This window comes from Silurus meridionalis, chromosome 5, assembly GCF_014805685.1.
Source record: "Silurus meridionalis isolate SWU-2019-XX chromosome 5, ASM1480568v1, whole genome shotgun sequence".
Taxonomy (NCBI): domain Eukaryota; kingdom Metazoa; phylum Chordata; class Actinopteri; order Siluriformes; family Siluridae; genus Silurus; species Silurus meridionalis.
In genome coordinates, this window is record NC_060888.1 from 27,647,928 (window position 1) to 27,709,268 (window position 61,341).

A 61,341-nucleotide genomic window follows, 5' to 3' on the forward strand; every position below is an offset into this window, starting at 1 on the left:
TCATCTAGGGGTGTGTGTGTGTGTGTGTGTGTGTGTGTGTGTGTGTGTGTGTGTGTGTGTGATTAGGAGGTAGCAGTTGGACTGACTGATAAGGTCACCTGAAAAGATGTGTTATTTAATTATTGTGTGATTTTCTTCACTTTGAAATATTTGACCATAATAAGATCTGCATCTTCGCATATGCACAACTTTACAGGAAGTATAAAAGTCTTACAGGAAGAAAAGCTGCAGTATTTTTGTAAAGCTGCTTTGGGACAAATTGTAAAAAGTGCTATACAAATAACACATTTAATACAATTTCCCTTGCAGAAGGTACAGTGTCCTTACAGGAAGTAAAACGATGATAAAATCACTTGCTTTTTGGAAGTAAAATGATGTTACAGGAACGAAAGATCTTCTTACAGAAAGAAAATATGTAGGGGGAAGAATTCCTTTTTTTAAAGAAAAGATACTAGAAGTAAAGTGATAAAAAAAAAAAACAGTTTTTTTTCGTAAGTAAACGCGGTAATTTTTTAAATTGTATTTATTTTATTTTTTTAATAAGCAATTAGCCATATAGAAACAATGTGGCAGTAGCGGTAAGTAAAGCTGAAAATATAGAATATAGAAAATATAGAAAAATTATTATTCTTAAAAAATATATATATATATATTTTTTTTTTTTTAAATATATATATATATATATATATATATATATATATATATATATATATATATATATATTTTTTTTTTTTTTTTAAATATATATATATATTTCAAATGGAGTAAACAGTACAGTAAAATGGTCTTTTAGTAAAGAAAGACAATTTTATAGAAAGAAAAATATCTTTAAAAGAGGTCAAATGGTCACACAGGAAGAAAAGGTGTTCTTACAGGAAGTAATATAGTCTAACAGGAAGTCCCAATACTTTTTTCCGTATAGTTTATAATATTTCTATTCTTTTATAATAAGGATTTTTGTGATGATAAAATCACTTGCTTTTTGTATTCCAGATAAAAACTCCAGATAAAAAAGTTGCGTCGTCACGTATAAAAGTAGGCGACGTGGATGAAATTGCACTTTTGAAGGAACAATGAGGACGTCGAGGCGGTTAAAAGAGTCGACCGCCGACACGCCGAGCCCCGTAAGTGGAGTTAATGCGTGTTTATGAACGCGCCGGGGCCTAAACTTTGCCTTTCTTCGGGGCCCTGACCCCGGTCGCTATGGTGACACTGATCAAGAATCGCTGTCTGCCTGAAAATCCGGTTCTTCCCCAAACCCTCACCCCCACCACCACCTAACGATAACTACGGTTGCTATGACAACCTAGAAGGAGCACTATATAATATCGGGACAAGCAGGAAATCGACCTGTGGTTTGATCACGTGACCCTTTTTTTTTTTTTTTTTTTAGTCTTTGTTCATGGAGCTAAAAGAAGGAAAGTCAACACGTCTGACCTCCATGCACTCGCTCTAATTTTAGCAGCGAGACGAGGCGCAGCCCGAGCGACACCTGCCAGGTGATTACTATGGAACGGCGACGGTAACGTGAAGCGCTAATGTGAAGGTCCGAAGTGACGCTGATTGCTTGAGTATGAATAATGAGTCCAGGTTGCTCCAGACGAAATCGTTCAGGCTTTCGGTCTGAATTTATTATCAAAATAAAGGCATGATATTTATTTCCAGGACGAAGAAAAAGCTTCGGATTTAGTCCCTGAACCTCATCTGTATTAAACACCGAGTCTCACGATACTGTTACATGGAAGGAATAACACACAGTGGACTTACTGTTCCTTCCCAGTAATTCTTTCATTCATCTCACATTTACAGTTAGCAATGAATCAATTAATTAAAAGATTTTATAAAAGTCTGACATCTCATTAATGAATCAACTAATTAATTATTCATGTTGAGTTTTCTACACCCATTTCATGTTTTATTGAACGTCCACTAAGACAAGTTCTCACTCGTTTTCTCTGCCATTTTCTCTTTTTTCCGGAAATTAATAAGCTAAAAAAATTATATCAGAAAATGTTCTTGATACTGGAGACTCCTTTCTTAAACAATTAATAACCATCATCTTAAAACTAATGTTCAATAGCAATCCACTATTCACACCTGAACTTCCAGCCAATCACAATCCACTATTCACACCTGAACTTCCAGCCAATCACAATCCACTATTCACACCTGAACTTCCAGCCAATCACAATCCACTATTCACACCTGAACTTCCAGCCAATCACAATCCACTATTCACACCTGAACTTCCAGCCAATCACAATCCACTATTCACACCTGAACTCCAGCCAATCACAATCCACTATTCACACCTGAACTCCTTCCAGCCAATCACAATCCACTATTTACACCTGAACTTCAGCCAATCACAATCCACTATTCACACCTGAACTTCAGCCAATCACAATCCACTATTCACACCTGAACTTCCAGCCAATCACAATCCACTATTCACACCTGAACTTCCAGCCAATCACAATCCACTATTCACACCTGAACTTCCAGCCAATCACAATCCACTATTTAGGAGTCTGGTACACATGAATAATGAAATATTCTTCAGAAGAAATGGGTCAAAGCCAAAAAATATCAGGATGATTATTTTATAATAAATTATTTTTTTGTATCATTTTCAATGAACTGAAAAAAAGGCTAGAAGTTTCCGGTCAGAAGGTCCGTCACTGAGAAACCTGCTGTATCACGTCAACATCTTCATCTTTCTCTGAAGCTTCTTCTTTCCCTGATTAGCTCCATCCCGAGCTTCTCACATCGCGGCGAGAGTTAATGGCGAGCGTTTCTCCTCCGGTCCGCTCCTCGTGGTGTAAAATCATTATTTCCTTATTACTGAGACTCGCTGCGATTTAGTGGAGGATGAGCGCTCCACACTCGCTCGTGCCAGTCCTTCTGAGGCATGCTCCCAGGGTAAGTGCACTAATAAAGCAGCAGAACATGATGGGTGTTGAGAAAACCAGACACACAACATATACGTTACAGTCATATATGAGCTGAATGCTGGACCATCAGCAGCTTCATCATCCTCTTTAACTTCATCATCACCATCATCATAACCATCATCATCATTATTATCACCAACATCTTCTCTACATCTCCTCCATCGCTCCTCTCCTGTTCCGCGCATGAAGCATTTTGTTCTCTGTATCAGGTGATCTAGAAGAACCCGTGTTGCCATGACGCCTCCTGAGTTCGTAAATTGCTTTAAAAGCTTTGGAATTTGTTCATCCCCGCGTCCCCTTTATACACAAGTGTGTGCTTTTGTTGTGTTTAATCACACACCGCGCACAACCACAATATTGCACCAAATTTAGCCACCAGCTAATTAGCGGTCCTGCACTCATCTGCACGAGCGCTCTATAATTTGGAGATTGTTGTTCTAATGTGGCCTGAGAGAAGAAAAAAAGCAGGTGCTCATGAGCGACACACTGACAGAAAGACGAGAGGAAAAGGCAGAAAAGGAAAAAAGGGAAGGAACCATCATCGTCGTCATCGTGTTAGCATTGACATTTATCCATCGCTAGTCACTCCAAAGCTAACTTCTAACTTTTCAGCACCATCGTCACTGCAGGAGCTAAATACTAAAGCATGTGCAGAAATCATCGCTCCTCCAGAGTTCTTCAGATTTCTGTTTCTATTATTTACATATTATTTGTTTGTTTCATTGAACATCTGAATGTGACTGGTTTGTCTGCTGCTGAAGATGTGACCACGTCACACACGTTAACGTTCCTCAGACAGGTAAAAAAATGCATCCGATTTAAAATGACGTAGTGTAAAACACGGCTCGAGACAAGAACCTGAGATAGATCTGCATCTCGGAACAGTGAGAGTGTGGAGCTGGAATAGATCAGGAGATGTAAAGGAGATGTGGATGAAGTGGAAAGTTGGAGGAGATGGAGAGGAGATGTAGGATGGAGAAGAAAAATGGAGATGTTAGATGATGGTGGAGATCTCAGGTCTTTGGATAGATGTAATGCTGTATTGTGTTTTCTGCAGTTTTTTTGAGCATGAAATTCCAGTTATTCAACATTGAGAGGACAAGCCTGAACGAATCACATGTGTGTGTGTGTGTGTGTGTGTGTGTGTGTGTGTGTCTCAGATGGTAACCAAGGGCAACAATCCTGACACGTTTCCTGCAGTAAGAAAGAACAGAATTCCTGATTTTCTCCTTTCTGTCAGAAGAACATTCTGTCAATCACCGTATATGGGACCATATACCCCTGTGTGCACCATGTGACCTAGGCCAAGCCTCCTGGGGGCATAAAAGAACATTTGTTTTAACCACATACAATCAAATCAGAAACCAGCAGAAGATCCTGAGGAATAACGTTGGTTCCAGAAGCTCTTACTGTACGGTGGCCATTTCTCCACCGCTAAGTAGCCAACTATTAAATGGCTTGTGCGTTAAAAGGGCTAGTTATCTAATTGGCCTTACTTCTATGTAGCTTGCTTAAGCTACTTCTACACATCAGAGAACTAGCTATGTAATGCGACATACACCATTTGAACAAAAGTATTTGGACACCTGACTTTTCCACCCAGAAGTGGTTCTTCTCCAGAATTGGAGGCACACAATATTGTAGGACGTCTCTGGATGCTGTAGCATAACATTTTTCCTTCACTTGTACTAGGAGATTCAAACCCTTCCCAGCATGACGATGTGCCCACCACCTACACTGGACCCACACCAGTTTGCCCGAACAGGTCAACAGAGGTTGCAGATTCCACGGCTCTTCATTCAGCCCTCACCCACCTGGATAAAAGCAACATCTACATCAGAATGCTGTTCAATGACTTTAGCTCTGCGTTCAATACAGTCCTCCCCATTGTACTGATCACTAAGTTCAGTGACCTGGGTATCTGCATCTCCACTTGCAGTGTGTGCCACCAACAACCTGACCCTCAACGCCTCAAAGACTAAAGAGCCCATCTAGGACTTTTGGAAATCCAACAGCAGGAGACATTTCCCAGTCAACATCAGTGGAACTGAGGTAGAGCGAGTCTCCAGCTTTAAATTCCGTGGAGTTCACATCTCTGAGGATCTGTCCTGGCACCAGAACACTTCAGATAAGAAAGCACAACAACGCCTGTACTTCTTGAGAAGTCTCAAGAAAGCTCATTCGTCCCCAGGGATTTTAACGAGTTTCTACCGCTGCATCATCGAGAGCATCCTGACCAACTTCATCACTGTATGGTACAGAGGCTCCACTGTGTGTGAACACAAAGTCCTGCAAAGGGTGGTCAAAACTGCCCGGCGCATCACTGGCACTGACTCTTCACATCCAAGTGACAAACTGTTTAACTTCCTTCCATGACGAAGAAGATACAGGAACATATATATATATATATATATATATATATATATATATATATCTGTAGTAGTCTTAATTATTCAGCTTGCACATTTCTTAAATGCCATAATCTTATAACCTTTTGCACTTTTGCACATTTGCTGTTCAATGCCATAGCCTTAGAACCATTTATCTGTACTTCTCAACGATGTCCACACGTCTCTGCACTGCTGTAGCCTTTATATTTATTCACTGTACATATGTTTACATATATATCACATGCTGTAAATATACTTTATATTTATCTGCACTATTTGCGCGATTACAACTTTTTGCACTTCTGGTAGATGCCAAGCTGCATTCCGTTGCTGTGTAAAAAATAAAGTTGTATCTATCTATCTTATTTCCATGGAAGATGTGGAAGATCTCCTGCTATAGAGTTTTGAGTATATTGAACATGAATGAATGTGAAGGCTGACTGCACCCCAGGCCTCCTCAATTCTTCACTTCTTCTTGTTTTAGCGTATGATAACTTCAGAGTCCAGTGCTGAGAAGCAGAAGACTCTGAGCGAGATATATATATATATATATATATATATCAGGGTTATATAAAGGTTCCTGTTGCAGGCTGTAGGGAATAAACAGAATTTATTCGAGACCTGACCCTGGTGGGCTTCAACACGACACCTGCGTGGGGACACTGAGAGCTGGGAAGTTATGGGAAAATTGAAATTACTGTGCAGGAGAAAGAAAACTGCTCACTGCTGAGAAGGAGACGAGAGGCAAGAAGACGTCTGAAGGTCTGAGCTTCGAGCTGCATTTTTCTCTTCAGATTATTTCACATATTTGGACATTTGCAAAAACCCACTTTTCTTTCCTACGTTGATTTCACTTCATCACTTAAACTGCTCATTTGTGTAGAAGTTCTGCTCTAATGTCCTGTCCTTTATCCAACGTCCACTTCTGCCACTGAAGGCTCTTCCATGAACAGTTACAGAAAATGTCCCTGCGAACCATCTGTTACTATGAAAACAGTAATTTATCACAACGAGGGCGTTAATATAAACCGACACTTGCTATTACAGAAAGTGAATACTTTAACACCTTCTGACCAATCACGTTCCAGAATTCAGCAGGTGCTTCTTCCTGAGATTAGGATTGAAAAATAAAACTATTTGAATTTCTATGTGACAGATATAATCTGATGTTCTATTAATCAGCGTGACTTTCTTGATATTACTGAACCTAGTGGTCACATAGTGAAACTACATCAAACAACTACTAATAAAGGTCTACTGGGGCAGATATTATGCTCCTGCTCAGCAGACAGCACAGGTTTGCCAGAGTAGGGATTTACAAATGAGCAGTTGAGGATTAATGGTCTTGATTAAGGTCACTGCAGCTTGATGGTGCTGGGATTTGACCTCACACCCTGGTGTTCAGGGCTAGGTTTTCTGCTGACCTTCTGACTTTCTGTTCAATAGGTATTAAATACCTTAGAATTTCGGCATGTTTCTGTTTTTTTCTGGGCTCCTTGAGATGCAGTCAGGTTGTTGAAACCTGGCAACCCCAATCTGATTATTTTTTAACACGATTGAAGAAAGCTGCTGAAATCAAGTTAAATGGAACATTGGAGAATTTTATCTGCTTACAAAGTTATGCTATAAATTTAGCGGACATACTCTCAAGCCAGATGTGACCAAGACATTTTATTTGTGGTCATGTCGTTATTAATGTCAAAGTTCACAGCTGAAATACAGACACAAACATTAGGAGCATTAAACACATACAGATGTGTAAGGTCCATTCTGTAACACCAGATCACTGGTCAGTGTGTGGGCCATCAGGGCCAGCAGGAACTTCTCTGATGGTCTAAACTCTATCAGAATCACTGACTTAAGTTTTCATATATATTTGTCCATTAATATGTTATACGTTATTCCCAGTAATCTATTCTCTTTATTTCATCGCATTTCTGCCAAGTGTGTAAGAAGCTGCGCCACCTAGTGTAAGTTTTGGTAAGAGCTTCTATCCAATCAGATTTCAGCCATCATTGCGATTTGTCCACTCTGAGGCCCTCTAGAAGGTGTCCAATAATGTCAGTAAATTCACGTCCTTTGATTGGATGGTCAGAGAGCGTCACTAATCAGAGCTCGCAACCCGCATCTGCAGCAAACTGCACAAGCTCAAATCAATTCATGTGGATTTAATAGCTATTTTTTATTACACAATCAAGAAACAGATTTGGACGCAGATGCACTTACAAGGACATTTACAAAACAGATTTTTCAAGAAAAGCTGGACATCATGAGGAAAGATCACAAAACCATATAAAAATAGCTGTAAAACTGAATCGTTTATACTTTTGCGTTTTCTTTCCTGTAGAATTTGCACCAAAACACACAATTTGCCTTCATTTCAAATCCCCAGAAAACCATAATGCACAGAAAAAACACAGGGAAAACCCGGGGGTGATGTGATGAGGTGAATATCGATGCTTCTGCTGGAGATGATGTATGTGGAGGTGCAGTTGTGGCTCCAGTGAAAGGAGACGTTTTGACTTGTGTTTATTGGGTTTCTTGTGACGACGTTCTACCTGTATGAGATCCTGCGTGTGATGTGGTAGTGCAGTGTAATGATGGTATGGGTTCAGGTCGTTGAAGGTAAAATGCACGTCCCAAACATATGAATGAGTAATTAATCACACATCTTTTAGTTGTCCTTGTGTAACTGTGTAAATAATGTGTGTGTATCACCAGAGAGCAATAAGGACAGTAAAAAATGCTTTAGTTGTGTGCTTGTGTTATTTACAGAAGGGAAACAGAACCTTCTTCATTCATTAGTCCAGCGGTAAAGCCTATGTAAAACAGCGCGTGTGTTAGTGGCCTGCGACTTCATTAGGCCTCGGCTGGCGCTGATGGCGGTGATGGATGCGTGGTCCCGACTCCAGCCTGAACGATTGCCTCGCGCACATTCAATGGAGCCCATTAGCCGTGGATTAGCAGGACAATTGGGAGGACTGGGGAGCCGAGATGACCACCCGAGGAGTGCGTGACTCAGTTCGGTTTACCAGGTGGTCTGACCGTGTGCGTGGACGTTTCTCCGGCTCGCGAGCCCGCGTTTTTTTCCCCTCTAGCTCGCTCTCGCTCTACATTACTGGGAAAAAGTCATTACGGGGGCAATTATGTTCAAGAAGATGTACCCGCTCTTCTCGACTCGGCAAACTCACAAACATCCACAAATTGCTTTTTGCTGTGGTGGAGCAATTTCTGCACCTGTGTGTGTATGTGTGTGTGTGTGTGTGTGTGTGTGTACCGGGTCGAGTAGGCCTAATTTCTCTGTACAGAACTGATGCAGTATGGTGGGTACACGCCATTATTTTCTTTAGGGACCGTCCACTCGGCCGGTCAGCATGCTTCTGCTAATTGGTTGTAATTAAAGGCTTATGAGCAGCACAGAGTGTACAGGCAGAAACATGGATGGATGGAAGGATGGATAGGAAAGGAAGAAAGCAAATAGATGCAAAAAAGACAAGGGGAAACTAAATAAAAGTATATAAAGAGGGAAAATAAACGAGAATGGAGGTTTAAACACCTGGCGCTTCGTCCTCGATTGAAAAACACAAGAAATTCCGTCGACAGCAAATTTTCCACGCAGTGAGAGAACATGCAGAAAGAAAAGGAAAATGGTGCCAGAGAGAGAAAGAAAGAAGAGTTGCAAGAACAAAAGAAATGAATGATCCATGAAAAAGCAGGAAAATTTAGAGAGAAAGGAAGACAGCACTTGGTTTGGGTTATGAACCCTGTCACTTCTAACCCCAGTACAGACCCCGGTCCCCCCGTGGTTCCCTTCTCAAACTTGGTTCTCATTTTTATACCCCTGCTTGGACCTTAATACCAAAAATCTCCTCAGATCTCTTATTCCTCTTTCTCAGACCCCTATTCCTCTTTCTCAGACCCTATTCCTCTTTCTCAGACCATATTACTCTTTCTTAGACCCTATTCCTCTTTCTCAGACCCCTATTCCTCTTTCTCAGACCCTATTCCTCTTTCTCAGACCCTATTCCTCTTTCTCAGACCCCTATTCCTCTTTCTCAGACCCTATTCTCTTTCTCAGACCCTATTCCTCTTTCTCAGACCCTATTCCTCTTTCTCAGACCCTATTCCTCTTTCTCAGACCCTATTCCTCTTTCTCAGACCCTATTCCTCTTTCTCAGACCCTATTCCTCTTTCTCAGACCCTATTCCTCTTTCTCAGACCCTATTCCTCTTTCTCAGACCCTATTCCTCTTTCTCAGACCCTATTCCTCTTTCTCAGACCCTATTCCTCTTTCAGACCCTATTCCTCTTTCAGACCCTATTCCTCTTTCTCAGACCCTATTCCTCTTTCTCAGACCCCTATTCCTCTTTCTCAGACCCTATTCCTCTTTCTCAGACCCCTATTCCTCTTTCTCAGACCCTATTCCTCTTTCTCAGACCTTATTCCTCTTTCTCAGACCCTATTCCTCTTCTCAGACCCTATTCCTCTTTCTTAGACCCTATTCCTCTTTCTCAGACCCCTATTCCTCTTTCTCAGACCCTATTCCTCTTTCTCAGACCCTATTCCTCTTTCTCAGACCCTATTCCTCTTTCTCAGACCCTATTCCTCTTTCTCAGACCTATTCCTCTTTCTCAGACCCTATTCCTCTTTCTCAGACCCTATTCCTCTTTCTCAGACCCTATTCCTCTTTCTCAGACCCTATTCCTCTTTCTCAGACCTTATTCCTCTTTCTCAGACCCCTATTCCTCTTTCTCAGACCCTATTCCTCTTTCTCAGACCCTATTCCTCTTTCTCAGACTCTATTCCTCTTCTCAGACCCTATTCCTCTTTCTCAGACCCTATTCCTCTTTCTCAGACCCTATTCCTCTTTCTCAGACCCTATTCCTCTTTCTCAGACTCTATTCCTCTTTCTCAGACCTTATTCCTTTTCTCAGACCCTATTCCTCTTTCTCAGACCCTATTCCTCTTCTCAGACCCTATTCCTCTTTCTCAGACCCTATTCCTCTTTCTCAGACCCCTATTCCTCTTTCTCAGACCCTATTCCTCTTTCTTAGACCCTATTCCTCTTTCTCAGACCTTATTCCTCTTTCTCAGACCCCTATTCCTCTTTCTCAGACCCTATTCCTCTTTCTTAGACCCTATTCCTCTTTCTCAGACCCTATTCCTCTTTCTCGACCCTATTCCTCTTTCTCAGACCCTATTCCTCTTTCTTAGACCCTATTCCTCTTTCTCAGACCCCTATTCCTCTTTCTCGGACCCCTATTCCTCTTTCTCAGACCCTATTCCTCTTTCTCGGACCCCTATTCCTCTTTCTTAGACCCTATTCCTCTTTCTCAGACCCCTATTCCTCTTTCTCGGACCCCTATTCCTCTTTCTTAGACCCTATTCCTCTTTCTCAGACCCCTATTCCCCTTTCCAAACACCCCTCCATTAGGGATCTCCATAACAGAGGCTGATGCGATTCCCATCTTAATGCATAATCAAGCTTCCGATGCGATGTGGTCCGATCCCCCTATTACGATGCAATTCGATCCGATTATAATTTGATTCAACACAATAAGATTCACTGCAATATGATGCAGTGGAAAAAATATGATTCTACGCAATTCAATATAAAACATAGTTCTTTTACATTTCTTTGGTTTAGACAGACAGCAAAAAATCGATTTACTCAAGACTTCTAACACATGGATCTTTCACCAAACAACAAAAAAGGAAAAAACTGTTGTGATAGTACCCCTCTGGTACCCTCTCAGTTTACTCCTCAGACCCCATAATGCCCCTGTCTTCCCTCAGAGCACAGAAACATCCTGTTCACAACCCCACATTATCCAACACTCACAGCTACATCTCACATCAGGAGTTACAGTGAGGGTAAATGTGTGCTTGGTGCAGTGCTGCCCCCATGTGGATGTTTCACAAAATACACAAAAATGTAAATGGCCACTGAAAGGTTACAGTTCTTTCTTTCTTTCTTTCTTTCTTTCTTTCTTTCTTTCTTTCTTTCTTTCTTTCTTTCTTTCTTTCTGAATAAATGCATGAATCAATAGATATATGGCTTTATCACATAAAATTTTAGCTAAAGACCTTTACTAAGAAAAGAAAAAAAGCAAGACGTAACAGAGAAGTAACAGCACACACACACACACACACACACACACACACACACACACACACACACACAAGAATTGTGAATGTGAATGCAAGAATTAATACAAGAAATATGCAATGTATCAGTTAATTAAATATACTGAACTACTGATAAAATTGTTGTTGTGTGTGTGTGTGTGTGTGTGTGTGTGTGTGTGTGTGTGTGTTTGTGTGTGTGTTTGTGTGCTGTTACTTCTCTGATTGCAGTGACCTCCACATGGCCACATGATGGCACTGTGAAGCTGCGAGACAACACACTTTACACTCAGAATCAGAATCCTTCTCTGCTTGGGATTACACACACACACACACACACACACACACACACACACACACACACACACACACACACACACTTCAGTATAAAATACTCACATATCTAACATACTGTTACTACGCTAACTCTCTCTCTCTCTCTCCATACACACGCCATCCATCCATCCATATTAACCATCAATCCATCCATCCATCCATCCATATTAACGATCCATCCATCCATCCATCCATCCATCCATATATCTGCTATTAACCATCCATCCATCCATCCATCCATCCATCCATCCATCCATCCATCCATCCATATATCTGCTATTAACCATCCATCCATCCATCCATCCATCCATCCATCCATCCATATATCTGCTATTAACCATCCATCCATCCATTCATCCATCCATCCATCCATCCATCCATCCATCTATCCATCCATCCATCCATCCATCCATCCATCCATCCATATATCTGCTATTAACCATCCATCCATCCATCCATCCATCCATCCATCCATCCATCCATCCATATATCTGCTATTAACCATCCATCCATCCATCCATCCATCCATATATCTGCTATTAACCATCCATCCATCCATCCATCCATCCATCCATCCATCTAGTCACCTGTTGCATGTATCATTTATCTGGTTTAGAGGCCATAGTTTTTACTAAAAAAATGGAAGAAAATTGGGTTGGTATTTTTCCGTGTTTAATTGTAGTGTTCAAGACAAAAGCGATCAGAAGGTCTGTGATCTTCTCCACATCACCATGAGCGAATCTGTTTACATTACACAGAGAATAAATGTACATGTTTTGTAAAGAAGAACAGAGAAAAGGTTAGTCAGATAGGAAGAGACATGCTGAGGGAGAAAGGAGAGTGTTCCAGCACAACAACAGGAAATGCAGTGTTTGGGGAGGATGCCTGGGGGTTGCTGGAGATCAGGTCATAGCAGATGAAATATGCTGATTGGGCTTTTTGACAGTGTCTGGCTGCAAGACGACGTCTCCGTGACTTTCATCTCCGCGCTGTTGCTCGGCACGTCGACATTTAATATATGGAACGTCACGTACTCCTGGACGTGTTGATTTTCTCCCAGACACGTTGTTTGCCGAATGTTAAGACTCGAAAGCATCAGGTCACATCCTGATCAAACGCCTGATTAGGAGCGCAGCAGACATCTGTCCTTGTTTGTCCTTTATGTTTTATATTAAAGCGTTTCTATAGTAACAGCTCAGTCATGGAGAGACTTCTTAATCGTCATGTGACGGACGCATCATCTTTAAGACGGAGGAGATTACACTTCGATGTGACGAGAGAAATGAAGAAAGGCTGGTGAGGAAAGAACTTTTGCAGCTGCTACAATGTTCAACAGAGGGGAAAAAACGCCAGATGTGGTTCTTTCTCAAACCACAAAAGGTTTTTAGGACGTCTGTGGAGCGGGAGCATGAACTTTTCCCTTCACTTAAACCCAAAACCTGTTCCAGCATGACACTTTTGAAGATCTGCCCTCCATGGGTTGGAAGATGTGGAAGATCTCCAACCCTATTAAACATGATGAATGTGAACCCTGACTGCACACCAGGAACCTCCTCGCCTTCTCACCTCCATCACCACCTGACTTTACTAACACACATCCTTATGGATGAATTAATCTTCACAAAATCTAGTGGAACATCTTCCCAGAAGAGTGGAGCTCATTTTAACAGCACATGGAGACTAGATGTGGAATGGGATGTTCAGGTTTTATGGCCTGGTGACCCTGAACATCAGTTGCAAAAGCCTGAATTTGGTCCTGATGGACAGATACGTCACGTGGGCGTCTACAAAAAAACGGAGAAGATTGTGGATTGTGTTTTTTTTTTGTTTTCTTTTTCTTTTTGTCTGTACGGATTATCACACCTTTCGAAGAGCTTCCACTTCTCCGCCTGTACGTCGAAGGTGTCTGGTGAACGCGCTCATCTCCGTCTGAAAGAGGAAACATTATGGCGGGAAACGTCGTCCCCAGACTCCTCCGCGGAGCCGCGTTCGTTCGGATTCCGAGCGCGTGTCATCTCGTTTTCAAAGCGATGTCGTGTCAATTCCAGCGGGAACGCGAGCTTTAGAAAAGTCAAACACGATGCAGTGACGTTTGTCTTTCTTTTACTCGTTCCCTAAAGATAATAATAATATATAAAAAAAAACACAACACCTCCTGAAAGAAGACACGGCTCAGGAACAAACGCACAAAGAAACACACGTGCGCTGGGATTTAGGAAACAACATACATTCATATAAGACAAGAACATTCCCATGTTCAATATATCCACTATAAAATGGGCAGAAAATTGTGGACCATAATATTGTTATAAAAATCTTAATTCTTCTGGGAAGATGTTCCACTTGATTTTGTGGAGATTAGTGGAGATTCATTTAGGCACAAGGGTTTAGTAAAGTCAGGTACTGATGTAGGTGAAGTGAGGAGGCCAACCAATATCCAATTTTCATCTTCTGTCCCATGGAACGCTGATCTTCATGAAGCTGGTTTTGTGCACAGGGGTATGTAGTGATGCAGGTTTGGATCTTCTAGTTCACAACAAGGCAACATTTCACTTGGTACTACAGCATCCGAAGACGTCCTACACAATTGTGTGCCACTTTGTGGTAGAAGTTTAAAGAAAAATCTTGTCTGGCTGGAAAAAAATTAGGTGTCCCAATACTTTTGGTGAAACAGTGTGTAATAGACATAAGCGAAGCCTTGTTTCTGTTCATTGAGGAAAACATCTGCTTGTGTTTAGACTCTGGGTATAAAAGTGTATCGCGATTCGTTTGCTTTTGACTTTGTAACAAAACGTGTCAATTGAATCCACGTCCCACGTGAACGTGTTCACACTCGTGAAAGTGTTAACATTCTTATTTTCCCCTGGAGTGATGTGAGACGATGAGAATGCAGACATGAGAGGATTCCAGTCATTCCTGAACACTGTGTGTGTGTGTGTGTGTGTGTGTGTGTGTGTGTGTGTGTGTGTGTGTGGAGTTCTTCTCTGCATCACGACACCTTTTTTTCTTCACAGGATGTTAATATGAGCAAACGTGTGACATCAATCATTTATTCTTCAGCTCCGTTCTGCGTTTTCCTGAGACTCGGATCTCCTGCTCCTGCTGAAAACACCTCAACAGGGTTTTGTGCTCCACAGAAGAAGGATCATGAGTATGATTGTTATCCCTGAAAAAAAACAGCTCAGGATTTATTTGACCAAATGACCCAGAAGAGCAGAGAAAGAAATATGTATGACCTTGTGGTGACTTCTTCTCAAAAGGCTTACACAGGTTCTTCGGAGAACTCTTGACCAGAGCATTTCCAAAAAACTGCCAGAAAAACTTTCAAGCACATTCGAGGGTCCAATTAATAAAAAAATGGGTTTTAAGACCATTCGGGAATTTTTCATGGTGCAACACAAATTCTTTTTCAAATGTTTTTTATATATTTTTTATATTTAGAACCTTTTATGTTCTTGTAAACATAATTTCATAAAATTAATTAACTGTCCATTTATTTAAAAAACTTCTGTTCATTGTGATCTGATTGGCTAAGTTGTATCAGGGTGTGGCCTGGTGGAGAAAAGGGGGAGGAGTTCAATTTCGGAGGGAAAATGAACAATAGATTTTTTGTGACAACAAAGAAAACAAGAAAACAAAAAACTAGACATAAAGTTAAGGTGGTTATTTTTGTTAGTTAGTGCATTCACTACTCTAGATCACCGGATCCACTGTGATCTACTGGATCTTTATGGAAGAAGGTGGTTTTCTGATCTGTTCAGTAAGTTCAGTATTTTTATGGGTTTTTTTACTTTCTGAGAATATTATTGATGAAATGTTGCTGGATTTTTCTTTTCTTTTCTGAAATAATTCCCATTAAGACACCTGGGATTTAAAACTGATGACATTTTTATTTGTTGAATTAATTTTATTTTAATAATTTTTTTGTTTGACCTTTTAGTTTGTATGGATGCTAATAATAAAAATTGCATTTTCATAAAAAAAAAAAAACACACACAAACATGAAAGACCCCTAAACAAACAAACAAACAAACAAATTAATAAATAAATAATATTTAGTTTGACTATGTATAACAAATTGCTTACAACTATTTCTTTTTCTTTTAAAAAAATAAATACATTTTTGTTGAGTAAAAGGTGAGAAGACAAGACTTCTGGAGGGTAGAAAGACGAGGAAATGATGACGTGTTTAAACAAATTCAGATATTGTGTGTGTTCTGACACCCCTGTATGTTAATCTCAACGCGACTGTACTACTGGCCAATCACGTGGCAGCAGCGACTCTGATTATAGAGATGACCCATAATGCACTGCTGTGCCGTTTGGAGAAAACGAGTATCGGGTTGCGGGTTGATGAAGTCAGTCGCCTTCGAAAGTCAATGATTGTTAACGATTTCGGATCGAAGTGTGTCTGATAGGCAGCGTTTTAGATCAGTGTCATCTATAATAAATAATAAATTAAATGATGAATGAGTGACTTTTTATAATGAAAAGTTGCCCTTTAAGGTGAGACGTCTGCTTCTACATCTGTGTCTGCCTCTTCATCTAAGTCTGCCTCTTCATCTGAGTCTGTGTCTGCCTCTTCATCTGAGTCTGTGTTTGTGTCTGCCTCTGAGTCTGAGTCTGTGTTTGTGTCTGCCTCTGAGGCTGTGTCTGCCTCTGAGGCTGTGCCTGCCTCTGAGTCTGTGTTTGTGTCTGCCTCTGAGTCTGTGTTTGTGTCTGCCTCTGAGTCTGTGTTTGTGTCTGCCTCTGAGGCTGTGTCTGCCTCTGAGTCTGTGTTTGTGTCTGCCTCTGAGTCTGTGTTTGTGTCTGCCTCTGAGTCTGTGTTTGTGTCTGCCTCTGAGGCTGTGCCTGCCTCTGAGTCTGTGTTTGTGTCTGCCTCTGAGTCTGTGTTTGTGTCTGCCTCTGAGTCTGTGTTTGTGTCTGCCTCTAAGTCTGTGCCTGCCTCTGAGTCTGTGTTTGCCTCTTCATCTGTGTTTGTGTCTGCGTCTCCATCTGTCTGTGTCTGCATCTGTGTATGTGTCTGCCTCTGCGTCTGCGTAGATGTCTGTGTCTCCATCTGTCTGTGTCTGCATATGTGTCTGCATCTGCATGTGCGTCTGCAAATCTGTGTCTGTGTCTCCCTTGCCGCTTTTGATTGATCTCCGCTGCAGTCCTTATAATTTTTTGACCTGTCCATCTGGTAACAGATGTTCCTGTCTGGTTGCCGTGCGCTCTGGAACATGCATGTCAACCCACACACACACACACACACACACACACACACACAGCCTGTTTGTGGATCTTAGCTTGCTCTTTTGTGAAGGTCAGAAAGATAAAATCTGAAGTTCCTACAGAGGTGTTTTGAAATCCAGGTGATGCTGTGTCTGTTTCTGTGTGTGTGTGTGTGTGTGTGTGTGTGTGTGTGTGTGTGTGTGTGTGTGTATACACTACATACTACAGTTTAGCATGGGCTCATGTAGCTATAAATGTCAAATACAGTAGTTGTGCAACGTTTTCATGTGTTTTGTTTCTAATTAGATTTTTCTCCTACTTTTATTACTTTAATTTTTTCCTTCTGCCTTTTAAAGATGAATAAAGAAATGAAAAGGGTTGTGTGACTTTTAAGGCGTTTTGATTTGCGCTCTCTGTACCGCGTTAATTAGCATCTTAAAGGCATTGAGTGATTAAATATAAATGTGACACGGCCACGGCTAAGTGGAAAGTTTGTCCATTAATTGGCCTCGCTGAAATGCAAATGTAAAAAGGAAATGAGTACAGACAAACACGTTTGATCTTTACTGCAGACTCTGTAACGATACAGAATTTCCTCCTGAAAAATACACACTCTGTGGCCAAAAGTATTGGGACACATTTGGTTTTTCACCCGTATGTGGCTCTTCTCCAAACTGTTACACAAACCTAAAGGCACACAATTATATCGAACTCTGGATGCGGTAGCATGAAATTTTACCTTCACTTGAACTAGGATACCCAAACCATTTCCAGCATGACACTGGCCATGGGCACAAAGCCAGCTCCATGAAGATCATCTCTATCTTCATGTATATAACCCTGGTTCCCTGAGACCAGAGGACTTGTAGGACGATGAAATAGCATCAGCTTCAGGGTACCGCTGAGAAAACGTGTCACCAATGGGTTCTTATTCAATGACTGCCCACTGAGAGGGGCATAAAAATCTTCAATTGCAGACAGGTAAACCTTCAGGGTGGAAGGATCCAACCCCTTGGTAAACTGTTCTTGAAGGAGTTCCAGTACTGAGCTGACCGGGCAGTGAACTGGATTCAAGTGCTGGTGTTCGCACCAAACCGTGCCACCTTGCAGCGTACAACTTCCACGCAGAGGGAGCTCTGGATTGGAGGATGGTCTCTACCACCTCAGGGGAAGTAGAAAGAGGGCATCTGCTCCCTTGCTTACATGGGCGTAAATTTCAGGGGGAATCAAGCGATCCTCTTTAATCTAGTTGATGCATTCTCATTCATAAATTAGTTGCGGCAAAAAGGCTGATTACCGATGTAATTTTCCATAAATCTGCTCTATTAGCGATTAAAATATGACTTATCTAGTGAACGTTAGTTTGTTTACAATAGCTTGTAGCATAGTGCACTGCAGCTAACACTGCAATTAATGTACTAGTGCACTGCAGCTAAAGCCAAAGCCGTTTCCCATGCAGTGTTTTATTTGGGACGACTTGAAATCATGTTAATTTAACATTTACGGCCACAATTAGCATATTGTTTAGCTGTGCATTTACTAAATGAGCACTGTGCTACATCCGAACTGACCCCACTGTATTTTTATAATCAATTTCTATTCTGTTCTTAAGTGTCTTAATTAATTTTAGTTCTACACATAACACACATCACATCATAACCTTGTGCTCCAGAACATCTGATCACATGCACATTATTAACTTGTGCTGTTAATATCATGAACAGCAGCTACGCTAAATTCTCCCCACTGCATCTCTTTCTCTCCCCATCCCGAGGCATCCTGAGGTTTGGCCAGCTCCAGTCACATCCCACCTCATGAAGATTATGGACCTTTTGAGGAAATAGATGCGGAACTCGCAAACTTCCCGTACCACCCAGAGACGTACCAGTGCCAGCTGGATCCCACTTGATGTGTGGAGTTTTGACACTGGACCTCCTGGAGTGTTTAAAGGCTCTGGCATGGAGAATCTGGTGTTGGATCTGTGATGATCACAAATGTTGAGCTATTTTATGAGTTGCTCAGTAACTCCTAGTTTTATAACCATGATGACTGTAAAAGAGTATAGAAAGAACATTACTTATAATCTTATACCCCAGTACTCATGTTAGTTCTCACTCTCCAGTGTTCTGTATTATTTAAAGATTTATAATCAGACTCTTGATGTTACCCAAATGAGGATGGGTTCCCCTTTTGAGTCTGGTTCCTCTCAAGGTTTCTTTTAACATCTAAGGGAGTTTTTCCTTGCCACAGTCGCCACGGCTGCTCTTTAGGGATAAACACACACCATTCACCTTGACTGTTGATTTCTGTAAAGCTGCTTTGAGACCATGTCCATTGTGAAAAGCGCTAAAGAAATAAACTTGACTTGACCTTGTTTAAGTGGCCTGGGATATACGCTGCCGTAAAGGAGAACAGCTTTCCCTGTGCCCACAGGAGGATCTGATGTGCCAGCTGGTACAGGAGGAGCCCTTTCAGATCCCCTGGGGTTGATGTGGGAAACCACCAACGTGTTGTACGTAACGACCACACGTCTCTCTTGACACATCTACGGCACATAGGGCTTGCTGTGTGACCTTGATCGTATGGAGTGACTTGCCCCTCCGAGAGAACCCTCGGACTCTGAGCCACCACTAGAGGGGTCTCATGTGCAGGAGGCAAAGTGAAAACACATTGGATGCCATCAGACCCAGCAGTTTTTGAAACTGCTTCACAGTGAGTGACTGGCCTTCCTAACTCTTTTGATGGCTGTAAGGATTGATTCGACACGAACAGTGAACAACTGTGCCCAGATAACAGTCTCAGTAATAGAGAAGCACACTTTTTGACGTTCAGCCTTAACCCCAGCTCCTTTATGTTGGCAAGAATGATATCTTGATGCCAGACTGCCAGCTGCTCCGATTGAGCCAGTATCAACCAACTGATAAAATTTAGAATGCAGATGCCCCGAAGTCTCAGCGGGGTCAGTGCCACATCCACACTTCGTGAAGGTGCGGGGTGTGGTGCCAAGACAAAATTTAAGGACCCGGTATTAGTAAGCTTTGGCCCGAAAGCTGACCAGAGCCTGCTCGGGCTCCACCAGGGTGGGGCACACCCTGTCAAACCAGGTGGATGAGACTCCTAACTCCTGTCTACAGTGCACAGGACCTATCGAGATACATCTGGCAGATTGCTAGATAGTTTCATAAGGGAATAAGTCTCTCAAGACTGATGTCTGGTGTGACTAGAGCCAGAGATATGCCCTGTTGCAGCTCTAGGGGCCTCCTAAGGTGACAAAAGTATGCATCCTTCAGATCTATCATGACAAACCATTCCTCGGACCTGATTTGGAACACGACCTGATTCAGGCTCAGCATCTTAAAACTGAGTCTCAAAGGTGAGCAGTTCAGCTGGCATAGTTCAGTCTAGCATGCAACCCTCCATCCTTTTTGGAAACTATAAAATACCGGCTGTACCCTCCAAGTCCGCTACCTACCAGGCGGAACAAAGGAGGGCATGTGCTGAAGCTGGCCATGCCCTGAAGCACTAAAAGTGGCAGGGTTAACAAACCAGCTCCCTGAGGGTGCTGGGGCGGGCCGGGCATCGTATAATGAGGTGCACAGCACCCTAAACCGGGGGGAGTCCCCAGAAAGTCCTGTATCAAGACTTTTTAGCCAAAGCTCCTCTATTGAGGATGATGGTCTTTAGACCTGCCAGCTCACAGGGCTTGGGGCTTGAGCGTCGCTCTTCTTTTTGTACCTCACAATGTGCCTGCCGAGCAGCCCCACCGAGAAAGCAACGTGGGAGAAACCAGGTGCCTTTCAGTCGACACAAGAGCGGCTATGGACCAGCTAATGGCCCTAACAGACTCTGTAGATGCCCTGAGAGCTAAGTCTGTGGCACAGCGAAGCTCTGGCTTTCTGACCACCAGTCGTGTCTCCCTTGTCTAGCTCCCGTAGCGGGTCAGCCTGAAAGGCCTGCGGAACAGCCATAGTATGCAGACAGTCTGCGACTTGACCTGCTGAGGCATAAACCTTGCCCACCAGCACCAAGGTAGTTTGAAGGGACATGGCTCTTTTTTTTTCTTAGGGGCTTGGTGGGCAGTGCAGCCTTTAGGGACGATGTGGCACCTGGGGAGAGATAGCCAGATGGCTCTTCTCTGTTCTGTCATCGAGGTGGTGAAATGAACTGATCTGGACACCTTAGTGTGCAGGTCTGGAAAACAGCAGACCCAAGCATGGAGACAGTGACGTGGGTTGCAGAAAGCGCTCATCCAGTTTACTGGAATGGTGAGCTACCTGCTGATCAGCTGGCCAATCTATATCCAGCTTGGCAATGGCATGAGTCACTACCTCCAAAAGCTCCTCAGGGGTTGTATCCGAGGGCTCGCTGACATCCATCCCCTTCCCCTCCTTAGTGGAAGAGAGAGGGGCAAGCCTGTCTTCAATCCCTCTGCAAGGTTCACCTGCAAACACACGGTCCTCCAACGTCACTTCTGGGTGCGGCCAGAACCGCACCCTCCTCAAAGATCGCTCTCTGGGAGTGGATCGAACGTGTTTTGCAGCAATGTGAGCAGTCCGCTCTCCTAAGAGCAGGCGACACACAAACTGTGCTTGCTATCCATTCATAATAATTTTTAACCACACCTTACCTTTTTCGTAGAACAGACACACAGAGCGCTTCCTGAACAAACATAAGCTAGCGCTGGTTTCACTCCATGTGCATTTATAGCTTCCTGGAAACATCACCCCGCTGGTGATGCCGCACTTTCCATTGGACTAATTACACATGTGATTCAGAGCATGGACAACGCGGAATCATTCCCAAAGTGTTGTTGACGCAGCTGGAGTTCCTGAAAGGGAACTGCTTCACATGGGTTGGTGTTGGTGGAAGATCCCCTGCTATAGATCTCCAACCCTATTAAACATGATGAATGTAAACACTGACTACACCCGAGGTCTCCTCACCTTCTTACCTACATCAGTACCTCACTTTACTAAAACTCTTGTAGCTGAATGAATCTCTACAAAATCTAGTGAACCATCTTCCCAGGAGAGTGGAGCTTATTATAACAGCAAATGAGAGTTAATTTGGAATGGGATTTTCAAAAAGAAGCATATAGCAATATTTTGCTTGGGTGTCCACAAACTTTTTTGTATGTCAGCATGTTCAATAATTTGAGTGATTGTTCCAATTGATCTCTGTTGCCATGTTTCCAGTCCTCTGACCAGTCCATCTGGCAAAGGATGTTCCTATCTGGCTCCTGTCTTCCTTCCAGCCAATCACAATCCAGGATTTACACTGACTGTAGTGTAATTGGCCAATCTGATGCTTTTGTCGAGTATCCACATGCACTTATTATTGCCCACCTAGTGGTCAAACATGGGAACTGCAACAAAGAGTCACAAATAAAAAGCAGACAGGATGGGGTTGCCAGATTGGGTGAGTTAAAATCTGTTTTTGGTCCCCAGAAACGTTGTTTAAGCAAATAATGATTAAAACAAATGCTGATGCTGTAATTATCCCTAAATAAGAGCTTCTAATATTTAATCAGTCATTGCAGCATTCGTAACCATCATGGTTGACGGCTGATGTACTGATTGTTCGAGTCAGCGTTATAGGGAAAGTCCCAACAGGTCTCTCTGTCCTCCCACCTGATCCAGAATCTTCCTCTTGCACCTCCACCTCTGCACTGTGGATTCTACATGCTGCCGGATTTGCGACACGCCTGCCAGCGACCATGGCGTCTCCTCTCCCTCTCTCTCTTTTAGAGACCAAAATAGATGATGCTGTTTCATGTCAGAAGCCCAGGAGTGTCATCTTCCTGCTTCAGACACGTCTGAAGCACAACATCTTGCAGGAGAGCCAAGAGCAGGACGTGGGACGAGTAGCACACACACAGCAGTGACGAACAGGGAACTATTCCTGACTTGAGCTTAGCTTCCAGACTTCATGACTAGCCCTGAATGTAAACACACACACACACACACACACACACACACACACACACACACACACACACACTAATAAAGATGTCAGATGCCAAAACACTATATATATGAAAATATTACAGAATTTTCTCTGATACTTATTTATTTTCTTTTAAATGTTCACATGCTGAGAATAAATGAGCTGAGAGCTGCAATGTACAAATCCATAAATGAAAAAAAATGTGACTTTATTCACCCAGAAAATATGAACGTTTAGACGCTTTTCATGCTGAAGCTTTCTCTGTTTGACCTCCATCATTCTTCAAGATGGGGTGTGTGTGTGTGTGTGTGTGTGTGTGTGTGTGTGTGAGAGAGAGAGAGAGAGAGAGAGAGAGAGAGAGACAGACAGATGTGAAGGGCAAAATCCAAACTGGAATCTTAATCCGCTGCGCCTGACCTTTCGAGCGGCGATCAGCTCGCGGTGTTAAAGGGGCAGGAAGTGATTTACAGGGTCAGTAGTGTTCCATTGTGTTCAGGGTTTTTCACAAGTGTCCGGAATCAGGGTGTCTGCCCTCAATGTACACTACAGTGTTCGATACTGATGACATCATGTGGTTAAAGGGTGGAGCTAAACCTCGTTAACATCGTTAAGACAGATTCAGAACGTCAAAGTGTGTTTTTCATTTCTGAAGCGGATTTCCTGTCTGAAGAGTCTCCGAGCTCTGCCCCGGGGTCTTCGTCCCACGTTCAAAGCTGTGATGTAAAGAGACGCTAACAAGTGACACCTGTGCAAAAGCAAAACCTGATCATTTATCAAAACTGCTTCCTGATATGACGTTGTCATAGCAACACGGTATCTTTACCCTCGTTTAGATTTAAATATTAAACTCCACCCGTCGTGTCTCAGAGATCTTCTCTTTCATCCTGCAACTAACCACATTCAATATTTCATCATCTCACCACGGCTTCCTTCACCATCCGCTCCTGTCACATACTTACTTCTTCCATCACTCTACCTTCTACCACTGCTCCACTCATCCCTCCATCCTCTACCACTGCTTCACTCATCCCTCTATCATCTACCACTGCTCCACTCATCCTCTATCATCTACCACTGCTCCACTCATCCCTCCATCATCTACCACTGCTCCACTCATCCCTCTATCATCTACCACTGCTCCGCTCATCCCTCCATCCTCTACCACTGCGCCACTCATCCCTCCATCCTCTACCACTGCTCCACTCATCCCTCCATCCTCTACCACTGCTCTGCTCATCCCTCCATCCTCTACCACTGCTCCGCTCATCCCTCCATCCTCTACCACTGCTCCGCTCATCCCTCCATCCTCTACCACTGCTCCGCTCATCCCTCCATCCTCTACCACTGCTCCACTCATCTCTCCATCCTCTACCACTGCTCTGCTCATCCCACGATCCCTCCACCCTCATCCTCACACATTTATTACTGATCATATGTAGCCACAGGGATGCTAATTAACATGGAACACACACACACTTCTAAAACATCTCATTGCAAAAAAAGTGGAAGTGAGGAAAAAGGTTTAACTGCTGAATGTGGACTCTGATTGGCCAAAATCAGGTGTTGATTAGTTTTCCAAAACAGCAGCTCTGTAGTGGCGCACGTTTATGTTAAATGTTTATGTAATATGCAAACGTTTCCATAGTAATGGCTTATTCACATCTAAAGCACACACTTCACTGATAAAATATAAAAGAAAAAAGTCAAGTCAAGTTTTTTGTAAGAAGATGTTTTATTGAAGGAGTCTCCAGTGCCAGAGGTCACCATAATAAATCTGTACAAGAGTTTATTAATGTGTGTGTGTGTGTGTGTGTGTGTGTGTGTGTCCTTCTCCGTAAAGGCATTTAAACAATTGATGAGTTTTTAAAGATGGCCGACTCCAATCGATTTCCCCAGACGCTTCGCAGCTCTCTAATTGATGCCCCCTCGATTCCTCGATCCTGCTTCCTTCAGATCGCGACCCGAACATCGATCAAAACCCTGCTGTCTTCAAGAACCTATCAATTATTAAAATGCGCTCAGAGGGAGAGACGAGAGACGAGGGACGAGGGAGGAGACGCTTTCTGTCTGCCAGCTGTTTTTACATCGCAAATCTTTTACAGTCAATTTACTTTTATACTGTGTGTGTATATATATATATATATATATATATATATATATATATATATATATATATATATATATATATATATATATATATATATAATAGTGTGTGAGAGAGAGAGAGAGAGAGAGAGAGTGTGTGTGTGAGTGAGAGAGAGAGAGAAAGACACCGTGTGTGCGTCTGTGTGTGTGAGAGACAGTGTGTGTGTGTGTGTGTGTGTGAGTGTGAGAGATATTGTGTGTGTGTGTGTGTGTGTGTGTGTGTGTGTGTGTGTGTGTGTGTGAGAGAGATCTCACTTCCAGCCATAAAAATTCTATTGATCTTATTTTAAGAAAAATAAATCCTCTGTAAGAGCAGACTGTAAGATTATGTAACTTGTTCTTACTTAGTTATTAAAACTTAAACTTCGTTAAACTTGATTTTAACTGTAATAACTGGTTTTAAAGTTGCCCAGTAAAAAAATCATCAATAATCACACTTACAACCAATAACAAATGATAAGAGTCTGCAGTGTGAGTCACCACACACTTTCCAAATATGATCCAGTCTGGTTAATATTTTTTGAGTCACTGCATCAGTACAGTTCATGTACCGCCAGAACCGCACTGCTGATGACGCCATCACACGTCTTCTCCACACAACGATGAGGGAATTATTATTTGTGGACTACAGTTCTTACAGAGTGGACAGTTTCAGGTACCTAGGTGTTCACATCACACAGGACCTGTCTTGGTCCTGTCACACCAACACCCTGGTGAAGAAGCCCGGCAGAGTCTGAATCATCTGAGACATCTAAGGGACTTTAGACTTTTACACTTGCACCATTGAGAGCGTCCTCATTGAGAGCATCACTTCCTGGTTCAGGAACAGCACCATGCAGAAGAGACGACCCCTCCAGAGGGTGGTGCGGTCAGCTGAACGTACCATCCACACCGAGCTCCCTGACCTGCAGGACATCTACAGCACGCGGTGCAGGACCAGAGCCAGGAAGATTGTGAAGGACCTCAGCCATCCCAACAATGGACTCTTCTCTCTGTTACATTCAGGGAAGCGCTTTAGCTCCGTTAAAGCAAAACATCATCATCAAAAAGAGAATGAGGAGGAGCTTCTTCCCACAGACCAATCAGAGTTTAAACCAGGAAACACCCAGGAGCAAGCACCTGCACTTCTCTCTCCATCTTTACTTTTGCACTATTTATATGATATTTTAACTCTGGACTGTAACAGCACAGTGTCACTTTAAAGACAAATCACTCTGGATTACTTTCATCTGTGCTTCTGTCAATATCTGCACATCCCTTTCTGTTTAATTCATGTGCATTTATATTCTAGATTCTATTATATCATATCATATTATATTATATTATATTATATTACATTATTATTATTATATTATATTATATTATATTACTTTATTATTATTATATTATATCATTTTATATCATTATTTTATTATTATATTATATTATTATTATTTATTATTATTATTATTATTATTATATTATATTATATTATATTATATCATTTTATATCATTATTTTATTATTTTATATCATTATTTTATTATTATATTATATATTATTATTATTATTATTATTATTATATATTATATTATTATTATATTATTATTATATTATTATATTATATTATATTATATATTATATTATTATTATATTATATTATTATTATATTATATTATATATTATATTATATTATTATTATTTTATATTATTATTATTATATCATTTTATATCATTATTTTATTATTATATTATATTATATTATATTATTCTTAACCTTTTTTAGACCTTTTAGTTATACTATACTTTTAATTTACTTTATACTTATTTTATTTATTTACTTTATTTGAATCCTTTTATTCTATTTCTATTTTTCATGTTTACATGTTGGACCGTCAGAAAAACAAATTTCACTACATGAATGTTTATGTGAGAAATAAAATTAGAATTTTGATATAAAGTAATGAAGTTGTTCTGCAGTTTAATTTCTGTTATAATAATTATAAGTATTTTTGGAAGGTAATGATTTCATTTTGTTTTTGCATCCAAACTACAGTCTGTTACACTCACACAGTCTTCATTCGTATAAACACTATAAATACGCATGTATGCGTGATCTTGATCCTGATGGTAGTAAAATGTTTAGTAGCTCTGGTTTTAAAATATTTTTACACAAATTTTAAAAATCAACCTGTTTCAGAAAATATGTTTAAAGTTTATCAGAATAAATCGACCACTTAGATGTTTTAAGTATTTTATTGCTTACTTAAGACATTTTGTTCTTTTTTTATGCCTAGATATGCTTTTTTATTTAAAGAAATCTTACCACGTGTAATTATATTACTGCACTGGCAGATCATGTGACTTGTTTCTAGTCTGTAGCTTCTGAAGTCATGCTTTTATTTCTTATGTTTAGACGCGTATTTATTTGCAGTGTGATATTTTTTCTGTGTTTCTTCTGTGTGATTCCTGGCCATTGTCATGCTGTAGTAATCAGTGTGTGTGTGTGTGTGTGTGTGTGTGTGTGTGTGTGTGTGTGTGTGTGTGTGGATAAAACTCTGGAACTGATTGTATGTGTGTGAGAGAGTGAATAATGCAGCACTATGAAATAAAAAGCAGCATTATTGTGCCAGTGTGTTTTCACTTTGTCTAAATCAGATCGGTGCTGTGTGTATGTGTGTGTGTGTGTGTGTGTGTGTGTGTGTGTGTGTGTGTGTGTGTGTGTGTGTGTGTGGCATTGAACTGGCAGTGTGTGTTATTGTGAAGAGACACAGGAAGGTGATAAATGGCTGCGGATGTTTCCGTCTCTGCTCGATGGAGAGATTAGCTTTTGTGTGTGTGTGTGTGTGTGTGTGTGTGTGTGTGTGTACGTACAGTTCAGCCTGAGGCTCTCTAATCATGCAGGAAGGACAGAGATACATGTGTTTGGAAAGAGATTACAACGCTGATGACATAAACATGCATAATTTAGCACAGACACACACACACACACACACACACACACACACACACACACACACAAACATATATACAGAGTAATTCAGGATAAGAAATTGTGTGTACCCATGCTCTTAGGGGGAAAGAGAGAGAGTGTGTGTGTGTGTGTGTGTGTGTGTGTGTGTGTGTGTGTGTGTGTGTGTGTTTGGGGGGGCTTATTCACCGTTTGCTGTTTTTGTTTCTAATTTGCATGAAACTAGCTCGTTTTAAAGCACTAATTACATCCAAGATTAAAATACAGAATTTAGGTGTGTGTGTGTGTGTGTGTGTGTGTGTGTGTGTGTGTGTGTGTGTGTGTGTGGAAAACAAAGAAGCAACCTGAAACAAAATGTTCCCATACCAAGAGGTTTATGAGGTTGATCATTTTTCTGCTTCTGATTGCTGCTGTTCTTTTTCCTTTTTTATTTTATTTTTATATTTTATTTCATTCTCCACTTTATCACTTTATATCATGACTGCGTGAATACAGATGCAGGTAGAGTGAGAGGGAATTGAGGAGGAAATGTGAGCTGGTGGAAGTGAGAGGGATTGATGGTGGATGACTGAGAGTATTGGAGAGTGGTGGAGCTCAATGCAGGATAGGATGGTGATGAAGAGTGATGGAAGGCGATGGAGGGTGATGGAGGGTGATCGAGGGTAATAGAGGTTGATGAAGGGTGATGAAGGTTGATAGAGGGCGATAGAGGGCGATAGAGGGTGATGGAGGGTGATGAAGGGTGATAGAGGGTGATAGAGGGTGATGGAGGCGATGAAGGGTGATAGAGGGTGATGAAGGGTGATAAAGGGTGATGGAGAGCGATGAAGGGTGATGAAGGGTGATGAAGGCGATGAAGGGTGATGAAGGGTGATGGAGGGTGATGAAGGGTGATGGAGGGTGATGAAGGGTGATGGAGGGTGATGAAGGGCGATGAAGAGGCGATGAAGGGCGATGAAGGGTGATGGAGGGTGATGAAGGGTGATGGAGGGTGATGAAGGGTGATAGAGGGTGATAGAGGGTGATAGAGGGCGATAAAGTGTGATAGAGGGTGATGAAGGGTGATAAAGGGTGATGGAGAGCGATAAAGGGTGATGAAGGCGATGAAGGGCGATGAAGGGTGATGAGGGTGATGAAGGGTGATGGAGGGTGATGAAGGGTGATGGAGGGTGATGAAGGGTGATAGAGGGTGATGAAGGTGATAGAGGGTGATGTAGGATGATAGAGGTGGAGGGATGGTGATGGGGTTAATAGATGGTGATGGAGGGTGAAGAGTAATGGAGGGTAATAGAGTGTGATGAGAGTGATGGAGGGTAATGTAGGATGATGGAGGTTGATATAGGATGCTGGAAATTGATGAATGGTGATGGAGGGTGATAGAGAGTGATGGAGGTTGAAGAGTGATGGAGAGTGATGGGGTGATGGAGGGGAAAAGGGTAATGAAGGTTGATGGAGGGTGATGGAAAGCAATGTAGAGTAATGGACGTTGATAAATGGTGATGGAGGGTGATGAAGAGTGAAGTAGAATGATTGAGGGCGACGGAGGTTGATGGAGGTGATGGAGGTTAATGGAGGGTAATGGGGAATGATAAGGGGTGATTGAGGTGATAGAGGCTGAAGGGGAGCAATGAAGAGTAATGGAGAGTGATGGAGGGTAATGGAGCCTGATGGAGGGTAATGGATAGTGATGGAGAGCAAAGTAGAGTGATGGAATGTAATGGAGGGTGAAGGAGAGAAATGAAGTGTAATGGAGAGTAATGGAGGGTAATAGAGAGTGATGGAGAGTGATGGAAGCTAATGGAGAGTGATGGAGGGTAATGGAGAGTGATAGATGGTGATGGAGAGTGATAGATGGTGATGGAAGGCGATGGAGGGCAATTGAAAGAGTTTGGTATAAAAAACAGTACGTGTCACCACAAGGATTGAAAATAATAATAATAATAATAATAATAATAATAATAATAATAATAATAATAATGATGATGATATAATAATGATGACAAAGATGAAGACGAGGATTTTATTGCGCTGGATTTCTCAGTACACACCTAAAACACATGCCTGGCATTAAACCCCACCTTTCAGCATTGTTTCGTTTAAAACCTCGGCTCGTGTTTCAGTTAATGGATCCTGCTGTTTTTTTTTCTTTAATGCTCCAAATTGTTTTCCCCAATAACATCGTCTGCGGGAACAGCAGCAACAAAAACCCCCAAAACACATCCATTATGATTAAAGTGGGCGAAGGCGAGGTGGTGGCAGTGGTCTCGTGGAGGACATTAGCGCGGATGTTTTATCTGCTGAACCATCACTAACACGTTTGTGATGGAGTTACTCCTCATCCTCGGCTATTAATTCGCCTTCCGTCTGCCTGCCTAATGCTTTTTTACCACTAAAATCCCTCGGCATCAGCACCTCGGCTTTAAACGCCACCATTATCGGCCGCTTCACTCCATTTTCCTCATGACTTCATCAGGCCTCCGGGCTCGTCCTCGTCCTCGTCACCGCCGCCGGCGGTTTCAAATGTTCCTGGCCTTTGCATTCTGCTTTGCATTTGTGGTTGTTTTATGGCTCTGCGTTAGGGGGGTTTGGGCTCGACAGGAGGGGATGAGACGCCAGATTTGGAGCTTCTGCTTGCTGTGCTAATGTTCCTTCGAGAGTCATTACGGAGAGCCCGTGTTCCCTTCACCCCCACGCCCACAATTAGAGCCAAATTTATGCCTCAAATGGACACAGCAGCGAGTAATGTTTCCTCCACGCTCACCTGAGGCCCACTGTTTACTCCTACAAAGCCTTTTTCTTTTCTTTACATCTACACAGTGCAGTCATGTGCAATGCGTAAAGATAAACAGAGAGAATCCATCGTTCCTGTTTCTCCCACGTCGTAACGATATATCAGCGTATCGTCTTTTAGCTGATGATATGTAGACACGTCAATTTATTCATCCTGAAGGGAAATTCACGAAAGACCTGGTGTTCAAAAACACACCTCAGGGATCATATAATGGACTGGGATTTATCTAATGTGGTGCAGATTCCTGGCTCTTAGACAACGTTGAGTCTGTGTGGAGGGAGAAGAAAGAGAACGAAAACAAAAACAAGAAACGAATAAATATCCAAGAAAACATAAGAAAGTATAATGGATAGATTGGTAGATCGATACAGTATATTTAGTGGATGGATGGATGGAGATGTCTAGATAAATCTGGTAGATGTGGTAGGTACAGCAGATGGTGGTTAGGTTTCTATTTCTGTAAAGCTGCTTTGAGACAATGTCTATTGTGAAAAGCGCTATAGAAATAAACTTGACTTGATGGATGGATGGATGGATGAATGGATGGATGGATGGATGGATGGATGGATGGATGGATGGATGGATGGATGGATGGATGGATAGATAGATAGATAGATAGATAGATAGATAGATAGATAGATAGATAGATAGATAGATAGATAGATAGATCACTTGTTCTCATTTCTCCAGATCAGAGCGATAAATCAGGCGTTTTTGATCCGATCCGCAGTCTTCCACCTGAACCACACCTCAGGGATGTAAGGACTGGGTTTTTCTGCAGATTCACGGCCGTTAGCTGGAGCTGAGTCTGCGTTTAGGTGCTTATAAAAACGCCTCATTTGCTCCGAATGGCTGTATAAAGGGACGGAATGTGGAACGTGGAATGTTAAGGGCTTATGTAAAGCGGCTCGTTTGGTGTTTTGTTTTGCTGCTGAACAAAGCACTATCGGGACGTTCTCACCTCGCCGAGTATTTTTAGGATGTTAACGGGCTTTTTGTCCTCCAGCAGCTGCTGCAGAATTTACAGAATGATGATATAAATAATAAACCTAAATCACACCTTTGTTTCATCGCCGATTAACGGATTATACCTTCAACTTGTTATCTTCATCAGCGGGTTCCTCTCCTGCCAGACAAGAGCCCAATTATCAGTTTGCTCTTCTAGAAGATACACGTTATGCAGTGCATTCAGAAAGGATTCAAACCCCTTTCAGTTTTTTCAATAATGTTATGTTGCAGCCTGATAATACAAACATTCAAAATTATTTGATTCTCATTAATCTACACTCAGTTCCCCAGAATGGCAAAGTGAAAACAGAATTCTAGAAATGTCTGAATTCTAGAAGTATTCAGATTCTATTCAGCAACACGTGTAGATGAGTTCAGGTGCCTCCTATTTCTCTTACTCTGCTGAGATGTTTCTAGAACTTGTTTGGAGTCTACCTGTAGAAATGTGTATTGATTGGACATGATTTGGAAAGGCACACTCCTCTCTATAGAAGCTCTCACAGCTCACAATGCAGATCAGAGCAAAGACCAAGCCACGAGGTCAAAAGAACTTCCTGCGGAGCACAGAGACAGGATTTGTGCAGATCTGAGGAAGGCTACAAGAGAATTGCTGCACTTCATCATTTTCAAATGGAAGAACCAGAACTCTTCTAAGCGCTGGTCACTAAACTGAGCAATGGGGTGAGAAGGACCATAGTAAGAGAGGAGGCCAAGAAACTCTGACTGAGCTTCTGAGATCCTGTGTGTGAATGGGAGAAAGTTTTAAAAGCTTCACTGCAGCCCCCCAGTGATCTGAGCTTTATGGCAGAGTGTCTAGACGGAAGCTTCTCTTGGTGCAAAACCCATGGAAGCCCGCTTGGAATTTGCCAACACAATTTGAGAGTTCTTCAGGTACCTCCAAAGATGAAAAATTTAAATTGGTACATGAAATGGAACAGGAAAGATAAAAAAGTTTGTTTATTAATAGTTAAATTGAAGCATCCTGGATCTTTAGAGGCTCAGCCGTGACGCAGCAGACCATGTTTCAGAAATGTGTTCTTTGGAGTGATGAATCATGCATCAGTCTGACTGATGGATGGGTTGATGGATGTAAGAAGATTGGAGATGCTCCTTCACACAATATAAGCTCCATGAAGATGTGGTGTGTTGGTGTTGAAAAGATCTTGAGCCCCAACCTTCTCAACCTGACTGAACACCTTTGGGATGAACTGAAACTCTGAGAAACTCAGCGTCTGATCTCACTAATGCTGAATAAACACAAATACACAAGAGTAAAGACTTTGTGGTTGTATTAATGCACTCGGGTTTGGAATGGGATCTCCAACACGGCCATACAGGTGAGAAGGTCAGGTAAGGGTCAGATGAGGGTCAGGTGTCAAGCCTGGGTCAGGTGAAAGTCGGGTGAAGGTCATGAGTGAGAGTTAATGCTTTTTGTCTAGGTTTAAGAATTTCTCATCCTCAGGGGAAATCCTGACAATTCTGCATATCGAGGGAGTGAACGAATGAAGGATGAAAAGAATGAAGACGTTTGTTAAAGTCTGCTGAAATAAATAGAACAGTTACATGGAACAAAATAAAACACACACACACTTAAATACACATCTGTATTACTCAAATGGGGTCCGATAAATGTAAACTATTTATTATGTTTCCATTTACAACATTTTATTTAATCAATTCAATTTGTACCAATTTAATTGATTACTTAATTTAATTTTTCCCCCTAAACTGCACCGAAATTGAACCGAACCGTGAATCTTGTGTCCTTTGTATCTAAATAAGCTAATTTACATAAAAAGATCCTCCTGATTGATATTGATGGGTGTAAATAAAAAAATGAACGAACAAACAAACAAACTGATTAATTATTAGTCTGGCTTCTAAGACTGTGCCTGATCTTTCATATTGCTCTAATATGTGTGTGTATGTATATATATGTATATATATGTGTGTGTGTGTGTGTGTGTGTGTGTGTGTGTGTGTGTGTGTGGGAAACAGTTTGCTGCTGCTCTTGGACCTCGGCTCATGATCAGGTTTCTCTCATTTGCCTGTTCCTGGAAGAGAGCACTAGGTTCTCCATTCCATGCTGGACCGAGAGCTTCTTCTTCAGTGTGTGTGTTTGTGCGTGTGTGTGTGTGTGTATGTGTGTGTGGGTTACTCACACCAGGGACCAATAGCTGTGCAATTTATCGAGCACGATCGCCATCCCCTAATAACAAACTGAGTGCGTGCCCTAACTGGAGAGCGGTGTGTGTTTAGTGATGCGTGTGCGTGTGTGTGTGTGTGTGTGTGTGTGTGTGTGTGTGTGTGTGTGCAGCCAGAAGAAACGTGCAGTATCCATTACGAGGGCTCGTTAATGGTTCTTTAGCAAAGCCCTATTAATTAGGTGCACAGAGGCAGGAGCGAGGGCGCGGGGTCCAGCGACTGCAGCCTCTCCCACTTCCACTCCGGCTGCATTATTAACGAGTGATGAGGCCGGGATTCTGACTGTGGGATTTAAAAGGCTTTAAAACTAACTGGAGTCCTGCACAGAAGTGGACTGTTTACTCGCCTTAACCACAGGAGCAGCTCTTAATGACACTGAGCTAAAACGTTTACGCCTCGGCTTTAAAAGCATAATGTTTGGTAAAACTGGATGAAAGCCATGATGATGATGATGATGATGATGATGATGAGGGTGAGAGCATCATCATCATCATCACCATCATCATAATAGCCCTCATCATCATCATCATCATCATCATCATCATCATCATCTTATAAACACATGGACAGAGTGTAAAGACTCTAAAGTCTGATCCAGCACAATGTTTAATTCATCAATGATCCACATTCACCACACACACACACACACACACACACACACACGCTAACACACACACACACACACACACACACGCACACGCACACAGACACACACACACACACGCTTAACAAACACACACGCTTAACACACACACTCACACACATGCTAACACGCACTTACACACACAGACACAGACACACACAGACACACACACACACACACACACACACACACACACACACACACACACTAACAAACACACACGCTAACACATACACAGACACAGACACACACACACACACACGCTAACAAACACACATGCTAACACACACACTCACACACATGCTAACACGCACTTACACACACGCGCACACACACCTGGGAACACGTCACGTAACGCAACTGTATTACTGCATCAGGGTTACACAGCTCCGAAGCTGCTTTCTGATTGGTCCGAATATGTCCAACAGGTTTCTAATAAACTATTAATAAATAAGTAATAAATAAGTAATAATATATTTGTATATTTATATTTATTATTGTCTACACTGGATGGCCAAATGTATTTGGCACATCTGACCTTTCCGTGAAATTTTCATTTGAACTCTAACTAGGAGACCCAAACCTGTTCCAGCATGACACTGCCCCTGTGCACAAAGCAAACTCCATGAAGATCTGCTTTCCATGGGTTAAAGATCTTCTATGGAGCTCCAACCTATTAAATGCATGTGAATGCTGACTGCATTCCAGGAGCCTCCTCACATTCTCACATCAATACCTGACTTTACTAACACTCTGGTGTCTGAATGAATCTCCATGAAATCTAGTGGAACATCTTCCCAGAAGAGTGGAGCTCATATAGAGAACAGAGGATAAATGTGGAATGTGTTGTTCAAAAAGAAGCACATCTGAACATCAGGTGTCCACAAACATTTTATGAGGATAATGATGATAATATACAGTATATAAAGATCAATAGCTCTGATATTTCTGTTATTTATTTATTGATTTAATTTTGTATAAAATATAAACCGTATTTAAAGTCTGTGTTCGAGTGATCTGTTGAAGCCTCCTAGACACTGATCCTGAAGATCTGGTTTCCTCTGCAGTGGTGATTGGTGGTGAAGGTGGAAGGTTGTGACTCGCGAGACCCCACAATCTGTTCAACACACTCGAGTTACAGCACGCAAACCAATGAGAAACACAACATGCGCACACACACACGCACACACGCACGCACGCACGCACGCACGCACACACACACACACACACACACACACACACACACACACACACACACACACACACACACACACACACAGAGATTGTGATAAAAAGGCATCAGTCAGAGCTCCTTCAGGAAATGAAACACCAGCACTGAGACACAGGATCTGATGCAGGAGACGTATTTAACTACTGAGTCTGATCCAGAAATCAGCATTTTATACAGTGGGTTATGAGTAGAATGTCCATCTGTCCTACTCAGAGACACGTCCATCTGTCCTACTCAGAGACACGTCCATCTGTCCTACTCAGAGACATGCTTATCTGTCTCACTTCTAAGTCATGCCCTATCTGTCCTACTTAAAGACACACCAATCTTTTACATTTAAATATAGTCCTGTCTCATCAACTTTAAAGACAGGTTCATATGTCTCACTCAGAGACACACCTTAGAGGTTCTACTTAAAGACACACCAATCTGTCTTTCTACAAAGACATGCCCTATATGTCCTACTTAAAGACACACCCATGTTTCCCATTTAAAGATACACCTGTCTCCTTAACTTTAATCTGGGTTAATTTGTCCCCCTCAGACTCACCAATCTGTCCCACTCAGAGACATGCCATATATGTCCTACTTGAAAACACACCCATCTGTCTCACTCAAAAACGGGCTTATCCAAGCCACTGAGACACACACTTTCATCTAACTCCAAATACACACCTATCTATCCCACTACAGAGACATCACCTCTGTCTCACTCATACATACAAGATCTCTCACCGTTGAAGTCCCTCAAACACATCACGCAAATATACACCCGTTTCACCAATTACAAAGTCCTAGTCCTAGTCAAATCCATGTCCCATTTCTCCTATTCTAAGACAAGCCTATGTGTCCCACTCAGAGACAGGCTTATCTAAACCACTGACACGTCCTACTTCAGAAACACATACCCAATGTTTCCTAGTCAAAGACATATCCACCTGTCCTTCTCAAAGACACACCTGTCTCACTAACATGATCTGATGCTCTACTCAAAGAGACTTAACTGTCCTACTCAGCAACAGACCCATAGATTTGTCCCACTTTGAAGACATCGTCCCCTTTTATACATACATAGCCTTTTTTGAGCCCCTAAAGGACACAGGCATGGGAGAAACCGTCCTCAGCTGTGCAGAGTCACCTCTAATCGAAGAGGACACTATCCAGAGAGACAGAGAGAGAGAAAGAGAGAAAGTGAGAGAGAGAAAGTGAGAGAGAGAGAGAGAGAGAGAGAGAGAGAGAGAGAGAGAGAGAGAGAGAGAGAGAGAGAGAGAGAGAAGAGGGTGACAGGAAGAGAAGGATATGGATTATTAAGTCTCCTGATTGGTGTATGAAAGTTAATGTCACTGTGCAGTTTGGACTCTGGTAAGATTCACTATAGCAGCAGAACTAAAAGGGAGAAGCAGAAGGAAACACAGACATGAGGATCTCTGGGATGAGGCGACCCACCACACCACCATCAACAAACCTGAGTGAGCGTGTGAGAGTGAGGAGACGACAGCATCCAAATATCCCAGTTCACCAAACACTCCATATCCATGATCCCTCCAGATCTGCTCCTTTACCTCACAAACACCTACTGACTAAACACTCCACTAAATAAATGTGTTCAGCCTCGACTTGAACACTGAGACTGTGTCTGAGTCCCAACACTGATTGGAAGGTTGTTCCATAACTGTGGGCTTTATAAGAGAAACATCTGCCCCTTCTGGAGTCTTCATTATTTGAGGTACCAACAAATAGCCTGCACCTTTTGATCTAAGTAGGCGTGGAGGATCATACTGGTACAGAAGTTCACTCAGATACTGCAGCGTGAGAGCGTTAAGTGCTTTATACGTCAGTAGTAGTATTTTATAATCAGTGTGAGATGTAATTGGGAGCAGTGTAGATGATTAAAACAGGGCTGATGTGCTCATATTTTCTAGATCTAGTGAGGACTCTTGCTGCTGCATTCTGAACTAACTGAAGCTTATTTCTGCACTTACTCCAACACCCAGACAGTAAAGCGTTACAGTAGTCTAATCTAGATGTTACAAAAGCATCAACTAGTTTTTCTGCATCCTGTAACGACATCATATTTCTAAGTTGAAAGAAGGAGATCCTGGTAATAATATTCACGTGAGAGTCAAAGGAAAGACTCGAGTCAATAATCACACCAAGATCTTTGACAGCGTACATGCTGAAACAGAAACACCATCCAGAGATGCTATGGAATCGGAAAGTTTACTTCTAGCTGCATTTGGTCCTAGTAAAAGTACTTCTATCTTATCTGAGTTGAGCAGAAGGAAGTTATCAAGCAGCCACTGTCTAATGTCCTTTACACACTCCTCAACATTGTTAAGCTAAAGCCCAGTCCAACGCCATGTCCAGTCGTCTCCCTCAAAGTTGCATCCATTCGACCCACTCACACGCTTATCTGCCCCAGCCACAAAGAGACCTTTCACAGATTTCAAAGACATCCTAGTCAAATACATGTCCCATCAGTCCTAATCAAAACGTGTCTACCTGTCCTACTCATATACATGTCCCACCAGTCCTAATCAAAGTCATGTCCACCTGTCCTAATCAAAGACCTGTCCACCTGTCCTACTCAGACGTGTCCACCTGTCCTAATCAAAGTCGTGTCCACCTGTCCTAATCAAAGTCGTGTCCACCTGTCCTATTGATTGACCTGTCCACCTGTCCTACTCAGAGACACGTCCATCTGTCCTACTCAGACGTGTCCACCTGTCCTAATCAAAGACCTGTCCACCTGTTCTAATCAAAGTCATGTCCACTGTCCTAGTCAAATACATGTCCCATCTGTCGTACTCAAAGACCTGTCCACCTGTCCTACTCAGACGTGTCCACCTGTCCTATTGATTGACCTGTCCACCTGTTCTAATCAAAGTCATGTCCACTGTCCTAGTTAAATACATGTCCCATCAGTCCTAATCAAAAACGTGTCTACCTGTCCTACTCATATACATGTCCCACCAGTCCTAATCAAAGTCATGTCCACCTGTTCTACAAAAAATGTGTCCATCTGTTCTAGTCATATCCATATCTAATCAGTCCTAATCAAAGTCGTGTCCACCTGTCCTACTCTGAGACGTGTCATCTGTCCTACTCCGAGACACGTCACCTGTCTGTGGCAGCGGAGGCGTGGCTGAGCGCCGGTTTGTGATTGGAGGGCGAGGCCGGGAGCAGAAAAGTGTAGGAATGACACACCTGAGGGAGATTTTGACTAATGAATGTTCTCTCTCTTGCAGTGAGCAGAGGGAGCACATAAAAAGCTGCGAGCTGTGTGTGTGTGTGTGTGTGTGTGTGTGTGTGTGTGTGTGTGTGTGTGTGCGTGTGTGTGTGCATGTGAGCATGTGAATAAAACACTAAACGTATTAATAAACAGATTTGTTCAGAATTGGTCCTGTCCTGAGTCGTATTCCTTCCCCGAACCTTCTGCTCTCCCACACTGTCCTAGTCCAATACATGTCCACCTGTCCTAATCAAAGACCTGTCTCATGATTTTTAAAGTCATGTTCATGTTTAAAAACACCCTATTCTGTCTCAATGTATAGACACATCCCATGTGTCCTACTCAAAGACAGTTGACTCTTTATGTGCCTGGTGTTTCTCTGTCCAGAAGGTTTGGGTTTGCCATATTTCAATAGCGCCTCGGTGAATAATACACCCGCGATGTCAAAGCACTGGAGAATTCGATTCAGACGTCCTTGGTGTGTGTCTGTGTGTCTCTGTGTCTGTGTCTGTGTGTTTATTGTCATAAGAACCAACTGCACCAATTGCTCCTGATTTACACCGAGCGTGAGCGTGAAGACGAGTTCATTGCTTCTCACTTCCCTATTAATCTCCTCTGGCTTTCAAACAAGAAGCTGATTTGCAGCTTTCAGAGTCTCAAAGTCTGTGCAATCAAAACACCATTAAATTCAAACCCAAACACGACAAACTGTGCGTGTGTGTGTGTGTGTGTGTGTGTGCATGCATGTGTGTGTGCATGTGTGTGCTTGTGCTTGTGTGTGTTTAATGCAGCCTCCCATTTAGCACTCGCGAGCTCAATTTGTGATGTATCAAGTTCTCCACACAAGTCCAAGATGCTCAGCACTATTAGCAAGAAAAAAAAAGACCCAGAGAGAAAAAAGACAGCGCTGAAAGACTGAGACTGTTAAACGATAAACATGCTGACCAATTTAGCAGGAAATGTGCACTTAAAATTAGGCGGGGAATAATTTAGCGCGCGCACAAGCGCTTAGAGAGAACGCCGCTACATTAGCGGGGCTATGCGGATGTCTTCCAAACGCGAATGTGTGCGCAAACACTTTGTTTTATTGGCCTTCAAAGTATTTTGGCGTTTTAGGATCTACAGATGTAAATCCAGTGTGTTTAGACCCATAAATATCTTCATGAACTTGAGGTTTGGGCTCCTAAATATGTTCTTCCACTTAAGTTCTGGAAAGCGTAGATATGTTTGGGAACTTGAGGTGCCTGGGTCCAGACTCTGACTCTCGTTTATCACAAAGGTGCAGGTGATGCTCAGAAATATCTTTAAGGCCTTCAGTCTTTTATCAGATGCACCTCAGACCCAGCCCTGCAGATAAACCGATCCATGATTTGGTTTTATGAACCTCAACACTGAGATGAAAGAGAGACTGGAGATCAGTGTTTATAGCTGCTATAACATATGCCAGAACAGGAACTAAATGAACATGAGTTCATTAAATGTAGCTAAAAGCGGATAAAAAGTATCACGTTCGATTAAATAAACAAGTATTTGTTTGCTGTTTTTACGCTTTGGGATTCAGACTTCTGATTGGTCTGATCCTCTACAATGCCCCGCCCACTAGTGACATCACTTCAGTGTCTGTGATGTTTATTACTTCCTGCTTAAAAACCTGCCGTAGGAGAGTGTGTCCAGAACACGCCACACACCCTGATGTCCGTGTGAGCAGTGACACACACACACACACACAAACACACACACAAACACACACACACACACACACACACACACACAAACACACACACACACACGCACACACACGCACAGACACGCACACATGATGTCATAATCGCATTCGTGAAAACTGGCCAGATGTCAAATTTTAAGATTTATTCTTTCCTTCCTTCTTTTCTTTTCATTTTTTTCTTTTCTTCGGAAAATGCACACAAGAGATGGGTGAAAAAAGAGAGATGGATGGCGAGACAAAAAAATTTAAGAACGAGTCAAGTAAGCGAGGGGTAATAGGAGAAATGGGGACAGAGAGAAAAAGGAGTGAGACTGGGATATGACTAAGGGAGAAAAGAGAGATGAAGAGATGGGTGATGAGAAAAACAGGGTTGAGAAAAAGAAAGAGATAGGTCATGAGACAGGAATGAGAAAGGGAGTTGGGGAGAGACAGTGGATAGATTATAGATAGGGACAACGAGATAGATTTGAGAGTGGGATGAGAAAGAGGGAGAAGAGAGACATATGGATAATGAGATGAATGATGGAAAGATGAAGAACGTTGAGAGTTGGATGAGAAAGAGGGAGAAGAGAGACAGATGAATGATGAAGAGATGAGAAACAAAAAGAGGGGACATTCCCGAAAAGCAGAAGGCATTAGATGCAGAACGCGTGAGATGTTGGATCAGATCGCACACTTCTCTGGATCTGGGGCCATTAGCGGGGGGGGGGGGTTGGGGGGATTGGGGGTTGGGCATATCAGAGCGGGGTTATTGCACCGGGGCTGTTCTTCAGGGGCGGATGTGGGTTTCTGCTGTGGTCTGAGATGATTCTGTATAAAATGTATAATTGCTAGAGGCTGTTTTATGGCAGTGTATTAAAGACAGGAGGAGGAGGAGGGGGAGGGGGAGGAGGACACTGCTGGTCTTTAATGGACGTCTTCTCCTCCAGCCTGGACTCTATTTGGAAGCGGTGTACTGAAAACTAATCCAATAGGGTGCCTTTACTTTAGGAAAAAGAAAATCTAACAAGATAAATCCACAATTTTAGTCCCTGTGTTTGGGCTTTTATGGCTGTTGATGCTCGGGGCCACGATGCAGGACGTGATGGAGAAGGTCTGCTGTTTGGTCTCTCTGTTTGTGTCAGAAAACCAGAAGAACAGAGCAGTGGATCAGATATCAGAGAGTAAAGAACAGATCAGATCAAATTGGAAAACAGATGTTTTTGTGATCTAAAACATTTACACACTGCACATGATAAAACCCTCCAATTAAAACCCCAAAGTCATCCTTTCTTTCTTTCTTTCTTTCTTTCTTTCTTTCTTTCTTTCTTTCTTTCTTTCTTTCTTTCTTTCTTTCTTTCTTCCGATCTTCCTCTTTTTTTATATCTTTTTTATTTTTAATTTTTATCCTCCCTTAATCCTTCACTCACACACACTCACTCACTCACTCACTCACTCACCACTCACACACTCACTCACTCACTCACTCACCTCACACACACACCACTCACTCACACACCTCACTCACACACACACACTCACCACACACTCACTCACACACTCACTCACTCACCACCACACTCACACACCACTCACTCACCACTCACTCACTCACTCACACACACACACACACTCACACCACACACTCACCACCACTCACCACACTCACTCACCACCACTCACTCACTCACTCACTCACTCACTCACCACACTCACTCACACACTCACTCACTCACCACTCACTCACCACACACACTCACCACTCACTCCACTCACACACTCACCACTCACCACTTATACACTCACTCACTCTCACTCACACACTCACTCACTCACTCACCACCACTCACTCACTTACTCACCACTCACCACTCACTCACTCACCACACTCACTCACACACTCACCACTCACTCACTCACTCACTCACACACTCACTCACTCACTCACTTATACACTCACTCACCTCACACACACACACTCACACACTCACTCACTCACTCACCACTCACACACTCACTCATTTACTCACACACTCACTCACTCACTCACTCACCTCACACACACACTCACTCACTCACACACCACACACTCACTCACCACACACTCACACACTCACTCACTTACACACTCACCACACACCACTCACACACTCACTCACTCACTCACTCACTCACTCACTCACTTACACACACTCACTCACTCACTCACTTACACTCACTCACACACTCACTCACTCACTCACACACACACACACTCACTCATACACTCACACACACTCACACACTCTCACTCACTCACCACTCACTCACTCACTCACTCACTCACACTCATTTACTCACCACTCACTCACACACACACTCACTCACCACCACACACTCACACCACTCACTCACTCACTCACACACTCACTCACTCACCACTCACTTATACACTCACTCACACACACACTCACTCACACACTCACTCACTCACACACTCACTCACTCACACTCATTTACTCACCACTCACCACACACACACACACTCACCACCACTCACTCACACACACACCACTCACTCACACACCACACTCACTCACTCACACACACTCACTCATTTACTCACACACTCACTCACACTCACCACACTCACACACTCACTCACTCACACTCACTCACTCACACACTCACTCACTCATTCACTCACCACTCACCACACACACACACTCACTCACTCACTCACTCACCACTCACTCACCACTCACTTATACACTCACTCACTCACTCTCTCACACACTCACTCACACACACTCACTCACCACTCACTCACTTATACACTCACTCACTCTCACACACACTCACTCACTCACACCACCACTCACCACTCACTCACTCACTCACTCACTCACTCACCACACTCACTCCTCACCACTCACTCACTCACTCACACTCACCACTCACTCACTCACTCACTTACTCACTCACACTCACACACTCACTCACTCACTCACTCACCTCCTCACTCACTCACTCCACTCACTCACTCACTCACACACTCACTCACACTCACCACTCACTCACTCACTCACTCACTCACCACACACTCACTCACTCCTACACACACTCACTCACACACACACCACTCACTCACTCACTCACCACCACTCACTCACACACACTCACTCACTCACTCACACTCACTCACCACCACTCACTCACTCCACTCACTCACTCACCTCACACACACACACTTACTCACTCACACACACTCACTCACTCACCACACACTCATTTACTCACTCACTCACCACACACTCACACTCACACACTCACTCACTCACACAAACACACACACACACACTCACTCACTCACACACACACACACTCACTCACCACTCACTCACCACTCACACACACACTCACACACCACTCACTCACACTCACTCACTTACACACTCACTCACTCACACACTCACTCACTCATTTACTCACACACTCACTCACACACACACACTCACTCACACACACACTCACTCACACACACACACTCACTCACACTCACTCACTCACACACACTCACTCACTCACACTCACTCACTCACTCACACACACACACACACACACACACACACACACACACACACACACACACACACACATTAACTCACTTACTTTATTTACCAAAATTGTTTCAGATCTACATCAGGGCTCCATTTCATCGTGGAGATGTTCTGAGAGTTCCTCAGACTTTATGCTTGGTTGTGTGGTGAACTTTGGGGCCTCACTGTGTTTCACCCATTTAGTCATTGTTTTTAAAGCCTAAGAGAATGATGATGACTATAACGTGGATCTTCTCCTATAAAAAGTGTTTGTGAGCTGCTAATCTGCTGTGTAATGAACACACTCATGTCAGGGTTGAAACTCGAGTGTGTGGGCAGATTGTGGGGTCGAGGGAGTCGAGACCTTTCTGACTGTACAGGACACCAGAGGAGGAGAAGAACCTTTTCTTCATGAAACGTAAGAGCTCGTTTCAGTGTCTCCGGTCGTCTCATTCTCTTCATAACGAGGGTTTCATTTCCATCAATATTCCTGCTTGCTCTCGGGTCAAAGAGAAACATGGGATTGTTCAATCCAGTGGTGAAGGGAGAACATCTGGAGTTAATGTGATTGGCTGTGACCTAAAGCCCTGTGATGCTCGGCCTCTCCGTCTGCAGCCTCAGCACTCACTTCATCCAACAAAATTTCACTCAGACTCCCGAATTCCCATAACTCAGGTTCTCCAGCTTCTCCATCTCACTTACACGTGTAATGTTCTCTACACTACAGGAGCAGAATGAGGTCCAAGGATGATGTTGAATATTTTGGTGTTTTTCTTACCGACATGTCGCTCATTCGCCCACGCTTCTTTCCCCTCCAGCCATCTGCATCTCTCACGCAGGACTGCTATAGCATTATCCACCTCCTTCTTGTCCTCTTCATCCTTTTTCTCCTCCCCCTCCTCCTCCCCCTCCTCCTCCTCTTTCTCCTCCCAGCTCAATCACAGCCTTCACCTCCATCCTGAAACTCTCAATGAACCTGATTATTTTTAGCTTTTTAATTACCACGCTTTGTGCTGCTGTAGCTCTGTGACTCGTCCAGGCGGAGATGCACACAACAATTTGTCCTCTTTTTACGCTCTGTAGGTTCCAAGAACTTTCTAGAATGCCTGAGAAACCAGCTTGGGTTCACGTGAGGAACCGCTGAATATCTCTGTCTGGAGATACTGTTCTAGACCTAAAGATAAAAAAAATCCACCCTTTCTTCTTCCACCAATATATCCATTCATCCATCTATGTACAATTATCTATCTATCTATCTATCTATCTATCTATCTATCTATCTATCTATCTATCCATCCATCCATCCATCCATCCATCCATCCATCCATCCATCCATCCATCCATCCATCCATCCATCCATCCATTAATCAATCTAGCCAGCCAGCCAGCCATCCGTAAGTACCTGACAAGATCTGCAATAACACCTCATCATGTTCTCCATCAGTTCCTTCCCAAAAATAATAATGTGTCTGAGTAAGATCTAAATACACTTATGATCTTCTGAAAGCACCAGACCGAGTGTCTGCAAACACATAATCAGAAGCTTTATTAATGACTTGCTGGATTTCAATTAGAAATGTTTCATCTAGCTGAAAAAGTGACATGTTGAATTAGTGACAGAGTCTTGGAGACAGAGTGTGTGTGTGTGTGTGTGTGTGTGTGTGTGTGTGTGTGTGTGTGTGTGTGTGTGTGTGTGTGTGTGTGTGTGTGTGTGTATATACAGTGAGCTCTAGTATAATAAAACAATAGGGTGTACTAAAGTATAATGGATTGTGATGAGTATAATGGAATGTGATGGAGTATAATGGATTGTGATAGAGTATATTGAAATGTGATGGAGTATAATGGAATGTGATGGAGTATAATGGAAGGTGATGGAGTATAATGAACACACTCATGTCAGGGTTGAAACTCGAGTGTGTGGGCAGATTGTGGGGTCGAGGGAGTCGAGACCTTTCTGACTGTACAGGACACCAGAGGAGGAGAAGAACCTTTTCTTCATGAAACGTAAGAGCTCGTTTCAGTGTCTCCGGTCGTCTCATTCTCTTCATAACGAGGGTTTCATTTCCATCAATATTCCTGCTTGCTCTCGGGTCAAAGAGAAACATGGGATTGTTCAATCCAGTGGTGAAGGGAGAACATCTGGAGTTAATGTTATTGGCTGTGACCTAAAGCCCTGTGATGCTCGGCCTCTCCGTCTGCAGCCTCAGCACTCACTTCATCCAACAAAATTTCACTCAGACTCCGAATTCCCATAACTCAGGTTCTCCAGCTTCTCCATCTCACTTACACGTGTAATGTTCTCTACACTACAGGAGCAGAATGAGGTCCAAGGATGATGTTGAATATTTTGGTGTTTTTTCTTACCGACATGTCGTTCATTCGGCCCACGCTTCTTTCCCCTCCAGCCATCTGCATCTCTCACGCAGGACTGCTATAGCATTATCCACCTCCTTCTTGTCCTCTTCATCCTTTTTCTCCTCCCCCTCCTCCTCCCCCTCCTCCTCCTCTTTCTCCTCCCAGCTCAATCACAGCCTTCACCTCCATCCTGAAACTCTCAATGAACCTGATTATTTTTAGCTTTTTAATTACCACGCTTTGTGCTGCTGTAGCTCTGTGACTCGTCCAGGCGGAGATGCACACAACAATTTGTCCTCTTTTTACGCTCTGTAGGTTCCAAGAACTTTCTAGAATGCCTGAAAACCAGCTTGGGTTCACGTGAGGAACCGCTGAATATCTCTGTCTGGAGATACTGTTCTAGACCTAAAGATAAAAAAAAATCCACCCTTCCTTCTTCCACCAATATATCCATTCATCCATCTATGTACAATTATCTATCTATCTATCTATCTATCTATCTATCTATCTATCTATCTATCTATCCATCCATCTATCCATCCATCCATCCATCCATCCATCCATCCATCCATCCATCCATCCATCCATCCATCCATTAATCTAGCCAGCCAGCCAGCCATCCGTAAGTACCTGACAAGATCTGCAATAACACCTCATCATGTTCTCCATCAGTTCCTTCCCAAAAATAATAATGTGTCTGAGTAAGATCTAAATACACTTATGATCTTCTGAAAGCACCAGACCGAGTGTCTGCAAACACATAATCAGAAGCTTTATTAATGACTTGCTGGATTTCAATTAGAAATGTTTCATCTAGCTGAAAAAGTGACATGTTGAATTAGTGACAGAGTCTTGGAGACAGAGTGTGTGTGCGTGTGCGTGTATATGTGTGTGTGTGTGTGTGTGTGTGTGTGTGTGTGTGTGTGTGTGTGTGTGTGTGTGTGTGTGTATATACAGTGAGCTCTAGTATAATAAAACAATAGGGTGTACTAAAGTATAATGGATTGTGATGGAGTATAATGGAATGTGATGGAGTATAATGGATTGTGATAGAGTATATTGAAATGTGATGGAGTATAATGGAATGTGATGGAGTATAATGGAAGGTGATGGAGTATAATGAAATGTGATGGAGTTTAATGGAATGTGATGGAGTATAATGGATTGTGATAGAGTATATTGAAATTTGATGGAGTATAATGGAATGTGATGGAGTATAATTGAATGTGATGGAGTATAATGGAATGTGATGGAGTATCATGGATTGTGATAGAGTATATTGAAATGTGATGGAGTATAATGGAATGTGATGGAGTATAATGAAATGTGATGGAGTATAATGGAGTATAATGGAATGTGATGGAGTATATTGGAATGTGATGGAGTATAATGGAATGTGATGGAGTATAATGGATTGTGATGAAGTATAATGGATTGTGATGAAGTATAATGGAATGTGATGGAGTATAATGGAATGTGATGGAGTATAATGGATTGTGATGGAGTATAATGGATTGTAATGGAGTATAATGGAATGTGATGGAGTATAATGGAATGTGATGGAGTATCATGGATTGTGATGGAGTATATTGGAATGTGATGGAGTATAATGGAATGTGATGGAGTATAATAGATTGTGATGGAGTATAATGGAATGTGATGGAGTATAATGGATTGTAATGGAGTATAATGGATTGTGATGAAGTATAATGAATTGTGATGGAGTATAATGGATTGTGATAGAGTATATTGAAATGTGATAGAGTGTAATGGAATGTGATTGAGTATAATGGATTGTGATGGCGTATAATGGAATGTGATGGAGTATAATTGAATGTGATGGAGTATAATGGAATGTGATGGAGTATAATGAATGTGATGGAGTATATTGAATGTGATGGAGTATAATGGAATGTGATGGAGTATAATAGATTGTGATGGAGTATAATGGAATGTGATGGAGTATAATGGATTGTGATGGAGTATAATTGAATGTGATGGAGTATAATGGAATGTGATGGAGTATAATGGAATGTGATGGAGTATAATGGATTGTGATGGAGTATATTGGAATGTGATAGAGTATATTGGAATGTGATGGAGTATAATGGAACGTGATGGAGTATAATGGATTGTGATGGAGTATATTGGAATGTGATAGAGTATATTGGAATGTGATGGAGTATAATGGAATGTGATGGAGTATATTGGAATGTGATGGAGTATAATGGAATGTGATGGAGTATAATGGAATATGATGGAGTATATTGGAATGTGATGGAGTATAATTGAATGTGATGGAGTATAATGGAATGTGGTGGAGTGTATTGAAATGTGATGGAGTATAATGGAATGTAATGGAATATAATGGAATGTGGTGGAGTATAATGAATTGTGATGGAATATAATGGAATGTGGTGGAGTATAATGAATTGTGATGGAGTATAATGGATTGTGATAGAGTATATTGAAATGTGATGGAGTGTAATGGAATGTGATTGAGTATAATGGATTGTGATGGCGTATAATGGAATGTGATGGAGTATAATTGAATGTGATGGAGTATAATGGAATGTGATGGAGTATAATGGATTGTGATGGAGTATATTGGAATGTGATGGAGTATAATGGAATGTGATGGAGTATAATAGATTGTGATGGAGTATAATGGAATGTGATGGAGTATAATGGATTGTGATGGAGTATAATTGAATGTGATGGAGTATAATGGAATGTGATGGAGTATAATTGAATGTGATGGAGTATAATGGATTGTGATGGAGTATATTGGAATGTGATAGAGTATATTGGAATGTGATGGAGTATAATGGAACGTGATGGAGTATAATGGATTGTGATGGAGTATATTGGAATGTGATAGAGTATATTGGAATGTGATGGAGTATAATGGAATGTGATGGAGTATATTGGAATGTGATGGAGTATAATGGAATGTGATGGAGTATAATGGAATATGATGGAGTATATTGGAATGTGATGGAGTATAATTGAATGTGATGGAGTATAATGGAATGTGGTGGAGTGTATTGAAATGTGATGGAGTATAATGGAATGTAATGGAATATAATGGAATGTGGTGGAGTATAATGAATTGTGATGGAATATAATGGAATGTGGTGGAGTATAATGAATTGTGATGGAGTATAATGGAATGTGGTGTAATGGAATTTTCTATCCACAATTTCCCTATTTTTAGATTCAATAAAATTATTATTTAATATTGAATTTATTTATCACAGTGTATTGCATCGTGAAAAGCTTCTATATGTTGGCATTATTCTTTTACAGGATTTTATTTCACCTCGTTCGACTCGTTTAGGTTTTGGAACGGAAAAACAGGAAGCTCACACACTCGATCCTGCAGATGGAGTTTTCCTGGAGAGATCCTTTTTCCGGACTGAATTCATAGGATTAACAGGTGAGGATTAACTCTCTCTCACACACACACACACACACACACACACACACACAGATTTCAGTTTGCCACCTGACATCTTGAGGCTTAAAGATCCACACATTGAGATCAGGTCAGTAATATTGTTGGGTATAAATAGTGTTAGAATGATAGAAAGTCTCTCAGAAGTAAAGATGGGCAGAGCTTCACAAATCTGTATGCAAACTGTGGAACAATTTCAAAATTATGTTCCTTTACCAAAAATTGCAAAACAGTTAAATATCTCATAATTTACAGAACATGATAGATAGATAGATAGATAGATAGATAGATAGATAGATAGATAGATAGATAGATAGATAGATAGATAGATAGATATGCAAATATATGTACGGTGAATAAATATAAAGGCTGTAGCAGTGAAGAGACGTGTGGACAGTGTTAAAAAATACAACTATTGTGCAAAATGTACAGTGAGGTGTATAAATACACATAAATAAAATATTAGTGCAGATGTATGTGAGGTACAATATGTGTAGAGAATGAGGGGTATAAAAATTACAATATGTAATATGTACATTGTATGTATAATTGTACAGAGGCTATATACAGTGTTGATTTAGTGTTTACACAGTGTTTATGCAGTGTTTATACAGTGTTTATACAGCGTTTATGTAGTGTTTATAGTGTTTTATTCAGTGATCTAACAGTGTAGTGTAAAGTTCAGTAGGGTGATGGTGGTGAGCAAATGAGCTTTCTGTGCCTTCCTAACAAGAGCTGAAGTTTTCTAATGCAAGAACAGATCCTCAGAGATGTGAACTTTCAGGAACTTAAAGCTTGAGACTCGCTTTACCTCAGTTCCATTTATGTTGACTGGAAAATGTCTCCTGCTGTTGTCCGAAAGTTCACAATGATCTCTTTAGTCTTTGAGGTGTTGAGGGTCAGGTTGTTGGTAAAACACCATGCTGTCAAGCTTCAGATCTCTTCCCTGTAGGCCGATTCGCCATTGTTGCTGATCTGGCCGTCCATGACAGTGTCATCTGCATACTTGATGAAGATGTTGGAGTTAGGTGGGTGAACAGGGAGTAGAGTAGTGGGCTCAGAACACAGCCCTGTGGGATGCCAGTGGTCAGAATGTCCAACCTAACAGATTGAGGTCTGTTGGTGAGAAAGTCCAGAGTCCATCTTCAAGTAGATCACTGAGCTTGGTTATCAGTACAGTGGGGAGGACTGTATTGATTGCAGAGCTAAAGTCAATGAACAGCATTCTGATGTAGGTGATTTTTTATTTAGGTGGGTGACGGCTGAATGAAGAGCCGTGGAAACTGCATCCTCTGTCGACCTGGTGTGGGTCTAGTGCAGGTGGTAGGCCTGCAGTGAGGTGATTCAGAACCAGTTTCTCAAAGCACTTCATAGCGATAGGGGTGAGTGCAACTGGGGGAAAGTCATTCAGGCATTTGGCAGCTGAATGCTTAGGCACTGGTATGAAGGTTGTGGTCTTCAGGCAAGTAGTATGGCAACGTTCTGGTATGCCGTCCGGACCAGCTGTTTGCGTGTGTCCACTCTGCTAAATGCTGAGATTAAAAGTGAACTGTGAGCAGTAGAAGAGGTTGGCCCTGGCTCTGTTGTAGTCCTCTGCATTGTCAAATTTAAAAGTGACATCTCTTGCTTTCAACAGGAGATGGACCACGGCTTCTGATTAGGAAAGCATTTCGTGTTAGACGGTAGGGACATTGTCAATGCACATGTTGATATGGTCCAGAACAGATGATGTGTAAATGACTATGTCTTTGTGAGAGTTCAATGTGACCTGTGAGGCAAAATATGTATCAGTCAGTATCCTGAAACTGTTGCTGTAGAGAAGAAAAAACCTCCTTCTAGCCATACTTTACTGTCCTCACAGCTGGTTCAACCGTTTGATCAGTGGTGTGTATTTGATAATGCCATTAAAAGTTTCAAAGAATCTGTAGAAATCCTTATGAACAAGGAACAAGGGCAATAAACTAATATTGGATGTCTATGATCTTCAGGCCCTCAGGTGGCACTGCATCTACAAGAGATGATTCTGTAATGGAATCACTGCACAGACTCATTAACAACTCCAGAAATCATTGTCATTGCCGTGTCATTCACAAATGCAGGTTAAATCTCTTTTATGCAAAGAAGAAGGCATGTGTGAACATGATCCAGAAACACCACCATCCTCTCTGGGCCAAAGCTCATTTAAAATGTACTGAGGCAAAGTGCAAAACTTCTGTGGTCCAAGAAACAAAAATTCCTTTTCAGAAACCATGGACACCACGTCCTCCATACTAAAGAAGAGAATGACTATCCTTGTTATCAGTGGTCATTTTAAAAAGCCGTATCTCTGATGGTATGGTGGTGCAGTAGTGCCTGTGGAATGGGCAACTTCACATTTGGAAAGGCTCCTAAATTGAAGCCCTGAAGTATACTTACCTTTCATTCTGAGAGAAGGTGGTACCAGTGGAGCAGTGCTGGAGGATCTCAGACAGCCTGGTGCAGTGCGAGGTGTGATGAGGTCTTTGATGTAAGATGGTTCTGATAAATTTTTGCCCTTGTAGGCAAGGATCATTGTTTTGAATCTGATACGTACTGGAAACCAGTGAGGGGGAATGCAGCAGAGGGTTGGGAGAACTTGGGCAGATTAAATGCAAGTTTTGTAGCTGTGTTTTGGATCATTTGCAGTGGATGAATAGCGTTCAGAGGAAGACCTGCCAGCAGAGAGCTGCAGTAGTCCAGTTTTGAAATGACAAAAACCTGGTCAAATCTTTCTGATGTTGTATAGAAGAAATTGACAGGAACAAGCCACTTTAGCAACATTTGAAGAGAAGGACAGTTGATTGTCCATAGTTACCCCAAGGTTATGAGCAGTGGCAGAAGGGTTATGAAGAGTTATTCTGAGATCTTGACCTGGAGATGAATCACCTGGAATGACCAGCAGTTCTGTTTTGCTGGGGTTGAATTTTAATTGATGAGCACTCATCCATAAAGATATGTCTGTCAAGCATGCCAAGATACGATCGGAAGCTGTGGTATCTGAGGGAGAGGAAAAAAGATGAGTTGAGTGTCATCAGCATAGCAGTGGTAAGAAAACAAATGTGAGGATATGACTTTACCAATGGAGTGGGTATAGAGGGAGAAGAGTAGGAGACCACGTACCGAGCCTTGTGAGGGGCCGTCTCTGTGGAATGTGCCGCTTTGAAACCAGACTGGTTCGGATCATGGAGGTTGTTCTGTAAGAGATAGACAGACAGTTGGTTAAAAACAATGCATTCCAGAGATTTAGAAAGAAAGGAGAGAAGTGATACCGGTCTGAAGTTGTTGATGTCTGATGGATCCAGTTTCTTTAAGATGGGAATGACCCTTGCTTGCTTAAAGGCAACTCAACTCAACTCAAGCTTTATTGTCATTCTTTCACATACACACTATACAAAAGACTGAAATGTCCTTACAACAGGCCAGGGTACAGAGAAAGTGAAAGAAAACATTAGACAAAAATGAAGAGTAAACATTAAACATAGTGGAGTTGAGGTGAGATAAATGTGAGGTAGATGTGATAAATGATTGAAATATAAGTGTAAAGTGCGAGTGCACAGTCAGAGGTGACCATGTGCAGGTGTGTGTAATATAAATTGTGCATATTTTAGCAGAAGTCCCTGAGTGCAAACATCTGCAGATTTGTTACAATTTCCAGCATGTCCTGACCATTAATGTCCATAGTGCACAGTGAAGGAGGAAACAAGGTCATAGGTGTCTGACAGCTTTGAGGAAGAAGCTGTTGCAGAACCTTGTAGTGCGGATCCTGATGCTTCTGAATGTCCTGCCTGATGGCAGGATCTTGACTGTGGGAGAGGTGAGAGGGAACCTTCACAATGGCTAAAGCTCTGTGTATGCAGTGTAATTGAAGATGTCCTGGATAGAGGGAGGAGACCCCTTTTATCCTCTCAGCTGTCCTCACTATTCACTGTAGGGACTTGTGTTCTAAGGTTTTGCAGTTTCCGGACCACACAGTGATGCAGCTGGCCAGGTTCCTTTGTAGAACGTGGTAAGGATAGGTAGTGGGAGTCTGGCTCTCTTCAGCCTCCAGAGGAAGGTTGGGCATTCTTCACAGTGGAGTTAATGTTGGTAAGGTCATCAGAGATGTGTACACCAAAAAACTTGGTACTACTCTCTCTCTCCACTACTGAGTGACTGATGAGCAGGACAAGGTGGTCACCCGATCCTTTCCTGAAGTATGCAACAACCTTCTTTGTATTGTCTACATTAAGAAACCGTTTGTTGTTGGGGATAATTGTATTAAACAAACAGCATTCTGACATATGTGTTATTTGTGTGCAGATGTTAGAAGACTGAGTGCAGGGTGTAGGTGATAGCGTCATCGGTAGTGTGGTGAGAACGGTATGAGAATTGGAGTGGTTCTAGTGAGGTGGGCACTTTATCATGATGGGAGTCAGTGCTGCAGGGCAGTAATCATTGAGAGACCTCACCGTTGACTCTAGATGGTGTTCTTCTTGGAAAACCTCTGTATTACTCTGACCACTGTACTGTAACTCAGTTTCAGCGTGTTACAGATCTTGGCATCTTTGGGGAGATCAACAATTCTTACTCTTAAATCCTCAGAGACTCTTTACTATGGGGTGCATGTAGAACATCCAGTGTTCAGTATAAGAGAATTGGACTCAAAGCATCAAATTTTAACTACTCGAATACAAGATAAACAAATTTGTATGGTTCTGTCAAGCAGAGAAAAACATGAACATTAAGAATAGGATGTGTGGCTTTTCATGTTTACACCACATACAGCTGTTATCACTGAGGGTGTACTCACTTTCGTAGCTAGTTAATAAGACCATAACGGCTGTATGTTGAGTTCTTTTCAGAGGACAGTAAATCTGTACTGCTACACAAACTGCACAATGATACTCTAAAATATATCCAAGTTTCATTACTATAGTTTTGTTCCTTATGGAAATGGTTGGTGAAATATGAAGGGTGCACTTACTTATAATATATATATATATATATATATATATATATATATATATATATATATATATACACGATTTATTTCTTGTATATTCCCTACATTTCCAGGAATAGCTTTCCTTCTATTTCTATTTTTTGGAAGATGAATGACTCTGAGATGAGATGGACTCAGCGGGTGGCAGATGTTTTTCGTCCCCCTCAACACCCTGCTCCATCTCTCCCTCCCTCTCTCTATCTTTCGCTCCTCTCTTTCTTTTCTTTAAATATGAAAAAAGTGCTTTGCATCAGCTATCAGCCCTGGCGCTATCTCTCCACTCGTTCTCTCCTGTCTGTGTGAGAAATGTTTTTCCTGCTCGGCTTCCTGGCAAAGCCGAGGGAGCGGCGAGCAGATGCCAGCAAGACATCAAAACAATGAGAAGGGATAGAGAGAGAGAGAGAGAGAGAGAAGACCAAGACAACAAAATCATCTATCCCTCCTGTGGGAATATCACTGTATGTGTGTGTGTATTAGATGTTAGGGGTGACATGCAGAACCACCCCCACACAGTTATCATTTCCCCCTTATGCTACAGTTAGCGTCCTCCTCCTGAAATCTGCCCAGTAGATGAAACATCATAAAGAAACCCCCAGCTAGCATAAACAGCTAACACATTCGCTAATCTTCCACAACAATGAGAGGATTAGTGTTTACCGCTTCCTAGTGTAAACGAGTCACCATGCTAACTAACACACACACACACACACACACACACACACACACACACACACACACTAAGTTCCAGAAATTCAAAGTGAATGAAAATGCAGTTCACAGCGTTTACACACCAATACTGGATTCTGATTGGTTAGAAAGTCCTGTATTTGTGAATGAGTGAGTGTGAAAGTGAGTGAGAGTGTAAGATTGTGTGTGCACTGGGCTAATCTCCACCTGTTAGCTTCAAAAGTGTGTGTGTTAGCATAAGTGTGTGTGTGTGTGTGTGTGTGTGTGTGTGTGTGTGTGTGTGTGTGTGTGCACTAGGCTAATCTCCATCTGTTAGCTTCAAAAGTGTGTGTGTTAGCATATGTGTGTGTGCATGTGTGTGTGTGTGTGTGTGTGCACTAGGTTAATCTCCACCTGTTAGCTTCAAAAGTGTGTGTTAGCATAAGTGTGTGTGTGTGTGTGTGTGTGTGTGTGTGTGTGTGTAGAAGGTTAGGGTGATGTCGGTGAGTCAGTGATGATCTGCTGATGGATAAAGATTGGTGTATGAAGAGGAAGAGGATGAGGAAGAGCAGCTAAATGTTGTGTAAAAGCTCATTGAGATGTAATGAATTTGAAATGAACACAGAGGCCAGGCTTCCTTCACTGACACTGAAGATTGTGGTCAGAAGTTTTGGGACACTTGAATTCTCCAGCCAGATGTGGTTCTTCTCCAACTGTTAAACAAAGTTAGAACACACAGTTGTATCAGACATCTTTAGATGCAAAAGCATAAAATTCTTCCTTCACTTGAACTAGGAGACCCAAAACTCGCTCCAACATGGCAATGCACAAAGCCAGCTCCATGAAGTTATGCTTTATATGGTTTGGAAGATCTGGAAGATCTCCTGTTATAGAGCTTCAACCCTATTGAACATGAATCGAACACTAACTGCACCCCAGACCTCCTCACCTTCTCATCTACATCAGAACCTGACTTTACCAACACCCGTGTGAATGGAGATTAAATGTGGAATACACATAGCAATCTGATGGTCAGGTGTCCACAAACTTTTGGCTGTAGAGTGTATATGTGTGTAGAGCTGAACGTGGTTTATCAGCCTGGAGGTTTCATGTTGAGGGAAAATGGCAGATCTGAGGACTTCCTGCGAAACACATTATTCAGAATTCTATTTCAAATCATTTCTTCAAAAACACTCTTTAAAGATGGCGCCCGCGGGTCTTCTCTTTGTCCCGAGTAAAAGCAGCTTTAGAGTGCTAATCGGCTCTGCAGTTGAAAAGGATGGAGACGCAGTGTACCGAGAACCGAAACCCTCTTTACACCGGGATTAGCCGAGTGGAAGCTGCCCGCTATGCTAACAGATATTCAGCACCACATTAGCATGTTTGTTAATTTTTTTTAAATAAATTGCGCCGTTTCTGGATCCTGATTGGTCAGAAATTCATTTGCCTGCTATACGCTATCGTTTCTATAGTAACGGCTCATTCGTGCGGACGTGGATGACAAGTGATACACGTAAATGGGTCTAAACAAACTGTTGTCGAAACGTTTACATTTATGGAAGGAGTCCGTAAAACAAAAACAACAATCAAACCAGAAATCAGAAATTAGCAGCGTAGATTATTCTAGCGAAGTCGTTCTGCTCGGTGAACAGAATTAACGTGGAAACCAACGTGAAATTGTGTCCTCTATTAGTGGCTCAGGAAAGCCCTCGAGGCATGTACATGTACTGCAAACATGATTGGCTGTTTATAGTGAAGAGGCGGGGCTTGAGCAGAACATCCGCCATTTTTAGAGTTGTTCTTATTTAAAGCAGTTTTCCATGTCGCTGTTATTACTAAATGGATCCATGGATGAGATGGATGGTGAATTTGGCAGATCTTTCTCCTGACACGGTTGGTGGTGTTTTGTCTGCTTTTATAAACATTAATGAGGTCCAACATCAGAAAATCACCCCTATAAGTTTATCTCTAATGAGTGGGACGAACTTCTTGTGATGGAATGAGTTAGAAACCTGGAGAGGAATCAGACTCAAAAGAAGCATGAGGATCCTCAACAACAAACGTCCATTCATTACATTTCCTTAGTTGTTGAGCTTTTACCTGTTCACCGATGGAGACTTGAGTGTAAAACATGTTGATTTTATATTTATTACAGTCCGAGTTCATCCTCATGGTTCTTGAGTTTAAACTTCCACAGGAACCTTCACGCATCTCATGGATCTTTAGACTGTTCATGTTGAGAACATCTTCAACATCCTCAGCTGCAGCAAGTGGTCTCCAACAAACGAGAACCTCATCCAGGTGCAGGGCGTCTACGCTACTCAGCCTTCAGATTCTTTTTCATCATCACTTCACCTTACCTTTTACTCAACCTTCACCTTTATTTGGTCTTCATATCTCTTTTTTTTTCTATTTCTCTCTTTCTGTTTGCATGCCTATCTATCTATCTATCTATCTATCTATCTATCTATCTATCTATCTATCTATCTATCTATCTATCTATCTATCTATCTATCTATCTATCTGTCTGTCTATCTATCTATCTATCTGTCTGTCTGTCTGTCAGTCTATCTGTCTATCCATCTGTCTGTAAACCAGTCTATCTGCCTTCTGTCTCTCCATCTCTCTGACATTCTATCTGTCTATTTTTCCGTCTCTCTCTGTTTCTTCCCTTCTTTCAGTCTTTTTCTCTCTCACACACACCTTCGCTCTTCATGCATCTCTACAGTTCCTGCCTCGTCTGTGGGATTTCAGAGTCACACTGAGACTCTACAATCCTCAGCTCCACGTCACAGCACTCGCTGTCCCACAGAGACCGGAACAGAGGGATGAGGGACAGAAGAATATTGATTCCTTCAACTTTGTTCTTCAATCTTTGTTCAAGATTTCACAATTTTATTTTTTATTTTTAAATAAATTGTTCAAACAGATCATTAAAGCTCACAAACTCTGTTCCTATAGTGATGTTCTGTCAGATGTTCTGTCAGCACTAATGATAAAAACTTATTAGTTTAATATATTTAATTTTATCATTAATGTGATTATCAGTATAAACGTGATTTAGGAGAAAACCTTCTATAAAAATATAATGTTAATGTTTAAAAGATAAATCTAAGTTTGTGCTTGTTAGCGATCTGTCTGGCATGAGTGATGATCATTTACATCTACAAACTTCTGATCATCGTGTCAGAAATTCTGTCACATTAACAAAGTTTTAGTAGATTACAATGTTAGCATTCACTGAAGAGGCGTGGCCTCTGTGTGCCAGTCTCTGTGAAGGAGGTGTGGCCTGGGTGTGTCAGTCTCTGTGAAGGAGGTGTGGCCTGGGTGTGTCAGTCTCTGTAAGGGAGGTGTGGCCTGGGTGTGTCAGTCTCTGTGAAGGAGGTGTGGCCTGGGTGTGTCAGTCTCTGTAAAGAAGGCGTGGCCTGGGTCTGTCAGTCTCTGTAAGGGAGGTGTGGCCTGGGTGTGTCAGTCTCTGTGAAGGAGATGTGACCTGGGTGTGTCAGTCTCTCTGAAGGAGGCGTGGCCTGGGTGTGTCAGTCTCTGTGAAGGAGGCGTGGCCTGAGTGTGTCAGTCTCTGTGAAGGATTCTGTCATTCTTGACTCTCCATGTTGTTTTCTCTGTGTTTTGCTTTGTCAAGTGTGTGTGTGTGTGTGTGTGTGTGTGTGTGTGTTGCAGTGATGCAGATGACAGATGGACCTGGATGTTCTCCAAACTCTGGCTTTGTGGAAAAAATCCCCTGTGCAAAAAAAAAAGAGAAAAAGCAGGTCAGCACCAGCACACAACAAGGCTTTTAACACACCTGTGTGTGTGTGTGTGTGTGTGTGATAGAGATAGAAAAAGAAAACTACTTAAAGAAAGAAAGAGAATTAAAGCAATAAATAACAGAAAGGATACAAAAAAGATGGATGGATTGAAAGAGGAAATAAATGATTGTAATATCAAAGATATGAGAAAAAGAAGAAAAGAAAAGAAAAGAAAAGAAAAAAAAAAAGAAAAGAAAAGAAAAGAAAGGGCAAACAATCTCATTAGCATAATAATAATAATAATAATAATAATAATAATAATAATAATAATAATTTGTTTGTTTGTTTGTTTGTTTGTTTGTTTGTTTGTTTGTTTGTTTGTATCAGTTGTTTAGATCTTAATGCAGGTTTGTAGTTTGTCTGTGTTGTATTTCCGTAGCAGTTTGTTGTGTACTGATGGTTGTGTAAATTGTTTAGTGTAACAGGATGTTATTGTGTAGGCCGTGTCCATTAACACACTCCTGAGGTCAGAGGTCAGATTGAGATGTGCGCTTCGTCTTTCAGCCCGGTGACGGGAACGAGGACGGGAAGAAGCCCTGAGGGTTCAAAAACATTTGACCTTGAATGACCTTTTGTGCTTGGATTCTCTGAACGTCCGATTCACGAAATTTCTCAAACGTAACCATAATCATTCGTCCTGCTTTTCTTTTCTTTAAAAAAAAAACAACAAAACATTAAAAGTACAAAAACATCTATTTGAGGTAAAAATGTTCCGCCTGTAGAATCCGGCTCAACCATTAACTCGTGGTTCGTTTGGTTCAGAGGAGCAGGTGTGAAGTTCACCACCTCAAACACCGACCTTTTTACGAATAAATCATTTTTTATGAATATTTTTCTCACATAATTACATTTCTGGACTTTTATTTTTTGTTCTTGGCTCCTATTTAAACGAATTAAAGCAAAAAAACAAATCAGACTTCAGAGTAAAAATTAAGCAGCGTTTGTCTGATAGTTGATATAAAAATATGCTGTTTACACACAGCTTTAATTCTGTATTGTGTTTTGTTTATTTTTTCAGCATCAGTAAATAATTACAGTAAATAAATCTACACACTTCACTGTAATACATCATATCACAGTTTATAAATGTATAGTTTTATCTACTTTTCCTCTATTCGTTTGACTTTTTGTGTTAAAACACCATCATCACCACGTTTAATGCTGTAGACCATCATCACGACTCGTTCAGACAACACCACCACCGACCTTCTGACCTCTCGAACCTTCTCTCCAGCCAGTCTCTGGACCAATGAGTTTCCTCCAGCTTACATTCATTTGCATAAACGCATAAATATGTTTGGAAAAACGTAAACAGAAGATCCATATCACACGTCCGTGGTTTTTTTTAATGAACTGTGACTAATTTACTATGGATTTTTTCATCTCTGCTCAGTGAGTTTAAATACATCTAAAGGTTTGTGGACAAGTTTAATCTAAGCTTTTTGAAGATCCTATTCCACATTTAGTCCCTATTTGCTGTTATAATAACCTCCACTCCTCTGGCAAGATGTTTCAATAGATTGTGGACAATGTTCAAGTTTATTTCTATAGCGCTTTTCACACTGGATATTGTCTTAAAGCAGCTTTAGAGAATGTATGTG

The 61,341-nt window shown here is 41.8% G+C and overlaps 1 long non-coding RNA gene across 1 annotated transcript; it reads left to right on the forward strand.

Moving 5' to 3' along the window:
* Positions 1-57,772: 57,772 nt before the first annotated feature.
* On the forward strand, positions 57,773-58,892 carry LOC124386560. Its single transcript, XR_006925948.1, has 3 exons — positions 57,773-57,827; positions 58,132-58,235; positions 58,663-58,892. It is a non-coding gene; the product is annotated as an uncharacterized LOC124386560 (long non-coding RNA).
* Positions 58,893-61,341: the final 2,449 nt, after the last annotated feature.